Below are 70,998 nucleotides of genomic sequence, written 5' to 3'. Positions count from 1 at the left end.
CTACCTAGTGCTATTGTACATCTGAGGATAAGTAGTTTTGGCCTTTTTATACAGAGGCATAGCTTCACCTGCTCCAGTCAGTTAAGGCATGATGAAAATGGTAAAATTCTTCATTCTTGTCCAGCAAACAGTAAAACATATTTCCTTTTCTAAGGAGAAATGTCACCATGTTTCCATCCATGCGTGAAAACTGACTGTCAAGTTCTCTCCGCCTCGGTGCGCCTAGCCATATTTCCCTCAATGCATGCTCTGGCCAAAATCTGTTTTCCATTTTGTCTTCTACTCCTCATTCACATTATCTTTAGCTGACTCTTCTTTATGAGCTGTCTGAACAGAGCATAGAGCATTGTCCCTGTAAGGTGGTCAAAGAATAAAAAAGTTCATCTATGAAAGAAGTAGAAGTGTGCACACATGTTCCCAACCACTAGGAAGACATTGTTCCTGGTGCATACACCAGGGCAGTGAATGCATGAACAGATAGAAGCCAAATATCAGTTTCTCAGCCACGGAAATGGGATTTTAGAGAAATTGAAGGGTCTGCTACTGTTTGGCTCTTAACTGAATATGTCTATTATCATCTAAGAAGAAAAGGCTGAGGTATTCGTTGCTATATTAGTAAAAAATGATGCCTGTTAAATATGACATCTGTTAACTCCCTGTTAGGTTAACATCTATTAGATTAATATTTATTAATCTAACTAAGTCAGAAACTGCCTGCAATTCTTTTCATTTCATATTGAGCAGTTAGTTTGTTCATTAAGAGATATGCTGAAAATACCATACAGTGCCCGGTCCCTTTCACATTGCCCTTTGGCAGATGAAAACCAGATGGAAACTGGTATTTGTAAGCAGGATACATAAAAGAAGATGGATCAGTGGAATGGCAAAGGCCCAGAGCATGATCAAATTCATGGGTCAGGATTGTGAGTTAGCACTGTTTTTTGGAAAAGGTAACATTTTCCCCAATGACTAACTATCTCAGAAAACCCAGTCCAGTGAGTATTTCCAGAAGCACAGAGGAGAGCGTGGCAACTTGTGCAAGTGGTGATGCTTGTGGTCTTGGGAGCGCTTTCACTGGGGTAAGTGATCTATGACTGCAGCTGAACTTATCTGATAAATGGAAGGACTGGAGAAATAAAGTCAGACTAGGCTTCTAAATGGAGCCTATAGATGGAACAATCTATAGGGATGCTGGAATTACAAAGATTGAGCCCCTGGGCTAGACTGGGGAAAAGGTAGTCCGGGGCTTTGAAGAGCATGAGACTTATCAGACAGGTCTACAGACATAGGCTTGTCATATGTCTTGGACAGCTTTGATATGGGTTGTTGTTTTAACTAAAGTTCAAGAATTAGGAGTGGCACGGTGGTAGAAGACATTAGTCTTAAGTCTACCTTACAGAGAAGGGCTTTACAGAGAGGGGTTGACTAGCAGGCACTGAACAGGGCCTCCCATGGCAATAGATTTCAGTGACACTGTTCAGCTAACCCAGCCAAACAGGACTGGGAGTAATGCACGAGTATGCTTTCAAAAAAGCCAGGTACGAAGCAATGGAATATCAGGAAAAAATGCTTTTGTATTGGGGTCTGTAGGTAGGACGTCTGACTCCTAACTAAGGGTCCCGTTTGTTTTCCCTGCAAGTCCCCAGAAGAAAGGTTACTGAAAACTAGACACGCTGCCAGATGCCACCCTGAAGAGGAAAAGATTGTGTAAGACCTATCAGGTGGGAACGAAGGCTGATGGTATAAACAAGAAAAAAGAGTCAGGCCTGTCACATTTACCCACAGGAGTGTGGCAAGACATCAAAGTGTGAAGAGGAAGTACTGTCTCTGTAGCAGTAAAGTAAATAGCCCTGGAACCATTGTCTGGCACTGAGGTCAATTGGCCTGGGATAGCCAGCGTCCAAGCTCTTACACTGTCTTATCTTTCCAAACAAGGCAGCCACATGCTGACTGCTCCTTGAGAATGGTCCTTGAACTGTGCTGACTCCTGAGTCATATCCAAATGCTAGTTTGTCTGGGACAAAACTGTGCCAGGGACCAAGTTAATAATTTATTGTTAATAATGTAACAGTACAGAGTATTAGTTCTCTGGCACTGCTTAGTTTACTAGTATAGATAAAGAGCCGCAGATATTTCAGGATTTTTCTCCTCCACACTACAAGCTGATAAGCATTCTAGCTGTGATCTAGCAAAGGTCTTCAGCACAGGCTTAGCATGAAACCAGCCATCAATCACATTATCAGCATACAGCCTCATATCACACAACAGAGAAACTGTTATTGTATCCAGTGTCTCCTTAGCAGAGGCATAAATTAAGCAATGCAAAGAGTTTGTACATATGTGATGCTCCTTAGTCGCCAGTACAAAAAAATGTGCTATTTTATTAAATTATTGTCACAGGCAATGATGGACCAAACAATGTACTCCAGCCTGCCACTGTACAAGGATAGGTCAGGAATAACACTTTCAGAAGTTGCTTAGTTAGTCCAGTTTTGAAAGAGTAGAAGTACGTCCTTTGTTTTTCATATTTGTTTCAATGAGTTTGCTAAAGTTTATTGCTTATCAGTCTCTTTATGTAGTATGTACTTTCCAAATTAAAATCAAATATACCCCCTAATGCAGGATTTCACACTTCCATGTTTTAAACAGTTCTGATATCCCTCACTGTTATGCTGTTTCTCCTCATATACCTCAGGAAAAGACCGATTTCTGGATGTTAATTTCAAGGGTTGATTCACCACCTAGATTCACAGGCAGTCCTTGAATCTTCAGAATTTATTAGCTATTTCTATGTACCAGTGTTCCCACGGTCCACTTCTCTGCGTTGTTGAAATGAGCGTCCCCTCATAATCCTTCACCAGGGGCAAAAGCATATGCCACAGTCCCACATGGGCCATGAAAGGGATAAGAGGCACCGCGATCTAGTGAATAAAAGTAGAAGGAAAAAAAAAACTAGGCTTCAGAAACCATGGCCCATACAAGTACTGAGAACATTCCTTCTGGGAAGGAAAGCAGACATAGCATCAGCCCAGGAAGCAGACTGGTGCCAGAAAGTTTCTTTTCAGAGCTGTGACTGTGAACAAGGACTGAAGGACTCCCTGAAAAAGGCACTTTTAGTGCCTTTTAGTTAGGCACTTTCAGAAGGGAACTGAACACCACATTTAGAAAAATAGGTGATATCCCCAGTAGCATAAACACAATGATTCATATTCACTTGCAGCATTCAGCTGAAGGTATAAGGCTATGCAGTGTCATGAAATAATGTTGCAGTCTGGTTCTGATGCAGTTTGAAGCCCCTTTGTCGTTGCAAGTAATTAACTCATGCTTTCAATGTTTTGTGCATTCTGTCCCAGGGCTTTCCTTCTTGAGCTAGGGAGGGAAAAGTCTGATATCACCTGTAGCTTCTTATAATTTGAATAGGTTTTGAGAGATAGGTGGCAATGTCCGGTGTTCACATAAAATCAGCAAAGCCATCATTTATTTAGTTCAACCTCCTGATACAACAGTGAAACTCTTGGGTTTTAAGACTGATTTTAAGACTCTTTCCAAATGTATTAGGCCCCAGGAAGAAAGGATTTTGTGGAGCGTCTTGTCACTGTTAATGAGAAGTGTCTTGGTTTTTTTTTTGTGTATGCCATCTGGCAACTCAAGATGTAGAACAGGAAAAAAGAATATTTTTTTTCCAATTGTTAAAGGAAATAGAGCCTCAATTTTTTGACCACACTGGAACAAAATTGTCTCAGACGTAGTTTGTGCTGAAGTTCAGCGTTTATGCAAGATGCAGGCTGGGACAAGGGTGCAAGTACAGCAAAAGGGAAAAGAAGCCCTTCTGAGCATGCTCATGAGATATCCACTAAGAATTTATCACTGCATAATGAATCCCCTTCAGTTTTGGGTATAACTGCACAGTCTCCTTATCTAGGCTGCCAGTTATGTTGAAATGCTGTTGGGAGAAGTTGCACAGACGTTCACTTTTATGTGCTGCTTGGATCCTTGTAAATTATAAGAGAAAAATCATTGTGAAGGGAAGCAAAAAAGGTGCAAACAAAACATAGCCACGACATGCTACCAGGGAGCAGTGAAAATTGTGAGTATGGGAACAGGAGCTGGTCTTGTATTTCTGTGTTCTTTTGTAAATTTTAATCCATTCACTATGATGTTCTTCATATTAAAAGACTTAACAGTATTTTAGTCTCATTCACCAGTCAAAATTCATTTGCATCATTTCAGTTTACATAAGGTACTAGAGGAGAATGAAGTTCTTTGAAGCACACATTTTTAATTTAAATATTATACTTAAAAATAGATAGAACAACTGGATTTGATTGGATTAATCACAGAATACAGAGCTTACTCTTGTATCCTGATGAAAGTGGGACATTTTTTGTCTTGTGCTTCTGTACTTCTACTCAGAACGTTGTCTTTTCCCCATCTCTCCACTCTCAAGCTCCATCCCCGGAAAGTCATTAACCTCATGACAGAGGAGAAGGATTCAGCATCCAAGGCCTGGTCCTTCTACTGGGTCCCAGGATCCGTCCCATCTTTGCACTAGGCTCCTTAACCTGCTATGTGGAGTATTCACCAACTCCATGACGTGGCATAGAGTGTGTACCAAGTCCTTTATAGTGTTCAGTTTGGCATCTTGCTCGGATGTAAAAGTAACTCCAGGCCCTGTCGTTCCCATAATTTAGTTGCGAGCATGGGGCTGAATGGCAAGGCCGTTGAACCAGCTGAATTGAAAATATTGGTAAGTCTATGATGATCGAAGGAATCAAATTTGATTCTTTATTTTTTTCTGTGGGTAATTTTAATTTCCATTGTGTTAGTTCAGCCTTTCTATTTTCCATCTTTATTTAGTGTTATTATTGTGGTAATGCCTAGGAACTCCCGTAATGAATCATGGTCCATTTTGAAAGATGCTTTAAAAACACTATAAAAAACAAAACGAAAGAAGGTGGCTTCATGAGCTTTCCTGTATTCTTGGGTCACAGCTGTAGATTCTAAATAGAAGACCCATCATTTCAAACGGTCAAGATCTCAGGATCAATCATGTTACCTCGTTTCAGACATTCTCCTTGTAATACCCTGAGCAACGCTTGCCTCTTTCTTCGTTTAACCAGAATCAAGTATCTGTGGGAAATAATGGAGTCTTTTTATAATGTGACATCTAGTGGCAGTACTGTGTAATAGCAACTAGGTGATAAGACCTAAAGTCAGGGATCAGAAATGTCCTATCACAGAAAAATTTTGGCCATTAGCATACGGTAAGATCATTTCATTTTGTAATCCAATATATATATTTTTAAATGTAGTCCTCTTAATGTAATGCAACGTACTTAGCAGTGTAGTAACAGAATGTACTTAATAGCGTAGTAACAAGTCTTTGCTTCTCTCTGAAAACAGATGAAGAATTCTAAATTTAACTTGTGACATGTCCTTTTATAATGCAGACTTCTCTTAATTCCAAGTACTAGTTCCTTTTGGAGAAAGCATAGAGACTCACTATGAAGTCTTTTTGCTGAATTCATAACAGAGATAAGAGATTTGAAATACAAACAGGAGAGAACATTGATAAAAAATTAAAAATGCGAATGGCCTATTTAAATTTCCAAGCAATTGCTACTGACTTCCAAAGCCAGAAAGCCCGGAAGTCATTACTTGTATGTTAATGTATCCTTTTTTAATTTGGACTCTCCTGAAAAGAGGTAGTATTCCACTACTTCAGGAACCCTGCATCATGGTCTCTGAATTACCTTCACCGTGCTGGAGTCTAGACCGAACTGTTATTTGTCGTAGTTATTCAGCAGAGGTGTGATGAGAACGAAAGGTTATTCTGAACATTGACTAAATGTTCAAAAGGAACCTAACTAATAACTAAAACCCCAGAAAGAAATGTCCTACTTGTGTGTATAAATCCAAATCAGTAATTGCACGGCTGTATACAAGCATGATGTGAAATCCAGTGAAATTGTTTGGAGCTTGGTCAGCCATAATATTCACTGGTATAGCAAGTTTTATAGTCAGAAATTAGTTATGCCATAACCTACGCTGTGACTTGAACAGCCCCTTATGCAGCTGTAGCTCAGGAAAGCTACTGCTGCTATTTCTACCACATATTCTGTCAAAAGAGTGAGATAAACTTATTACTATACATGGTAATGAAATAAGGCCTTAGCCTCCTTGAAGGATATCATATCACCCTGTGCAATTCCAGCTGCCAGTCAGGCGGTTGTACTGGTAAATGGTTTGTTGTTACTGCTGGATAATGATGAATGGACCTAGTTTGATGAGAGAAAAATTATGAATTGCTATGTCCTGCACACTGATGGCACGTAGCTGTGTCGTAAATTAACAGTACAGAAAGAAGCAACCCACTATGTACTAAACCCAGAAGATTTCTCATAAAACGTCAGCTCAGCTTTTCAGACTACCAGTAGGTGCAGAGCCAAGGTTTTAGGCTGTCGGTGCCTCCCTGAGCACAGTTCCTGGCTGGCTGTGCTCTCGGAGGGAAAGGCATCCATAAGAGAGCAGTAGATAGCTATGTTCTGCTGCTTTAGGTGGTGCTGCAGAAGCAGATTAAAATGAGCATCATCGCTTTGCCCAGCAAATGATGAGTATATATTTAATTTTGGGAGTCAGATGAATTGTCTTTATTAATAGCCCAGTGACTGTAATGAATAGATACTGTGTTCACACAGCACTAAGTTCTGCGCAAATGCAAACAAGAGAATGACTTGCTTGGGAAAGCTCTTTGTAATATATCATGTGGAGGAAATCAATCCACTTTCACTGTGGAAGAAGAGTGAATAGTCTGAAGAGAAGCTATAGACTTTGCTTTCGTGAACTTTCACTAAAGAACAAAACATTATCTGTTATAGGACCTTGCCGACAGTGGCCTGCATGGAGTGTGTGGTCATAGTTAATACCATTTTTCGTATGTTTTTAAAGAGAATCTTCGGTGACTTCTCTTTTTCTTTTCACTTTAGCCCCTTAACAGTAAGAGTCTCTCACATATGGTGATTCTAAGGAGTGCTATGAAGTTTTGAACAACTGTACATTTTGTGTAGTTTGTATCTCTTTCTCCCAGGAATATTCTGTGTTTCATACCCCATGGTTCGTTTCAGGTAATGAAATTATTTCCTTTATTATAAGAATGTACATAGTTACAATGCTGAGTAAGGAACTGTGATTATGAAAATATTATTGGAATCCAATCAATCTCTATTTCTTTCTTAGCTATCTCCCTTCATTGCCTCATTTTGAGTATATATGCCATCTGAAGGGATTATATTTGCCTTTCAAAAGCTAGTATAGTAAATATCCTATCATCTGAACTGATTAACAGTGTTTACCTGTCTCCCTTGTTCAGATGCATTTAGCTGTAAATATGATACAGCTTTGCTCCACTGCTCACATGGAAGAGAATTCTGTAGTGTAACTGATGAATTACAAGAGCAAACAGTTTTATGGACACTTCTGAAGAATGATGCTATTTTAGGTACATACCTGGTTTGACTGGAACTTTATGGTCCTACTGTGGCCTAAATATTGAATTTAGATGCTTGCACATTGAGTTTCTGGGTAGCTGCCTCTGGAGTACGCTGGAAAACAGCTCAGTCTCACGGGTTGCCTTATTTCTAGAGGCACATGTTAGCAGTTATTATGTGTGGTCAGTATCCGTCTCTAAAGCTGTATGGGAATTTCCCATGAGGACAGTCTTGCATGTTGTATGCATTTATAGCCAGAGGACTAAGCCAATTGGAGTCCACGGAGTAGCAGGCTTAAAGGCAGCCACAGAAAGCAGCTCCATGAATTTAGCAACTTTCTTTCTTACTAGAAATTAGGAGAGATTCAGCCATCAGCTTAATAAATTGGACTGCATTTCCAGTCACTTTTGCTGACGAGATTATGTGGGGTAGAGAAGAGATCTGGCAGTCTACAACTGAGTCTGCCTTTCTGCTCAGTATTGGGAAAAAGCACATGCCGTGAAGCCCTCGCATCAGATCAGAAGGGTCAGTATTTGTATACCAAAATACAAACCAGTGTACTTCTATTAGAAACTAGTATCCAGCTATGAGACCACACAGACAAGGAATTCTATGTAACATCACAAAGAGACAAACAATTTTGCGTAAGAGTTATCTGGACGTCTACAGGAGTTTTGGACTGCGTCTACCCCACAAAGTGTTGCAATTTCTTTCCAGCTTGCAGACTCAAATTCTCAGCAAGGCAGAATGAGATATACTATGGTCCCTCTCCAACCTGCAGTCCATATATTGCCAGGATGCCCTTCCAGACTTGAAAGTGTGGAAATGCTTTTGCACTTCATAGCGGAGACATAGTCTTAGAATTGATAACATGGTAGTTTTCAGCTCCAGAGGCAAACACTTAATGTAGATGTCTATAGGGTAGGTATTTACATCTAAGGTAGGTCTTAGACCTCCTGTTACAGCCAGTGGAGGTCTAGTCAGTGCAGGCAGTAGGGGATGTGATTCAGTTGTCCATATGTAGGCACCTAGCAACACTTGAGATGGCCTAGGACATCCCATCTGGACTCCTCCAGCTGCCAGGCCAGGGGACTACAAATCTCCCATAAGTCCTGTGTCCTTCCTATGTGCCAGCATTTTGCCGAAATTTTGGATGCCTTGATGCACGTCAAATTACCCTGGGGACCTGTGTTTAGGTAGCTGAAGTGAGCCCAGAGTGGAGAGAGTAGATCAGCTGACCAAATATGTTCTGGGGTGAGATGAATCCCTCTCTAGATATCCATTGACTACAATATGACCTTAGGTAGCTAGGGCACATATAGCCGTGTATGTGTAGAAACCTATACTTACACATCCTAAACTGATTCCCATAAATTTTCATAGTGGCTTTTCATAGTATAGTTACTTTTTTCTTCTCAAAAGTCCTGGAAAGGCAGAATTCTGTTTTTATGCAGCAGGAGAGAGGTAAGCTGAGGAGCACAAAAGAGGAATACACAAAAGAGGATGTTACTCCAGCATCGTGTAATAGCTGTGCTGACGTAGTTGTGCCCTAATGTAAATTTCTCAGAACAAAAAGGAAGAGTTTAAATCCTAATCAAGGCCAGGACTATAACTGTTGAAAGAATGGCACAGCAGCATGAGGGCTTGCTGGCATATGTCCCGCTTATCCGACTTCCAGCATACTGAACTATACAACAGTCTTTTGTGTTTCGTGGTGGCAGGGGAAGCTTAGGCAAATCTTCCATCTGTTTATTGTTCTGACATACCTACAGCTCTATTCATTACAGCAACAGTAGGTTCACTGGTTTAAACTTTGACGGGTGTTTGGGAGAGATCTTTCCTGCCAGCGCAAAATATTGGAAAAAAGACCTTTAGAGCACATTTTAGTCAAATAGGGGACTTCCACATTGTTTTAACTTAACAGTTTGGTAAATTAGCTGTTACTTTAAGTAACAATCTCAGCACTTTCTGGGAGTTAAAATGAGACTTTTCTACTCTATCATTAGCCTGCGCTTTTAAAGTAAAATTCGGAAATAAGTGATTTAATTCCCCTACTGAGCACTGAATATAGTACCTACTTCTCAGTATTTGTGGCATGTATGATAGATTCACAGTTATAATAAATTGCAATAAAATATACAATGTTAAAATCTGCTCAGTTCATTAGGAACCTGTTTTCCTCAGGTATTCTCACTTTAAAAATACAGGCTTCTGTCTTGTTTTTCTTGCATGATTCTCGTACGGCTTGAAGTGCATATTCTTCCTGCTGATTTTATGTTAGCTGTCCTATTATGCATTTGTGGGAGAGGTCAGCCCACTTTTTTTACCCTGGAAGTTCTGTTTTGAACGAGTCGGTATTTTAAGCTACCTTTGCAGTAAAAAGGAAAAGTAAAATTTTGGACAAGTGCTAGCCTCTTTGCCATAGATTTAGAGAAAACCTGACATTTTTGCTTGAGTTGAAAATGTCTGTAATAATTTCAGTCTGCAAAGTACGATTCTCAGGGAAAGGTTTCTAAGTGCCATGATAGAACTAGTTCTCATGAGAATAGGAGTTCTACCCTTCCAGGAAAAACCCAACTGCTTACGATATTGCTGTGGGAAGCAGAAGGCATCATTTAGCCTTACTGGAGACATGGATTAATTGTGGGTTTTCTGCAGCCCAGGTCAGGGTTTGAGCAGATAGGTTAAGAGTCTGTACGTATAGGGCCACTTCATCTTGTACGTGTTCAGTGTTCATGAGCCCAGAAAGAGAGACTGTTGTCAGTGAGAGCTGATATCCAGCTCTGTCCGATAATTTCATAACTACAGGTCCTTCTGCAGAGTTTCACAAACCATCTCCAGAATATCTGTGTTAGATGAGTGCAGAAAAACCAAGGAATTTTCACTGATTATCATAAAGTGTAAATGCTATTTCCTGTACAGCTCTAGATCTGCAAGTACGTAATGAGCATTTGAACTTACTTCTGGAATAATGACTCTCTAAGCAGGACTGAAATGGAAGTGATCTAGCTGACAGAATACCGTGTCCTATGTGGTGCATAGTTCATAACTGTTTTATCGGTCCTGTATACACAGTTAATTTTAGCCTTTTCTGCTTTCTTTTGTTAATCAATAAAAAAGACAAAAATAAATGTTGCCATATTTTAGCAGCATTATTGTATACATATACAATACATATTGTATAAGTTTATGCATATGTATATTATTGTATACGTATACAATACATATTGAGTTACTTATACATACATACATACAATACATATTGAGTTATTTCATGCGATAGTTGTGCATGTTTTATTCTCTAAAGTGCATCTTGCACTTCTAATAATAAAACTTTATTACTCTGAAAGTGAGAAGGGAACATATATCTATAAGTGCCTACTTTCAGATGCCCTTGCCCCTTCCCCCTGCTGCTTTCAGATCCTCATCTGCAGTAATCTTCAGTTACTCCTTCCCTAGTTACTGTCCTACTTTCCTAGTAATGTGGGTTGGGTTTGCAGTGGAAAATGATGACTCTAAACCAGTTGGGAAGGGACTGAAAATCTCCATGACACTCAAATCCTGAGAAAGGGAAGAGGCTGGTAATAACTTGGGGCAGATCTGAACTCTGGGAAGTGCTAAGGGACAGGGATATCAACCATCCATTGATTATAACAAACAGTTATGCTTTGTACGACAGCCCAGACGAAAACGCTGAGGTTTAATTTTTCAGCCTTACACACTGATTTTTGGGGAGAGAAGGAGAAGGAGCTTTGATTTGCAGTTTCCAAGTTATGTGGACACCACACACTAGCTGCAGCGTTTGAGGTGTTGTAAGTACACAGCGAAGAATGTTTTTGTTACTTATCTCAAGCCTGGTCATGATCCTGCGACCTCCAGTGTTACTCCAAAACCCGGTGATATATTTTGTTGGCGATGTGCTTTCTCTTATTGTGTTTCTTGTGTTTAAGTGTGGTGAAGGGTGGGCTGCATAGATAATTTGGAAAAGGAACTTCCAGATCAGCACAGTCTTTTGTCAAAATCAGGACAGGACAAATCTGGGGTTCGGACAGTTTTCCCAATGAAGGATGCGAGCTCAGTGGGCAGAGGAAGAGGCACCGCGGGACGTGAGCCTGGAGCATCGTGCGCTCCGGGACGGGCAGCCCTCGCACTGCACAGGCCGGCTCCCTCCTGCCCTGCAAAGACAGAGCTGACGGCCTCGTGCTACAGAATGCACTGCCCTTTTGGCCCTTCACAGGTTGCAGGAGTCTTTGCATTTGCGTTTGAGATTCAAAGGTTTAGCTTTTAAAACAAAGTCTTCCCCTACTCCATAAAAAATCAGGTGTGGAGTAGCGAGGGAAAGCACAGAGGGAGCAGCTGAGGAGAAGGAGGGGGTAACTGGAAGTGGCCCAGGAAAGAAGTAGATCACATCTTTAACCCAACGCAAACTTTCAGAGAGAAGTCGGGTAAGCTGGATCAGGGGAGTGACCACAGGAACGGGGAAGGAACACGGGATTTCCAGGTCCATGTTTCTTACGCAGATTTCAGCGAGCCACTTCACTTTCCTTTAGCTCAGCTTCTGTGTAGAAACGAGTGCAATCCCTTAGTTCTCCAGTAGGGTTATAAAAGCAGATTTAGCTAACCCTTGTACAGCGCTTGAATAATGATGCAGTACTCAGTGTTGTTCCTATGACTTTAATTTTGGACGGGAAATAACGTTTCAAAGCACAGCACGGAAATTAAGCTGTGGGGCTCCAGATAGCCACAGGCAGCCCATGTGAGGTTGCTACACTGCCTGACTGTGCAAGCAGACATCAGTTCTGCGTATTTCTCTTACCACTTTAGCACAGGCTAGGTGCCTGTGCCTTACACTGAATGTTTACTCCTACCAGACACTTCAGAATCATGTGGCTGCAAAGTTGACTTTGATTTTGTAATTTCTAAGCAAATGGAAATGGCACAAGTGAAAGGAGTTTTATACACATGTTACCACTTTAGGTGATTGTGGTTACCATCAGCAAACATAAGCAAAATATTTTGTCAGAAAAGGCTGCCTAGGCCACGCATTCATCCGTTAGCCTTGAATATCCCAAACATATTCCAGTCTGATCCAAGTCATGCACAATTACATTTATATAACCGCTGGTGATAGAAACATTACTAGAGGACCAAATCCATCTTGTTTATGACTCCCTGCTGTTGGCCACACACAGGCAGAGCACTCAATAGGAGATCTGGGACTCACCTCTCGTGCTAAAATATTTTCCTTTGAGTATGTCTATACTAGGAAATAATTCGGTGCAAAAGAAGCAGATCAGTAGATGTAAACAGTAAGTGCTGTGATTCCTGTATTTGCACACTATTCAGTTCGGGATGTGCAGGGGTTGCCTTGAGCTAGACCTAGGATGGCAGCCCAGACAGAATGTCCCCACCACACATATGGTTTGAAGGTGCCTGAAGGACCAATCTTCGGTCTGAACCCTTCTTTCTGCATTAGGTAGGGCTGGGAGCGCACGTGGTACATTTGCATTCCCCCCTCCCCCCACCCCCAGGAATAGTTTTCTCCATAAGGAATCTAATTTTTGTGTCCCCAAATTGCTCTGCAAACTGAAGCAATGCATAAGAAAGTGGGGGCAACCAGAAGGCTGGCTTCAAAACCTCACTACTGCTCTGAACCAAGATGTTAATGTCCATGCAGCCTTTCTAGCGTCCACTTACACAAGCCATCAACACACTCTTGTGGCAAAGGAGGCCAATGGTGTCCCGGGCTACATAAGGAAGAGCATTCCCAGCAGGTTGAGGGAGGTGATGCTCCCCCTCTGCTCAGCCCTGGGGAGGCCACACCTGGAGTGCTCCGTCCATGCTGGGCTCCCCAGTACAAGAGAGACATGGAGCTACTGGAGTGAGACTAGCAGAGGGCTACTAAGATGATGAAGGGACTGGAGCATCTCTCCTATGAGGAGAGGCTGAGAGAGCTGGGCGTGTTCAGCCTGGAGAAGAGAAGGCTCATGGGGGTTCTATACGTGTGTGGATGGGTATAAATATCTGATGGGACAGTGTAAAGAGGATGGGGGCAGACTCTTCTCAGTGTGCCCAGTGACAGGACGAGAGGCAACAGGCACAAACTGAAACATAGGAAGCTCTTTCTGAATGTAAGAAAACACATTTTAAGGGTACTCAAAATTGGAACAAGTTGTCCAGAGATGTTGTGGAGTCTCTGTCCTTGGAGACACTCAAAACGCAACTTGACACGATCCTGGGCAACCGGCTCGAGGTGACCCTGCTTGAGCGGGGGGGTTGGACCAGATGATCTCCAGATGTCCCTTCCAACTCCAGCTATTCTGTGATTGTGTGATTCTGTCTTTGTTTGTTTAAATTTACAGTTTCCTTGTGTCCTGCCCCTATTAAACTTTCTAACAGATGAAAGTCTCTTCCTGTCCATTGTCACTATGTTTCCACTCAAAGTTCAGGATCTTTTTGCCATGAATGTTTTGTTTCAAAGTTGCTTTAAAGTTCTCAGGATGGGGTCATGTTGGTCAAAATCCCCCAAATTACTTAGACCTATATCTTCCTGGTGGTTAAGCATCTTTGAAGGCTCAGATCCAGCCAATTGAAAACGCAGATGCAAGGGTATAGGTAGAATTTAGATAATCAGAATCTGGCCTGCAGAGTCTAAACAAATTCTTAAAGAAATATAGATGTTCAAAAATATCACGCAGCATAATCAAAAAAAAGAGAGTTCTATATTGCACTATATATGATCTGCATTTTATTTAGCCTTCCAACTTTAAATAGCACAGGTTCTCAAAAATATAACCTCAGATAACCCGCAGCTGAGCACTGCCTGTGCAAAATCAGAGGCAGAGGCAGAAGGGTTAGTGAGGTGGGAGTCAAGCAATGGGGATGAGAGTCAAGGGCAGAGATGGGAGGTCCACTTCTTTTCAGGCGCGGCAAAATAGCCCTGTGCTGCTGAGTTCAGTCCCACAAGGCTAGTAAGTAGTTCTCCAGCTGCTACTACCCTCCCAGATTTTCTTGCAGAAATTTAGCACTACGTTTTATCTCCTTTTCTCAGTATGAAATCAAGGGAATATTGAAGGGCATCAGACTTTGGTAACTTTATTCTGAACATACACTGTAACGTATTTTGACATTTGTCTATGTTGATAAAATATCTTCCGAGCAAGTCATTAAAATGACAAAACTCTTCTCACTATTGGTTGATATAAAGATAATTCAGAACATAACTGTTCGTGAACACTGATGGGAGTGTGCATTTGTTCAGCCAAATACTTGGGGAACGGCTGTGCTCTGTACGAGCTTTGTTAGAGCGGGACATTTCTGTGGTAGTAAGGAACACAGATGGCTTCATCAGGACTCTGACTGAGGAAGGGATTTCAAAAGCAGTGTGACTAGCATAAAGGTCTGAATTTGGCATGCAGTTGAAGGCTTTGCTGAATCAGGACCTTATTCTCTAATTAAAACCCTTCCTCTTGCTTATAATGATGTACACAGGCTGCACTGGGATCCTGCAAATGGGGAAAGAGTTTGTCATTCTTGGAAATTAAAAAAGAAATCTTTAATTATAACCATCGTCCCTCCATAGTCTATGCATATTAAAATGCATGTCAGTGATATTTGTGTACATTTCTGTTACTGTTAATTTGCAAAATTTTGCTAGAGAACACATGTGTTTGATTCCCTCCTAAGGCAAGCGGAACCTCTCCTTGCTTCCTTGAAGAATGTTTCTTTTGTTCTAAGAGCATAGTCCTGACGGTAACCCTTGTGGGTTTATTTTCTTTGAAATGACAGGGCTAAATAACCTTAACTAAATAGCCTTAGCCAGTGGGTGGCAGCTGCACGTCTCCTTCCTGGCCATCAATGCTGAGCGTTTAAGGGTCGCTGTGGCCTTTTGCCATGGGATAGGTACGTCAAGTTTGCTATACGATGTCTATAGCTGTATCATATTGCAAGAATCAGTAGTTTTGGAGCTCTGATGGCCGGTATTAATCTTATATATAATCAGTAACTGCTTGGTAGGTAAGAAACACTTTTGTCAGTCCACAGTAAAACAGCAGCCCCATATTCATGGAAAGTATTGAAAATCTGAATTACCCACCTCCTACCTCCTCCTTATGCTTTTGTGTTCATTTTCTGATTATTGTGCCTCTTTAAACCGTTAAAACCTTGTATTATAAGGGAGCTCTATTTCCTTCAGTCCTACAAGCAGCAGTTGTTTGTAAAATACATAACAGCCCTCGCCATAAAGTAGGTGTTCCCCGTAGTCTGGCGGCCCACAGAGCCGCACAGGGGTTGCACAGACCCACACACCTGTGGACGAGGTGCTCTGGTAGGGACACGCACACATGCACACACGTGTGCACACACACACACACACACACACACACACACACACACACACACACACACACATCTATCTACACAGGACTTTTCCTCATATTCTCCAAGAGTAACTTTTGAACATACCGGCCGATTTCAGCCCAGACTAACTGAAGTTTCTCTGAACTTTGTGAAAATGAGCAGCTGTTAAGGGATCCGCTGAAGAGGGAAGGGGAGGAACCCGTCGCTGCCCAGGGGCTGGCCAGCCCGGCAGCCCACAGCAGCCACAGCATTACCCAGCTGGTAATCTAAATGCAGTATGGGTGTGAGGGTACTGTGAGGTACAAGACAACCCATTGTAGCCACATTCTTGGCAAAGAGTTTGGGGAAAGGCAAAACCAACAAACACTCACCACTTATTCTTCTTCTGCTATGACACTCCTATTCCAGTTTCTGTTTCTCTAAAGAAACACTGAACAGGGAGAACAAACTGACCATGCTGATATGCGTATGTAAAGACTAAACCCTTTTGTGTTATAAGTGACTTTTCAGGCCCTCTTTGAAGATAAAAGAAAAATAGTACTCACTGACTTATTTGTCTTTGCAGATGACCTCTTAACATGCACCCTATTAACAATACCAAAGCTACCAGTAGGAAAATGCTGTGAATAGCAATTTACTGTTAATGATTAACTTTTCTGACGACAAGGAATTTATTCAAGTAATGAAACAGTGTTTCACCTGAGAAAAGAAGGGAGTAGAGAATAATTATGATTTTTGTTTATGCATTTGAAGATAGAGAAACTTGCCAATACGCTACGAAGCACTGAACTTCAAACGGCTTTATCATTGTGACGATGTATGAAGCTGCTGGTATCTTGCCAAGAGAGAACATCAGAAAGAGTAAAAAGCGGGTGCCTTTCTATTCTGGATCGCATAAAAACCAACAGGTAGCTAGCAAAGACTAGCTACTAGCTAGACTGTAAATTTCACCAAATTTTGGCTGCGTGAAAGTTAGCTACTCTAGGCTAGCTGTCTAGACTGCCTCTGCAAAGGGATGTTTTCTCCAAGGGGTGGCTCATCCTGAGTAGCCCAGGTGTAGTTTTTGAATGAGCTGAGTAACATTGTGCAAGGACTTCTCCCTTTTCATTTGTCCACTCAGAGCACCTATATAACTGTTAGAGAGATGGCTAAAGTGAGGTCAGATGAAGCTCATCCAAATGTTGATCATTTCACTCCATTTTAAGTTTAAATTTTGTTAGGGATCTGCAGTGTGAAAGTGTTCACCATGACTACTTTTGTAGATCAGTGAAATAAAATACGTGAGCTCCTATTTTGATTTCCTGGTGGGAGGCAGGCCAGTGGGCTGCTCATAGTGATAACAACAACAATATGATACTTTCATTGTTTATATTAAATTAGCCTGGTGAGGTTCAGTTTGGGATCACTGCGCTGCTCTATCTGGTTGTGCAAAAACACATTCCAAAAAGAAATTCAAGCATGCAACAGGTGGATAAAACATCCAGATATATGAGAACTAGGGAGTAGGAGGACAAGCCAACGTTAATAAAAGCATGTTCTCGCATATGTCCAGCTGTGCACACAATATAACTATCCATTTTGCAGTGTATTCTGGGCCTCGTTCCAGAATTAAATTTAAAGGAAATATTTGAGAGGATATGGCTGCGACTTTATAGATTCTTTTTGTTTCTGTGAGGGTTTTGTTCCATGTGCAACGGTAGCATGTAGTAAAACTCAGATATATTTGCACTTGAGGCACATGCTCTTGCTAGCAGAGCAAAGGTTGTGCTCCACGTGACAGATGAATATATTTCTTGAATAGGACGGGGCTGATTTGTGAACGGATGTCATTCATAGATTCACAGTGATTTGTGAATTGATTCAAAATGTCCACTGATGCACTGGAAAGACAAATCAGGATGAGAGGATCTATTGGAACATTAGGGCAGGAGGGTGATTTTGGTGGCAACATACTGACTTGATGTGAAGAGGGCTGTCAAAGATGAACAGGAGAGGATGACAGGAAAGAAGACATAGAAAAATAAATGATTAATGAAAAGAGTGGCTTTTGAAGACACCATGAAAGAAAAGAAGCAGAATATGAGTGTCATATGTTGAAAGGATATTTCAAAACTATAGTCAGCATATTAATGCGAAGTCTTTCACACGTCTTTAGAAATACGAAACATCTTCAATGGATGAAGCAGAGAACAGTTAACAACAAACTTAAAATTGTTTATTGTGAAAATATGTGAAAGCCCAATCAGAGTATAACACAATAAATTATGTTGGACATTTTGCACTTAATCACTTTGTGGATTTGTTCTGGACTCTAGAGGTAAAATAGAGCTGATACGTTGATTTATTAAAATTGTAGACAGACATGAAAACTAATCCTGTTGTCTCTCCCATACAGCAGCACATGTATGAACAACCTTTGAGAAATCTAGAGTGATTTTTATTCTCACTGTTGGAAAGTTTAATGCTACTAACATTTAAACCAACTGTTACTCTTTATCTCACGGATAACTTTTTTAGCAGTAGGGTCAAACTCCTGCTGCTTTGTACCGTGGAAGAAGTAGAAGAATCCTGGAAATAAAAAGAATGAAATGTTATCTTGTGCAAACAAGAAGTAGCTTCATTCTAACAAGCAAAGCTGGGAACATCAGCTTCTATGCGCACAGGAGAGCATCTATTTGGTTTCATTTTTTGCAGAATACAGCAATAGTGGCATTAATAATAACTCTAAAACTTGCTCTGTTTGCAGATAAACTGATTTTTACGTAAAAGTTCATTTAATTTACCTTTATGTTGGAAAACAGCATCAACTTTCTGGCTAATTCCTGGAAAGTCATCTAGTGTCCGTCTAGGATAACCCTTCTCTAAGGATTGGCTGCTTTCATCATACCTAAATCACGCGAAAGGAGACATTTAATTTGATAGAATTTAGACATCAGCTCTACAAAGAATTAAGCATATGCTGAATTGTATCCACCACCGGAAGTTTGACTGACTTCACTGGAACTGCAGTGAGTCACATTAGCTGCACACGTAAATGTGTGCTGGACTCTGGCCTTAGTGATTGCTGTAAGGTTAGTTCTTTGCTGAGAGAGGCTGGTGCAGCTCCAAAGAACTGTCTGAAGTGAGACCAGCTGAAGTTTAAGACACATAGTTTTGATAGCAGGGTTGAGATTTATCTCCCGTAACTTTAGTGCCATGAATGTTAGGTTGCCCATGGAAGCTGGTCAGGTAGATTCCCTCTGTAATGAGTGGATGAATTTACTGCACGAATCTTAAACACCTCTTAGACTCTGATATAGTGTTACACATTGTCACCTCCTGGCTGATAGATTTAGAAAGAAGGAAGGAAACTGACTTATTTCTAGTCAAATCAAATTCCTTATAGAGCCAGGAAATATGTTACAGGATGGGACTGAATTTGTGGGATGAATGGGGGACCTAAAACTTTCTTGAAGACTTGAAGAACCTTCCCATAAAAAAAAAAAAAGGAAACAAGCTAACCTTTGTTTTACTTTTTCTTAGATATAAGAAATACTTTTCACAGGAAGTCAAGATTATGTAGCAACAATAATTTTCTCAAAGAACTGCATGCTACGGTGTTCTTGCATGCCTTTGCCTTGTGATCAAGGCAGTAAAACAGCAGCACAAGATATTGTAAATACTCTTTCCAAAACTACCAAAAACAAAGGACAGGAAATGACATACAGCTGGCAATCCAGCTGACAACGAATGCCTCACTAAGAAAGTCCCCAATTAATCACCATAAAGTATATTTAACCTGCACTGTGCTTCTGGTTGCCCGCAGAAGGTCTTTGCAGTGGTTTTCCTTGCACACAGGAGCAATCTATTAGCCTGCCAAGGCTGACTTTTTTGTTTCTGTTTGCCTGGTATTTGGGTGCCAACAGTCACTCATACCAAAAAGTGAACAGGTTTTGGAAGAAGCGTGGTGCAAATACAATACTAACCAGCCAAAGAAAGGGAAATAAACTCACTTGTACCTTTCTAAGAGAGAGTAAGCAATCTAGGACTTCAGAAAGTTGAGGGAACCTACACAGGCCATCCAAGCCAGCCTCATGCCAAACATTAGCTCTCAATTCCTTGTTTTCTATACATGCTTTTATCTATTTTATTTATAAAAATTGTATATATACTGGAACTTTTTCAGCTTCCAGGTATAATGCATCAAAATGAGTCTGTATTTTGAATGCCTGTTTTAGCACACCATTAAACTCTCAAAAGTCACAGCTATATTCTCCTGCTAGTGCAGAAGTCAGGTAAACAAACACTTTCTTTGAAAACTAGGATTAATATTTTTACCTAGTTATCTATAGTTACCTAAAGTCCTAATTTCTCCTCTATCACGTGGAGAAATTTAATTTCATACAGGCTATACTGGAGTCAACCATAAGAAAGTGCTCTTTGTTTCTTCTTACCTCCAGTACTTGTCACCTACGAAAAAGTCTGTCTTCCCAGTATTTTTATTACAAACAGCTGCATCGATTTTCTTAACACCTTTAGGGAAGCCCAATATGTTGATATTCTTTGGGTAACCAGGCAATATCTGATATCCACTGACAACCCAGAAATTATTGCCTATTCAAAAAAAAAAAAAAAAAAGTTTATGAAGTTTCAGCAGTGATTTTGACCAGCTCAATGAAAAAGATGCACTTCCTCAGTATAGGTTATAGAAACTAGATGAAATGTCCTATAGTTTTGCGTTTTGAAAAGTTAATTTTGTGCACATATAGCTACCTTTCCTCCCTCCCATTTCCCCTCAAATTTAAAGATAAGAAGAGTTTAAAGAAAAGCTCATACATCACCTTTGAAAAATAGTATCTGGTCTTTAATGTTTTCATATGCAGCTTGAATACCAGACGGAAGAGATGGCCAGAAGGTAGAAATTAATTCAAGTTCAACTTCTGAGTTATCAGGATACACACGCCATAAGTGTCTGATTTAAATATGAAACAGTTTTTGTAGTAAATAATAAACCACAGATATTTCTATATATGCAAAGAATGTGAACACTGCTGTGACTTGCAAGTTCTTTCTTGTCAGTGGAACTACCTGGATTAATGCACCAGAAAAGGAAACGTTAGCCTCAGTCGGAACAAAAATAATTTTCTGCCTTATAGTGAGTTATATTGGCTTTTTGCTGGCAACACCCTTTTCATTAGTATTGACTGATTAGTGATATCATCTAGAAGCAGCAGAAAAAATCAGATTGTTCCTTTATCATAGAGTAATATAAGAATAAAAGAGTTACAGGGTCCCAGATGAGCTTGACTGTAAGCTATTCCCTGTGTACCCAGCTGACTTCTGACTTGCATAGGTGACAGGAGGAGAAACTGGTCCAAATGCGTTGTAGTGAATATTAATTTCTTAGAAAACGGTTGCAGTATTTATTCACGTCACTACTCAGTGTGACCACCTATACGTTTGGGAATAAAGCTTTGTTAGGCTTGAGATGTTTTCTGGAAAAAAAAAAGAAGTATATTTTGTATGCTAAAACATTAATAAAATTTCTATTTGCTCACAGTTTTGTTCCCATGGACAGTCCATCTGTCTCACTACAAATCCCATTAATCATGCTAACCACCACAGTGCTCAGTCTTTGTAGAAATCACAAACATATAAACCTCAGAGAGACAAATATAATATCAAGAAGGATTATGTTTACCTGCCTTTCAGAAACATGACTTCTCGTCGGAGTGTGGTTACAGCATCAAAAGACATTTGGGAGCCACAGGTTTTAGGTGATGTCGGGGCACCTGGCTTCCTATCTGGGGCATTTGGTGGAGATCCTGAGGGAGACATTTTAAAAAGACTACACCAAATTTATGGAAACATCATGTTTTTCACTTATACACTTATGATATTATGAGAATATAATGATTTTAATGGTCTAACTTTGTGAAAGAGATTGTTTCTCTCTTGTTCTGTTCTCTTTTTAAGCAATGGATTCTACTCACCGTAAATGGACTGAATGCCACGTATGTCATCTGGAGAGAGGGGAAATTCACTGGGATTGACATAGGCGTAGTTGGGGAACATCAAGGCCCTCTGGTCATTGGAATGGGAGAGACCCAGCGCATGGCCAACCTCATGAGCAGCAACAAGGAACAAGTTGAATCCTTAAAAAAATGTACATAGAGAAAAATCAGTCTAATTGTGGTCTGAAAAATGGCTAATGTACTGTGAACGCACCAGGGCCATTGTTCAAAGGCAGTCTTCATACAATATACTGAAATTCATTTGGGTATGCATATACATATATTTTATATAGGACACCCACAGGAAGGGAGTGTGTCTTCGTTGTCTTTCTTGCCGTTATCTCTGATAGCTACTGAAAGTATGTGTGATGTGAGTAGATGACCGGGGGTGAGCGTGGGTGCAGCACTGAGGAATGTCCTGGCAGGGTTTCTCAGCTGAGCTACAATAGATTGGATGTGAGTCAGAAAGGAATAATAGGAGAAAAGGCTGCACTCCATGTTTGCTTGAGGTACCAAGTTGTCTGTGTGTCATACTCTTTCCTACAAGCCTGAAAAGAAAGATGAGACCACAAACAAGCACAGAAAAAAATAATGTCGGCAGAATGGTTTCCTTTTTTATCAATAGGACTTTTAAACTTAAAGCTTCTTTAAAATCTTGTCAAATAAAGTATCTTTTTAAGTATTGTGCTTGTGCGTGCTTATCTCCAGTGACATATGGCAGCACTGCAAATAGGTAAAAATGGGATTTCCTCCTACGCATATTTAATTACTTGCATCCATCAAGGTAGCACAGCTTCCTGGATTAGGGAAGAAAGATCCTCTGCCCTGCAGAAATAAAGGACCAAGAGCCAGCATTATCAAGAGACTTTGTCAAGATCGCAGGTCTGTTGCACAGCAGAGAACTGGATACTGATTTCTCAAGAAGGGCCGAATGAAGCCAAGAATTCCATTCCTCAAAAACAAAACAAAGCATCAAGTTTTCCACAAGTATTTCCATTCCTTCCCACTCACGAGTCCTCTGAGCTCTCCAAAGAATTCTATAATGCCTCATTGGTGGAGTCACACTGCTGAAGAGCAACACTAAAACTGGGGGTTGACCCATTCAACTCCAGTATGGGGAAAACATCATATTTTATCAGCATGATAAGTTCACCTCTCACCCCTATTTTTTTCTGGCACACTAAACCCACATCTCCCTTCCTCATACAGTACTCTTACTACATCTTCCTTTTTTTTTTAACTCACTGCCTCTCCTGCTGTGTGACCAAGACTCTCCTACTGCAGTTCCTCTCTGCTGTTTTCCATCCCAAAAACTATGTAGTACAACAGGGTAATTTTCCTGTGTACTGACAGATCTTTTGGAGGAGGTATATGCTGTATGGCCTACCTGGGGGCTGAGGAGACTGCACAGACCCCAGTCAGATGGATGAGCACTTGGCATTCGTCTGTCTTCAGGCCCGAAGGCATGCATTTGTAGTGAACTCTCCACGTGACATCTCAGCCCATGGGTGGCCCAAACAGCACGTTCAGACTCCCCGATGCTGGCAGTAAGCTCACATTGCTTGGAGAAGGCTTTCATATACAAGCTCATTCTAGCATGAACGTAGAGTAAAGCTATAGTAACCTATAGCTGGACCTATCTTTACATTGTTAGTGAGGCGACTGTAATCACTAGTAGCTCTAATGTTTTCTATCTGGTGGGGATCTCCACTGAGGGCTACTGCACAGGCACGATATACTTCCTTTACTGTGTGTGATAATGCCAGGCTTGGTGCTAGTACACGCACCAAGCACTCTTAGCAAATGAGGAAAATAAGAGTCAAAAAAATTTTACCAAGGAGAGTCTTGGTCACACAGATGTATTCCTTCATCTAACTAAAATCAGAAATAAATTTATGCATCTGCATAACATTTTAGAAACCTTTTGTTACCTACCAGCTGAGCCTGTTGTCCAGTCTTCATCCTCATCAAAGTGAACATCACCACCAAAACCACTGCCAGGTGGAAAGGCATGAGCAAGCACACCAAGGGGGCCATCAAAATAACGAGGACAATGTCCATGAACTAAACGATACAATGTTGAAATAACACTGAGTTTGTGTCATGATTATTGGAAAATATTTACCATCAGTATGCATTCAATCTGTTACCTTTGGTCCCAAAAGCAATCATTATATCTGCTATCCCATCATGAATACGAGTGAAAGTCAGTGGGGTGACAGTGCTCCATACTTTAAATGCCTTCTGGATTGCTTTATCCACATCTTCTTTTCTCATATCTGGTGTGTGGTTCACGATTCTACAGTTATAAAGGTTCAGGTAATAATAATACTTAGTGTTTGCATAAAGAATTTCTTGCATATTGTTAAGATGATGAACTGAGATATTTAAGACAAAGTTTACCCTGCAGTCCAATAGTTCCCCAAACTCATCTTGGACTGTGTGAGCTTGAGGAATGTGATAACTCTCCAGCAAGCTTTTTTCATAATAATAATTGCAGGCATGTTATCAATTTTTCTCTGAATGGCTCCCAACCAGCAGATACCCTCTCGGGCATGATGAAAATCATCTCTTCAGATTTCCGTGACTATTAATCTGTCAGTCTTGACACATTTTTGACAATAAAAGAGTTCATGCAAGGGGTAGCTGATGTTTCTATTTTGCTCACAGAATATTTTTTAGGAGTGATACATGAGAGACAAAATATCACAATTGACTCAAGACAAGTAAAACACTCAGCTTGACTTTCAGAAATTTCTCTGGGGAATATACATGACTAACAGTAGGGGAGACAAAAATATTTTTGTTATCCCGACTGTAAACAATTGCTAAAGAAGTTATTCAAATACAACGAATGTAGATAACCATGAAATCATAATTTAAACACGGAAAAGTAATTATGGAAATACTACCTGTATGTTAGCTTGTTTTTTTTCCATCCTGGCAAAGTAACACCATAGAGACCTACATCAGGAACTCCACACCTGGGTTTCTTCATCATTTCCAATGTCTCAGTGTCTAGTTTTCCAGTCACTTTCAAACGAAAAAAATCTTGCATTTTCCGGAGTTTTTCAGCAGTGGATTCAGCATTTCTTCTCCATCCAAGTTGATTTGGATCAGGCTCAATTTCATAAAATTTATTTAAATAGTCCTAATGAAAATTTTAAAGACATGCATTTCACATTTTCATCTGTTTCTTACATAAATACCTTAGGACTGATATTGTTCATGTACTGTACTGGCAGAATCATCTGTCTGTGATTACTTGGAGCCAAAACAGATGTTTTCCTGAGGATCTTAGCTAAGCAGAAACAGATAAGTTTGCTCCTGATTCTTATTTACTTGACATTTCCAGTATGTACAGATTTAACCTACTTTAGTGAAGTTTGGGCCTCAGAGTAGTGTTTAACAGCATCATCTCAGAAAGACAGCAAATGGCTACGCAGGTAGAACACGCTCATTATATCTGAAAAGAAAGAGCTTAATAGATCTCAGATACGGACAATATAGTTACCTGTACGAACTTTGCATCTTCTTCTTCATTTTCTTTCTCTGGATGCACAGGAAGAGCAATAGAAACAGCTACATAGATTAAAAGCAAAAGTGAAAGATTCTTCATTCTTACAATCTTTTCTGCCCTAGTGCAAGAACAGTCTTGCTTTCCGCCCCACATGCATAGTCTCATAAATCCCGGTTTGTGTGATTATAGGGTGTTTTGTAAAGTCAGCTGTGGCCTGACTCACAGTTTACCATGCTCCGATTACCTCCAGACATCCTATAATAATATACTGACTCTCAGAAAAAGCCTTAATTAAACCCATCTGATTTCACAAACATCTGAAGACTGTTAGTATTTGAATACTCCTAAGCTGCTTGGCTACCATTTCAAAATTGGCACCCAATTTTAGATACTTTACGCTGAATTTTAGGAACTTGAGCAATTTCACAGCAGAGGAAATGATGGGCAAAGCAGAACCTTTTAGGTTGTCCTAAACCGACTGTGTGAAATTGAGCCTCCAAATGTACAGACTCTTAAAGATGTGGTTGTTAACATTCTCAGTCTGGAAAATGGAGTCATGAACCAGATATGAATCCTATCCAAAAAAATTTAAAATTTTGGGAGAAATTATTGCCATATGCAAACAGAAAGTTTTCTTTTTCAATCAATCCATAAAATCAGAGTGGATGTTTTGAAAAATGGATGAGAAGCCCAAATCATCTTTACCGCTCTGCTGCAACTCTTTGGAAAGACTGTGTTTCTTTACTTAAAATAGTGAAATCCAGGGTCTGTATGAGTGAAAAAGATTTTATCCCCTGCACGTTAAAAGAAGTTTGAAGGTGCTGCCTCTCTGAAGTTTTAGCAAGGTTAAACTTGTGCCCAACCTAAAATATGTGAATAATCTTGTATCTCTCTGTCTATCTTTATTTATTTACCTATCTGATCATCTGTCTGCCTGTTTGTCTGTCTATTTATCTATCTAGCTATCTGTCTATTTAATCTATCTACTATTTCATCGACAAATCTTCTTCAGTTTAACCACATTAGCCACAGGGGATATGATTATTTCCTCTCTTAAGTAATTCAGAAGAGAGGAAGTTTCAAGAGTCACACAAGCTGTGACAGATTATGGGATTTCATCCTGCTGCTGACTGAGCACCTCCCTCCTCCATTGAAACAATGGGAGATGAAAGTGGTCGGCACTTCAAAGGAGCTCTGATGGGGTATGCTCATCATTTAAAAGAACAGTTGCAACAAATATCCTTCTGTCTGACCGTGGCTTTTTCAGGAAATCCTTATTTCCATGTTATTTTTTTTGTTGTCACTAGCAGCCAACTTTTCTCTGGCTGGAAGTATTAATGACGAATTTCATTGCCCAAATTTCGCAACACAGCCTTGTTTTTTAAACTCCATGACATTTATCAGCTAAAATGACAAAAAAACCCTTTCTCATTATTATTGTTGTATTGTGGTAACATGTGAGAGATCCGTGAGACTTTGATCCCATTCAGTTCTGTTATTGATGTACAAACTGTGACAATGATTTCTCTCAAACGGTGAGCATGACTGAATTGATCCTGGAAATGACGCATTTATCCATAAGTAGCGGAAGTCTTTTTTGAGCTCTGCTTTCCATTATTAAGCTGAGGTATTTGTTTGTCTCAGAAGTTTTAAAGCAAGAAGGAATTAGCATGGTGCTATCATCTAACTGTATACGTGACATAGGTCACAAAACACAAACCCCTACTCAGTGTTTTTTATACCAAGCATAATTTCCAAAGGCAACTAGAACAAATTTTTGGAAAATATATTTACATCTAATTTGAGTTTACTTTTGTAAAAATCAAGGCAGCACTATAAGCAGATTTGATATGAACTGGGAGAAGTGGCTATCTTTTTTCCACTGTGGCTGATCATCCATTCCCCACAGCTATCTGCTGGAAGATTATAGCCAATGAGATCAGCTAAGTTAAGATTAGTGGCGCTTAACTTTAAACACTTATTGGTTAAGAATTCTATAGAAAACAGAAATAGATATCTCCAGACAGTGATTCAACCAGCTATCTTAGAAAAGGATGAATTAACCTCTGTAGGTGTCTCCTTCTGTCTTTATTGAATGTAGAGAAGCTTAAACAACCAATTTAGACTAGCTGCTAGTTTCTAGCTCAAGCTGACCTTCATATTTGTTCAGGAAACACTTGGATGCTAAGTGGCAGAGGCTACATCCTTCGAAGCCTGTGCTCTGCAACTCGACTGCCTGCACAACACAGCAGCTGGTTCCAGCTGCTCCTGGGAGAGACATCTCAGTGCACAGTTTCCCACAAAAGATGTTCCACAAATGTGCCTAGAGCAGGACTTGAAGGCTGGGAAAAGAAGAAGTTGTAAAGCAGCCGCTGGTTATGGTTCCCTAATTCTTATCTTTAGCATTGGTGAGAGTTGGTGGATTCTCATCTGCCTCGTGATTTCTTCTTGTGCTCGTAGCACTGGTTTTATCCAGACTGTGGTAATATGACCCATGTCTTAACTTGGAAAGGTCACTGCCTGTCCTCACCACATTGGTAGTATCAAGTTATACTACACAGAGAGGCACAGAAATGAACAACACTGCTGCATCATGGTGATGATATCAGGAGGGATTCAGCGATCCATAGTGTGGGTGTCTACATGTGAGATAACTGCCTAGGCTTACATAATAGCCAACAGAAATCTAGTCAATATGGCCAAATGTCATCAAGAAATTGTTTGTTAATCTGACCACATGTAGGAGTTAAACTTAGGATGAGCTGCATAGCTCTCAGGACTTCAAGAGTCTTGACCAGCTCCACTGACTGTGATGAGCGCCTATGCCTGAGCTCACACGAAAACACGTAGGCTGCAATTTAGCTACCTAAACACTGGTGTGCTGTGCTTTTTGAGACAGCCTAGTGAAGCTGACACGTTGACAGAGAGCTGATGGATGTGATCCAGGACCTAGAGCAGACCTATGCCTCTTAGACCGGCAGTTGGGGGCCAAAGCATCTTAATGGCACTAGATACCTGTTCAGGCAGCTGAACTGAGCAGACCCTTAAAGGTGAATCACATCACAGGTTCAACAAAGCCAAATCATCACTCAACTTGAATGAAAAAACATGGGACAATGGCAAATGGTTCAGCTAGTTTATCTGATTCCTTTCAAACCTTTGGCAAAGACTGCGATCTGTGAAGGCGGGATTCAGTCACCCAAACATAGGTATCTAGAGGGAGACACTGTGGGCTCTGGAGCTCAGGGAAGCGCTGGTCTTCCAGAAGTCCCATTTCATACCTGCATGGGTGTCTTGGATGCCTTAAAGCATCTCAAAAGCACGAGACACACGTATTTAGGCAATCGGATCCCAACCTGGGTAAATTTTTTTCAGTTAACCGCAATGTGGGCTAGGACTACACATTTAAACAGTTACCATGTATCAGGATGTGGTACAGTAACTACAGTACAGTAATTAGGAAATAGGATGGTTAACTTATTAAAAGGGAGTAAGACAACTGCAGGTGATTACATGGACTGAAGCTGGTAGCTGCAATCACATTAAATGACTCTGCAAGATCAACATTCCTGGAACCAGAGCTTGTACTTCCAGAAATGCGATATAGATGGTCAAGGCACCAGACGTGACCTTGTCGTAAATGCGTTTCATATATTCACCTTTATTTTATCATATATTCACCTTTATTTTCAATAATGCAATTTCTTATTTCTGAACTGATCTGTATTTTGACTAATTTTTATTGCTGAAATTAATAAATGTAAGGATTGCCAACTCTGTTCTTTAGCTACATAACATGAAGTTTGATGGTCTTCTAATATAGATGACTGAGTAATGAAAACAATTCAAATGATGTTTCTGTACTGTTATGTGTTCTTTTCTCAAAAACCAATTACTTCTATTAAAGAATTCTGATACCTTTCTCCGAAGTAAGCGGCATGCCAGAGATGATCTTTTTGACAGGATACATTCTGTGATTGTCATATAGCTTCTCATGTTACCAACAGAGCTAAGAAAAAACTAAAGTGAAAGTGGATAACCATTCAAACATCATTTCAATCTACTGGAGAGAGTCCGGTTGAGGGCTACAAGGATGACGAAGGGATTAGAGCATGAAGAAAGGCTGAGAGAACTGGGCCTGTTCAGCCTGGAGAAGAGAAGACTGAGAGGGGATCTCATCAATGTGTACAAGTATTTGAAGAGATGGCGTCAAGAGGCTGAGACCAGACTCTTCTCCGTGGTGCCCAGTGACAGGCCAAGAGGCAACAGGCACAAACTGAAACATAGGAAGTTCCATCTGAACATGAGGAAAACTTTCCTGTGAGGGTGACAGAGCACTGGAACAGTTTACCCATAGAGGTGGTGGAGTCTCCTTCTCTGGAGATATTCCAAACCTGCCTGGACACAATCCTGGGCAAATGTACTCTAGCTGACCCTGGCTGAGCAGGGGGATTGGACTAGATGATGTCCAGAGCTCGCGTCTAACCTTGGCCATTCTGTGATTCTGTGATTAATTGAGGATATATGAAAAAATTTCAGGTAGTCTGGATATAAAAACTTTTTTTGTGAGTTTTTTGAATGGGAAATATTCTCGGGCAAGAATTTTTTAAGCAAACTTCTCCAGCTTTTATCTCCCTGAAATCAGGAGGAACTTAGTAACTAGCAGGGTAATAAGGACCTGAAAGAGCTTTGAGCAGGCAGGTTTATCCACCTATTATATAATGTGGCTACTGCGATAGCAGGGGACTGGTTTCAGTGGTCTCAGACATCCTTTCTAAGCTTCTGTTTTTTTCAATTTTAAACCCGGTTCAAATCCCCAGACAGGAGAAAAGCATCTATATTTGCTATGCTCTATGTCCTGAAGGAAAGGCTAAGACTGTAAGCGGGGGAAAGGAGGGCAGAAAGCAGAAGTGTGATTTGTGGACCAACAGTAATAAGCGCCAATTGTCCTAGTTATATATAGGGTTTTCACCAGGGCTTATGTGGGGTAATGGAGCTCAGCGCCAGCTGGCTAGTCTTCTTGCTGACTTGGGAAAAGGATCTGACATTTCATGCTGGAATACATTTTTTAGTGTTTAGAAGCTAGCCTTGGCTCTTGAGTATTAGTGCAAATCAGAAAGCATATACACGATAATACGACAACTATAATTTATTAGGCGTCTTTAACCTAAGAGGTGAAAATACAATAAATTACATAACTGCATTTATATTAAAAATATGTATTACAAATTATTCAGATCATAATCCCACAAAATCTGGTCATAAAACCACCGTGACCTGATCGTCATGGAATGCTGAAAAATCCATTACATAAGATCGTATAATGTGCATATGAAAAGCTATTCCAATTAGCAATCAAACCAGCTGTTGCTCTTCATTTGCCTGACAATCCTTTTCCCACGAGGATCAAACTGGAACTGAGTTGTTCCGTGGAAGAAGTACACATAGCCTACAAATAAAATTGAATCTAATTATATTTCATAAGTTCTTTTCAGTACTTCGAAAAAAAATCAACATAAACAGTCCAAGCATACTTACTGTTTTTCATTTCCATCTCAATAGATTTACATCAACATTAATACAAGTTTTCTGAAAATAAATTCTTGTCTCTATAAAAGCCCAAATATTCAGTTAAAATCGTGTTAAAGATATGTTTTACTTACCATCTTTCTGGAAAGCAGCATCAACTCTGCCAATTTTTCCAAAGTCTGAGAGTATTTTCCTGGGATAACCATGATCCATAGATCTTTTGTTTTCATCATATCTTAACACAAAGAATATTATTAAAATTTATAGGGAATCAGGTAATATTTTAGAAGTTCAAAGTAAATTCAGGCATGTGCTTACTAAACAGTCTAATAAGGGTAAGCAAAACTAGCTTTTTATGCTTCCTATTATGTATTAAGGTTTGCCTGTTGTGAGTGTCCTGAGATTTGAAAATCTTACCCTCAGTGGAGTTTGTAACAAAGCTCTTAAGGGTTTTGGGAACTTAGACCAGAAATATATTCCTACATTTCTGGCCTGTCTAGAACCTTGACCATCAAATACGTGTAAAATCACTTTCTCTTACTAGCTGGAGAATATTCACTTCCGTATGAAAGCAAAGCACAAAGCATGGAAATAGAAAGATTACAGCACAATCGAAACATAATTGTATTAGTGTCAACTATGTACTTATTAAACAAAACTACTCTCTGAAATTTTTCATGAACTTTTCATAAATTATTAAAACTACCAGTTGTGCAATCAGAGTTTATATATAACTTGACCTTTCATTGGGAAATTCAATTACAACACTTTTTATTAGCACTTCATGTTGTTTGAGATGTGAGTGAAAAGTATACACTATAATAACCTTAAACAGAAAAGCTAAACGGCTGTGGAGAACAAGTGAGTAGTTTAGTAGAAAACAGTTCTTTTCCTAGACAGATGGTTCACCACTAGCAAGTAATTACATTCCCACTACAATAATGTAATGAATGTCAAAAAATCCCATAGAAAAGTTGGCATTTCCTAACAAATACTTCAAATGTTTAAACTTTCACTGAATCCTTTTTAAAGTTCTGGCGTCTACTTAATTTAAACATTACTGCATATTCATTTTGCAGCAATACATCAGTCCTTAGAGAGAAAATACACTGTATGGTAGCTGAACATTAAATCTTACCTCCAGTATCTGTCAGCTACAAAGAAGTATGTTTTTCCTGTGTTTTCATCACTGTAAGCTGCATTAACTCTTTTAACAGTCTTTGGGAATCCCAAACGATAGATTGATTTAGGATAGCCAGGTGCAATGTCATATCCTCTGAGAACCCAATATTTATCCTCTGAAAAATATATTCACATTTCATTTAATTATTTTTACTATTAATAAGCAACATTTAATTGTATTTTAGATGGGTTGCAACCAACATTTTTTAGATTTAAGTATTATTCCTCTCAGTTTACTGTGTTAGACAATGGTTCTACTCCTTAGAAATCAGTGGAAGTGCCCTTTGCTTTTGTGAATAAAACAGTAGAATCATAAGGTGTATGGACAGTAATATCCCCAGATTTTATTCAAAAGAATAAATCGTCTCTGAGTAACAACTTGGTGAGGACTAGTAGTTCAACTGCTAATTGCCTGATGTTTTTAAATGGGATGGGGGAGAGTATTAAAGTCGTGTAATACATTATTCAGTTATAGAACCATGTAATACTTTGAAAGCTAGATAGGTGTGCATGAAATTAAACTATTAAGACTCCTTATGTGTCTATAAGGAGCATATGTCTAACCAAAATGCTTTGGTAATTTTAGATGCATTGACCCTCTCATATACCAGAGACTGTAATACACACGTAGTGAAGCTATTCGGACATTAAAAACATATTTGAGACCTTAAAGCAAAGGATAGATTGGGTTTTCGATATACAAACAATTTTTCTCCCACAGTACATTTTTCAATAAGTACTGTCAGCTTTATGTTCTTTTCTCATTTGTTGTAGAAAATAGTATGCCTCATCTGTAGTCTACTTTTCAAAAAAGTGACAAAATACTACTAATAATGTTAGTTTTCCAAAGATCTCCAATAGTCTGTCTTGGGCTTTTGAAAAGTAATTTCAAAAAATACTTTTTGAAATCTTTTTCCACAAAATGCATTTTGTTTTAGCTAAGTCTATTAATAATTTCTCTCACTCCTTTTTAAACCTAGACTGCATATATTTTTAGTAAAAGTCTTATTGTTCCATGTTGCAATATATATTTAGATGTGCTATCAGTTTTATCAATGTTTTCCGTGCTAATAGTAACAACAGTAGTAGTAGTGTCCAGCCAACTGTATTTGCCAGTTGAATTCAGTGTTGAGACTTAGCAAAAATCCTTCTGCATGCAGTGAAATGCTGTTGTTTAAAAAGAACTAGACCTGAAGACAGGAAGCTATTTTCATGCCTTGTCTTTCAGAACATTAACTAAAACAGAAGAGCCAATTTTCATGTCTATGACCTCTGGAGATCCCTTCCAGCACTATGACTTTGTGATGCTCTGATTTAATTATTTGCATATCTTGGCAAGAGCATAGTGAGACAACTACTCTTTTCCACTGATCATCTCAGAAGAACCACTTTGAATTCTTTAATTGCACAGTTTGCAGGGAGGAATTAGAAAAGAGTAGAGAATTTCATATTCCATTACCTTTAAAAAGTAAAACTTCATCCCTTTCAATGTTTTCATAAGCAGCTTGAATTCCAGATGGCAACTTTGGCCAGAACAGTGAGATAAAATTGAGCTCTGTCTCTATCCTCTGAGGATGTTTGCGCAGGATATATCTGGTTTAAATGAAATGTATATATTGAAATAGTTTCACCACTATCATAAATGTAAAACAATACTTAAAGCTCCTGGAGCACGACAGGACAGAGGTGGGTATCTTTCCATGGCGATTTACTCTATCTAAACTCATGAATACATTCCGGATATGAATATCTCTGCTGAATGTGAAGGAAGTCAAGGGCAATTTAACTTTAGCACCTCAATTAGATGCCAGAAATCAGGCAAGATAAATATGACCCCTTCTATTTCTCTGTAGTGCAGTAAGGCTAAGAGTTGGCTTCAGTTGCTACCTAATAGAAATCTTTCTACATACTGATGTTTTCAGTTCTACCCCTGCTCTTTTATTGGGGTCTAGCAGAAAGATTATGTTATGGGTCACATGAACACATTGTTAAGAAATACATGAATGCTGTTGCTTTGCTCTTAGTAGAGTCTAGTGTGGTGATAACTCTGTTATGGCAATGGCCATAATGGCAGACTAATCTGAAAATATCCTACGATTCCTAATCTCTTTCACCAGTATTGTCAGTTAGGGCTCTTGGGAATAAAAGATTAGAGAAAGCCAAGGAACATTTTATCTAAGAACTATTCCTTATGTAAATACATGACTTTACTTTGTACCACATTCCAAAGGGACACTTTTCCCTCATGGCTTATAGATTTTTTGTAAACCACTGAATGTTTTTAAGAGATAATATCTATCCTTTTCGTTGTTACCTGCCCTTAAAGAACATCATTTCTCCCCGCAGTGTAGTAACAGCATCAAACGTCAAACTAGGGTCACAGGCTTGTGGAGTTGTGGGTCCTGTTGGCTGTACAGGAGCATTGGACTGTCCTATAGGAAGATCAGTGAAGAATACTTTACCTTTTAGTATAGAGAAATGCAAAATAGAGCCAGTGTTCAGGTCTGTGAGAACGCCAGGAACCTTCCTTACAGGGAATTACAGGCAATTTGGTTTTAAAATGAGGGTTTGTCATTCAAAGTCAGGCTTTTAACATTGCTAAAACCAGTCGTGTAAAGCTAATCAGCTCTTCCAGAATGAGATATTCTCAGAACAGGATTTCAGCTGAAGTTAGCCTCATGGACTTTTCCTTCTTTTTCAATTGAACAATGGTTCAACAATATTTGAACTTTTCATTTTGGTGGAATAAGCATGTTTTAAATATACCTTTATTATTGATTACCAGCCCCCCAAATAGAAATATTAAACAAAAATAACGCGATGTTTATTTTTGTTACCATAGATGGCTTGAATGCCATCAATGTCGTCCTGAGGAAGATGGAATTCTTTAGGGTCAGTGTAGGCATAAGTTGGATACATCAGTGCTCCAGGATCAGTGGAATGAGACAGACCCAGTGAATGGCCAAGCTCATGAGCAATAACGATGAACAAGTTGTATCCTGTGGGACAAAAATCATACGAAACAGGTAAAATCAGTTTCATGCTTCAGCACAGTTGACTAAATGGGAAACACTGTTATACATCTTCCTAAAACACTCTACAGGTAGACGAAAGATAGTTAATAATACTCCCAACATTACAACTGAAAAAGATATTATAAGAGAAGAGCTATATGAGTACTCAGGGAATGTCAGGCATTAATTATGGTCTCCTTGCCCTTTGATTAGGGGTCTTTCAATCTGAGAACTTTACAACTAGATCTTCCTGTACCCAAGTTTAGGCTTCCTTTGAAGGAAAAAGTATTTTCAAGCACTGATTTCTTTGCTGTTATAAACCACTGTGATCGACATATCTCTTTTATCAGAACAGATTCCTACAAAGAAATCTCTGGAGAAAAGGGAATAAAATAATTAAAAAGGACAAAATCTACTGCTTTTACCAACCTTTTGCCTGCAATTAGTCTCATGAACCAAATGTTGCATGAGCAAAGATGGTATGAAGTAAAACTATCTAAATAGATACAGTTTACAAAGTCTCTACCTCTTCCATCTTTTGTCCAGTATTCCTCATTATCAAGATGCACATCTCCACCGATAGCTTCACCAGGCTGAAAAGCATGAGCCAGCTGCCCATTGGGGCCGTCAAAAGGAGAGTTATCTTGGTGGTCTAAAATGAAAAGGGAAGTCATGAATTAGGATTCTAAACTATTTTTCTCATTGCAGGTGGCTATTTATTATAGATAAAGATAACGGTGTTACCTCTAACAACGAAAGAGATCATTATATCTGCCATTTTGTCCTCAATCTTTTGGAAGGTGAGTGGTGTCACATTGCTCCAGACACTGAGAGCTTTTTGAATTGCTTCATCTACATCAGCTCGTCTCATAAGTGGGGTATAATTCACAATCCTTCAAAGTAAAACCAATATGTTAGGTACTTTTATACTGCTAAGAATACAGCAATTTAGTTGAAATCTGTGCAAAAGTCAGAAACTTCAAATATATCTTTCACGCATAAAAATCAATGGCCTCATTTTAGGTCCTTCCTTCTGGAGTGTATGCCTCTTTCCAGCAATCAGGTAATCACTCTAGATGTCTAAATATGGCTTAAAGTACCGTAGGTTAGGCTCATAAAATTGGAAAATGAGTTTTATATCTTTTTGCACCAAATTAGGGAATGTTACCTGTATGTGAGGTTATTTCTCTTCCACTTTGGGTTCCCTTCTGTGAATACATATTTCCCTATATCAGGGACACCGCATCTGGGTTTCTTCATCATCTCCAAAGTCTCAAGATCAGGTTTTCCAGTCACTTTTAGTCCAAAAAACTCCTGCATTTCCTTGAGCTTTTCAGGAAGAGGGTTTACACTCTTGAGCCTTACGTGAGGCTGGTCATCTTTTTGAAGATTGTAGAAATTCTGTAGATAAGTCTGAACCAAATTTAAAAAAAAAAAAGAACATCATTGTGGTGCACCAGTATTGTCTTCAGTCACACTTAATTTTTCTAAACAGTCCTGAATTGTTCCTATACTGACATGCCCTGTGTTTGCCAGGAGCTAGAACTGTCTATTTTCTCCAGAAATTTATATGAAGAGTTGGATATGACTTACAGCTTTCATTATACTTATCTAGATTTCTTGTTTTACTGAAGGAGTACATGGAGAAAATGTCCTTAAAATCTAATATTTACTATTAGTAATTAATTCCACATTTATTTTTAGTGCCCTGTTACTTCAGTGGCAAAACTTGCAAACAAAATAGAGACTGACCGTGAGACTCCACAGAGCCAGGACTCCCAGTGAAGCCAGTGGGTGCTATTAGAGAGTCAACACGTTTTAGCAAGTAAATATGATTTTATGGATCCAAAGCTTCATATTAATTTTCAACAATTTTGATGCCAATAGATAAAGTGTTGCACCTATACAAGTGTGGTATTTCTCATAGATTTCCTTTTTATTTCAGTATTCCATGAAAGGTCTGATTCAGCAAAATCCTGAAATGTATGTCTAATTCGATCAAGTGAGTTTCCTCCCTTATGTTACGGAGACCAGTCACGCCACAAGTCTCAAAGCACATTCATAAATGTACATTTGTTGCTGAGTTTGACTATTCCCCCACAGCCGGAGGAGCCTTGTTAACAGAACTCATGCTTCTACGTTATTGTTATTGTTTTATTATATAATGTCTGACAGAAATAATCACAAATCACAATATCTGAAGATAAGTTAGGCAATTTCCAAATGACTTTTGCATGAATAATTGTCACAAAGCCAGATTAACAAGAAAAGCTTTCACTTGAAACCTCTACAAAACAATATATCTTTAATGTCAAGTCATACTCCATAAAAAAAGAGTTGCAATTACAGTTATCTCTTAGACTACCCTCTATTTCGTTTAGAACTTCACTGAAAAATATTTACCTCCACAAGTGCTATGTTTTTCCTTTCCTCTTCTGCTTCTGGAGCCACAGGAAAAGCAGAGGAGACCGACACATGCAGCAGCAGGAGAAGCGAAAGGGACTTCATTCTAATCATAGGTTCTCTGCATCAGATACACTGCTAAATCCTTAGCTGTTGAACATATTTCTCAGCTCTGTTTATATAGGTAATATGCAGTGACAGTCTGACTCATGTTGTATAATATCCTCTGATTAGTAAAAATGATGCATAACAGTTTCATCATGAGGGAGTGACGCAATGTATTTAACTAATGTTAGCGTCCTTATTTTGCCTGAGCCTTCTGTTTGGGACAATTTTGTAATGCGTTTAGTAAACAAGGAAATGCTTTTCAGATAAGAGGTGGTGCTACATTTCATAATTTTTTTGAATTATGAATTAAGAATATTTATGGCACATGGTCTTGAGGAACTGGAGAAAAAAATAGGAAATAACCTATAACTTAGTAAAGACAGTGCAAAGATCTGATCTTAGCTAAGAATAATCAATATCATAACTCCAGAAAAGTGGTCGCCTGTTAATTAGCAGTTCTGTCTAAAATAGTCTTGTGATATTAGTAAAACTGAGAGCTAAAACAATTCAACAATTTTCTACTGTTATGAAAAAAATCAGTTATGAAACTGAGATGCATAAACTAGGTTTCCATATGGAAGACATGTGAAATAATGCTTATACTCTTGTCAGCACTGATAAGGCCTCACCTACAATGCTGTGTTTGGATCCTAGCACAAAGATATGATCAGCTGGAAAGAGTCCATGAAACACAGCAGGAATGATTATAAGTCTAGAAAAGACAAACTGAAAGAATTGTTCTGTGACTCTGTGATGAGCGTCTCATCTATGCGAGACCCAGGGGAGGCATGATAAATGTTGTTAAATGTATGAAAGATGGTTCCTAAGAGGGGAGCAGTAAATCCTCCAAGACTGTCGTATAGTCTTAAACATGGGTGATTAAGTTTAGGCAATAGGTTTGGGCTTCAGCTGCCTGAATATTAGTACTATTTGAGATGCCCTGGGGAATCCCACTTGTCCTCCAGCTACCCTAGAAGGATGTAAGTCTCCATAGGTCCTGTGTCATTGCAGTCAGCCCCATGTGGATGTCTCAGACAGATATGGGCAAGTGAAAAATGCTCTAAGCGATCCACCTTTAAGTATTTGTACATGTAGGAGTCTGCATGTGACTTAGGTGTATAAGCTCACGTTTTGGACGATGAATTCAACTGACATACAGTACGTACTTTAAGATGAGTTGAATCACTCTCTAGGCTCCATTGATCGTATCAAGTAGGTCCATATCGATAATTCAAGAGTTTAAATAACCAGAACACGTACCGGCCACTACAATGTAGACTCCTAAATTCAGGAAAACACTTTTAATCAGAAGGATAGCTAAGCACAAGAGTAGACAGCTTGAGGTCGCTGTATATTTTCTAACCTTGGAAGCTGTAAAGTACAGGCTGGACATCTTTTGGAATGCTTTTGGTATTGCTGTTCTTGCCTTAGGTAACCAGCCTCAATGGAAAACCTTTACAGGTCTCTCCCAGTATAATTTTTTTATAATTTAATGTCTTAAAGGAACATTGTAAATGTTACTGTTAGAAGAAGAAAGGCAAATATGAACCAGTCTCATGAGTCATTGTCCAAGAAATGCTATTATTGGTATTATTGTATACTGGATACATCTGCAGAGTCTTTGCATTACATTTTTTGTTTGATACAGCTCACATGATCCTAGGATTTATGAAATGCTGTTTAACTTCTCTAATTCTGTTTCTAAACTAGCATTTTTCCCAGTAAATATTTCTCCCTCATTTGATTCTATAAGGCACTTTATATAGCTCCTGCTACAACGTCTCCATTTCTGTGTTAGCAGCTCACTCTTCTTTTCTTTTTTTCTTTTATTTTCTGAAGGCATGATAGGCACATGCAGACAAAGAACAGAACCAGATTTATTAGAAATGTCCACTGCCCGGCACAGGAACGTGAACAAATCACGTGTCGCGGATTGCGCAGAAAGATTCTGCTGCTACACAGCTTTGTGTGTAGGGTCTTCTGCCAAATTTTAAATATGACCAGAAGGATATTGAGTAAGGCATTGGGTGGGAAGGGACATCTTGTTATTTGCCGTGTAACTGAGCACAGAGTCTTGGAGTAGAGAGTCATGGGTTCCAGCCCTAGCTGAGGGAGCTGTTTATATATTTGAAAGGTCATTGAATGAAAATCTTAAACAGCATCAGGAAAAGGAAGCAGAACCAATCACTTCCTTCTTTCTTTGAAATTTCCACAGTATTGGGCAACAAAGCCGTGTTCCCTTTTGCTCGCTTCATGGGCTTCCTAATGTGTGTCTTTCTGCATATCTCCCTCAAATGAGGGAAGGGGAGTTCTGCATGGCAGCTGGCACGTTGCCAGTCTGTCCTTTCCAGAGCTTACCTTCAGAAGAAGCCCTACCTTCAGAAGAAGCCTTGGTGTTTAAACCCAATAAAAAGAAATACGAATATGTCAGAATGAAACTGACGCTCTCTGCAATATGTGAGAACTTTTACTGAGTGCCAACTGGTGTCTACACAGTTCCCGACTTCGCCTGTGGGACCACTGGGGTAGGTTATGGAACGAAAAGCTCCTCCCCATGCACATGAAGGGGCACAGGAACGCCAATAACCCTGTCCGAGCCATTAGAGCCCTGAGCTGTTCCCTCCCAGGGCTGTACCGGGGGAGCCACGAGCCCTGGGGCCGAGGCGACACTGGCACCACGAGTCGGCGGAAGAGCCTGCCCCGGCACTGGCCGCCTGCGGGGCACTGCTGAGGGGTGGGACGCACGAGGGGCACCAGGGAAAAGCACTGCGGGGCTGAGTAGGACTGATATTGGAGTGTTTGGCGGAAGGTCCAAAGGTGGCGAATGGGACGGAATCAAGGTGATTTGGGGCTGGTGAAAGGGGCTGGTCCTGTGCAAGCAGGTTGCCGGTCAGTCGGCTCATCTGGCCCTGCCCTGACCTGCTCACTGTAGTCTGTTCTCTCTTCTCACCAGTCTCCATTTCCCACTGCTTTCCTGGGCAAGGGGCACTCTGCTCTGTGGGCACGTGTGTGTGGAGGTGTCTGTGCAGCAGTGAGAGTGAGGCCACAGGTCAGAGGAGCCAAGCGACAGTGGTGGCAGAAACTAGAGGGACTGAAGCACACGCACGTCATTTGGATACCCGTGGCAATGCGGGATCAGGAATATCAAGAGAGATTAACCAGTGACTAGGCTAAATGGGTGAGGATCCAGGTATTAAAGCAGCGAAAAGGCTGAGCTAGATACTGAAGAGGCTAAAGGGCCTGTGAGTTTGCTACCGGAGAGACCAGGGGTTCAAGTCAGCTATTGGGGAGACCATGAGGATCTAGGGGTTAACAGAGAAACCCATCTGCATGTGCGCCTGTGCAGTAGGCAAGAAGATAATGGGGGTCCAGTATTAGCTACTGGGTGGACTGTGAGTCTAAGGCCAGCTGCTGGAGGCATCTGCACTGCACATGTTTCCCACCAATGGACTTTTATCCAGAGCTGCGAGAGGGGGTATAGGATGAGACCATTTGCATCATCTGCATTTGCATGAGTATTTCTATCTGTGTTAATTTGAGAGGTGAGCCCTGCACTTCCCTTCCCAGAATTGCTCTTCAGAGGCAGCTCTCGCCTGGACTCCGTGTGTGGGCACCTTGCTCTGGTTGCTCTGAATCACCCTGCCAGGTCCAGCTGTGAGGTACTGCTAAATTAAGAGCCTAAACAAGGATTTGCTGTTGTTGTTGTTAATAAAGGTCAGAGTTTTCTGGCATTCTTCCATTCTGCCCCCAGAGAGTATTCATGCGTCTCTCTCTCTCTCTCTCTCTGTATTAGCAATAATCCTATTTTATACACAAACTTCTTACTCAACAAAGCTGCATCCACGCTGTTTGTGCTGAGGCAAGAGTCCTGAAATATTCCTTTTCTAGGTACTTTGCTCATCATTCCTCTTTCCTTAAGTTTCCATAGAAACATAAGAACTGCCAAAGGTCCTTCTAGGATATTTCCTGTTTCCAGCATTGACTGAAAACGACATCTAGGCAAAGGTATAAGAGGAGCGAGATAGTAATATTTCCTTAGAATAGTTTCCCAGCCTCCAAGAATTATTTGTGACTTTGATTGACTCTAGGGCTCATTTACCTGGGGTTGTATTTGACTGTTCATGCTCTCTTTCTTTTCCTCCAGTTATATTTAATAATATTTTAAAATGTTCTAATGGCTTTCATCCTTCTCTCCCGAAGGTGAAACCTCCACCTACAGTCCTGACTAAATAATGAAAAAATAAATTCCCAGGGTGAATCATAATGGGATTTCCTCAACAAAGTCTCTCATTACAGAAGTACTGTAGAAAGAAGAACTTGAACTGGTAATTCTGTATTTTTGATGTTACATAAATAAAAATGGTAGTTCATAATTCTAAGAATAGTTTACTAACTGTTTACAATTTGTCACAGTGATGATTGCAGCCGCGCTTTCTCACTATCAGATAGCATGAGAAAGCACAGTCTAACAGGAAGTACTTTTATGCACATTCTGTGCTATTAAGCCTATCTTAACCCTTTCATGTGTTTCCAACATATTTTGAAGCAACAAAATCCAAATCTTTCCACAAAAACAAAACGTTACACCGAGGCAAGCTCTTTTCCTTGGAGGAAGCCAGTTTTTATTGAAACATCAAAGATGTAAATCATGTCATTGTGTAGCAATATTCAACTGGTTGCCAGATATTTTTGGAAAGTTAGAAAACTTATTAGAAGTTTTCTCCTAATGAGCCACGCACATTTTGATGCCCAGATGGAAAAGTTGAAGGTGCCCCCAAATCTGATGTTTCAAAGTACTCACAAGTTCCTGGTGTGCTGATAGCTAATGTTCAATGTTTCCTTTAAAGAAACACTGTTGATTCAGCTCCAAGAGACTGATCAATCTCTCAGTTATGAATTAGGAAGCTGTGCTGGGTCGTGTCAGAAGGCCACTGCGATAGGGCTCGGTATGGCATGTGCTGAATCAGTTGCAATTATTCTATTGTAGAAAAACAATACAACCTGTCTGGTCATAGACTAGGGCAGTTCCTGAGTTACACCTAGTGACTTGCCCTGTCTCAGACATGATATCATCACTGAAATCAGCAGAGCTCTAAGAAGGGAAGGAGTGCCAATCTCCATTCCAAGTACCTTTTTCCCGACAACACAAAACAATCAGATCGGATCTGTTGTCCTTGCAGGAGCTACTGCCAACCCCAGGGAAGTGGCCTGCTGTGCCCAGCTGCGTTTCCCTCTTGGGAGCCGGGCGTGGGGTGGCCTTGCAGAGCTGACTTCCCCACGTTCAAGTTGCTAAACCTGGCAGTTGTCACAGGAGCTGCTGCATAGATGCAAAACTTGCCCTGAAACAACCAGCAAGAAGAGGAGGCCAATGCCTCTTGCAAGAGGTCAGTGCCTCTTGCACTAGTTTGCACAAGGAGTCTGCGTATACAGCAGCTCTGGCCCATTTGAGATGTATTGAAATTGTTATAGGTTCACAGATCTCCAGCTGGACATGTGCACAGGAACTCCAAAACATCCCAGAGAGAACCACTGCTCGTGAAACACAGCTGGCTCCCTGGCTGGCAGTGAACACGAGCAGGGTGGCTGGAGATAAGCCCGGTCGCAATTCAGAGTCCACCAGACAACCATCTAGAAAAAAAAGTGCACTTTGACACCTTTTCAACTATTTTCTCTGGATTGCCAACAGGATCTAAGAGGTCTCTGCCTTCTTGACAGTTCTGGGTGGCTATCAGTGATTGTGAATCCACAAATCCACAGCTGCTGTCATTGAGGGAGGGTTGTTCCTCACTTTCTCAAGCTCATTTTTATTAGGCACCTTCTCCTGCAAATAGCAATTAAATGGCCTCAGTTTAGTTTTGCTCTTTTCTGCCAGCACTTTGTTACTTAGGTGGTAAAGTCTCTGGGATGTTTTTGTTCTAGGAGAACAAATCATCACACAATGGGTTTTCAGTTCACTAGCACAGCTCCTCGGTATTGTGGTAATAATACAAATATAGCTATACCAATAACAGTCATGAAAGAGCTATGACAAACCCGGTTCACTCCCAGAAGAATAACCCCATTTGAAAGAGAATATTTAAAAAAAATTCTGAAGCTCCAGCTGAAGCAAATCAGAAGAGAATGTAACTAAATCTATAACAAATACATAATAAATATGTTTACATATTTAAATATTTAAGAAAAAAGATAATATAAAAAATATATAAATAAAATGATCTAATCCAGTCAACCGCAATAGCAGTGTTATGGAGGGTACAGATGGTGTAGTGATTCAACAGTAGGAGCAACAGAAAGAAAACAAGCAGAACCCCAAAGATACTTAGAAATACCCGTTAAAAAATAAAGACTTACGATAAGCCATCTAGTCATGCATCTTTTAGGCTTTTGCTGTTGCAACTGAGACAGTGGACTGGCTAAAACACTAAAATATCTTGCTGTTATGTGACCACTTACAAAGCTATCACCAGGAATGTGAAGGAAAAACAGAAAACAAGGAAACAAGAATAGCATAAGGTGAACAGCAAGGAATAAAGAAGCACTGAACATTTTCCTACAAAATTCAATAGAAACATTCAAGTTAGGAGACCTGAACCTGCTTCCCTGGCCGTATCAGACACCAATCAGAGCTACTCCGTCCTTTTTTGGAGGTGCTGTAGATCCAAAAGATCCACAAAGCTGGAAGCAGTATTCTGTTTCCAGCTCTGCCTGGTTGGCAAAGCCCCATTTGCACCTTACCTCCATGTCCGGGAAAGGCAGCAGTATCGGCACTGTTCCCTGCAGGAACAAGAAAGTGGTAGTAAATATCTATGTCTTGCAAGACTGAGAGAGCTATAATATGATCTGGAGATCTGGACCAGGATGAATTTCAGATAAACTTTGCCCGTGGTCTAGATATTCACTGGAATCTTCCATCTGAGTAGCCCTGCTACTAGGGGTTTTTAAAGCTAGATCAGAGAAGAAGTTCTATAAAGTGCATAGAAATAACTTGTTGTATTCTTGAACCAGAGAAATCAAAGGGAAACATCATCTTTTCTATGACACAGGTGCTGAGTTTTTTTAGGGAAGCTGTCTAACAAGGGAGACAAGGGGTACTGGGACAGCACCCAGATTTGAGAAGATTTTTCACATTCATAAAAAAACCAAAAAACTTTTAAAAATCTTAGATCCTGCTAGCTGTCCAACTATATACTGAAAAGCCTAAATGTCTTTGTACATCCCACCTGTGGTGTGTTACTAGCGATGCCTGACTGCAGTGGCTGGGGGAACGTTGCTGCTGAACTGGCAGTCTGGTAGATGGGAGGCTGCTGCGTCTCTGCCCTCCAGGTCCAGACGTTGATCAGGCTGGCCACGTACTCCCAGTAAGCACACACAAGTGAACACACACACACACACACACACACACACGTGCACACACACTGTACACACACAACTGTCCACAGAGATCAATGTAAGGAAAGGAAACATGCAGCACTGACACTGATGGGAAAAGCACAGACGGTTCGATCCTGTTCCTCCTCTCATCAGGACTGAAGTCCACTAGTGGCATATACATGTGGAAACGAGCAGAGGATGGCTTGGGACTTCGGTGGGTCAGATGGGGTTACTGGGATCCCCCTCACCTCTGTGCCTCTGCGCCTCTTCGTGTGTGCGGGCAGCAGCCTTTAATCACATAACCTAACATGAATCAATAAATCTCTTGGGGTAGGATACATCACACCTAACTTTAGTAATCTAAAATCGCATACCCAGACTGCTCAAATCTAAATTGCTCAGATAGGCTGCCTCTACAATCAATAATGAGAAAGGAGCACTTCCATACCCACGTGCCCACCTTAGGTTGGGAGAAATCGCTTTCTGGAGTTCCTGTTTTTCTTTCCCTAAGTATGAAAAGAAACTTTATTAGCCTGGTTTCTAAAACTGATTGAAAGCAATCCTAGCCTTAGGAACAGAAATGCTGTTCCTAACCAGCTCGTGGCTGGTAGGGCTTAAGGTAAGTTGGTGTACGGCACAAAGAGTGAAAAGATGACTGTGGAAAAAATGAAACAAGAGGCAATTTTGTATCAAAAGTAAAAACTGTGTTGTTCTTTGCACAGGTTAGCAATTTAACAAGTATGCAGTAATGCTCACGTTACTTATGTACATATATATACAGCCATATGCTAAGTACTGTTCTTTTGTTATTACAGAAATACAGCTGTGCAGGGGCTGAGGTTTGATGACTGAAATCTGAAATATTTAAATGTTCCATATATTTATAAAAGAAAAACCCTCTCTAGTACAATAACACTGCATTCTCTCCTGCACTATCACAGATTTCATTTTCTTAGCAAGGAAACCAGAAGTTCGTCTTTAGGAGGCGTGTAACTCTCTTCTTACCAGGGTCAAACTCAAACTGCTTTCTTCCATGGAAGAAATAGAAGAAGTCTAAGAAAAAAACAGATGAATTATGATATTGCTGATGTAAAGATTAATATACTTTAACCAAAGCTGGAGGGGGTTCAAAAAGACTTTGAACACATTTACACCGCTAACAGCATCTACTCCCAGGTGTGACCTCTGCAACATGGTGCACGTGGCTTGGGGACACGTTGCTCTGGGCTAGTGCTTTCCTTAGTAAACCAGTCGTGTACATGCTGATACACGAATTCTGTGAGGTGACCCTCATGAATCTCATGAGGTTATTTAACCTGTGTTTTGCAGTTTAAATGTTTTCTGTAGTGCAAAGCTGTGTTGAACCCTTCTAGAGGGGACCTTTTCTTGTATGCAGGTGAGGGCACATGTTGCATGCCCCAGAGCGTGGCACAGAGCGCGGCGGGTGGCTGTGGGCATGAGCACTCTGGGATGCTGCGGGACACCATGCAGGGAAGGAGACACCCAGCCTCGGGGCACTCATATCCACCCTGCCCTCTGGGAGTCATGGCTGCAGCTGAGAATCCCCTCACTGACTGTAAGGCTTGTTTTGGAGAAAGCTGATTGATAGATTCCCTGGGAAGCAATTAAAATTTATATTCTTTGATGATCAGGAGAAGAGTGCTCAAGAGTGAACTGGGAAGCTATGTCATTTGACAGTGTGGATGCACCCTAGAATTTCCTTATCTAAATAACATCCTCACTTGCATGGGAAAAACAAGTGCCAGCTGCTATTCTTAAAGTAGTACTGTTTTATATCATAGGGCTAGGCTGTGATAGACTTACTCACAGCAAGTGGACCTTATGTTGTTGAGACCTCACTGTCTTGAGTGGTACTCCTCAGAGTGTGAGATGCAGGTCAACATGAATACAGATATTGCAATCTGTCCTGTAGAACTAGCTTTTCTATCTTTTAATTGATTTGCAGCCCGTCACCAAAAATATTGCTATTTTTCAAAGGGGTAGGGTGAAGCATGGAAGTGTTATGTGACTATTTCAGGGCCTCAGAGGTCACTCTCAGGGCCACGGGTAACATGCAGAAGTGCCTCTTTCTGTCCAAGAACTCTCAGTCCTATGACTCCAAGCATTTAACACACATTTACTTGGGAGCTCTTACTCACTTTTATTTTGAAAAACTGCATCGATCTTCCCATTAATTCCTGGAAATGCATCTCTTATCTTTCTGGGCTTCTTGTCCATGGACTGACTTCTTTTATTATAACTAAGAAAAGTGAGAAACAACCTGACATCAATTGAAAAAGTAAATAAACCATGTTTAAATCAGCCCAGCACATTACCTTGAACCAGCTAACACGGAACTAAGCCCAGTGAAGACTTTCAGTAGCCTTTAGGCAGTCTTTAGACAGTCTTTGAGATGTCAGAAATCATTATTATATTATTACGGGCACTGGAAGAATAGTTTCTGTTTATATAAACTTAGGACATGGTCTAAGAATACCTAATATTTGAACCAGCATTATAAATCTTATCATTATTTTTCTAAGAGACTGTACATGGAGTGATAGATAATCTTACCTCAAACAGAAGCTAGATTTGTAAGCCTGTATAAGACTGCTTTCATGTTCCCTCTTTGTAAGAAATGTTTATCAGGAAAAATCTGAATTTTAATCAAGCTATAAGTTATTTTTAGTTATTTTACTTAAGTTACTTATAGCAGGCTAATGTACAGTACAGCTAATGTATCAGTGCTGGAATAACAAGGTTATAAGCATCTTCATTCTGATACTTGTGCTCAGCAAGAGATTTAATGATTAAATAAATGGCTAGCTGAAGTCCTTTAAACTGCGACAATTTGAACTAAAACGTGGAAATTATTCTTCTGTTTAAAATGTAAATATATGGCTGACTAATTACTTCAGGATAATCACTGTATGTATGATGGATCGCTTTGGAACTCTCATAGTAATAGAAAAGATAAAAGTTGTAGCATTCAGCTCTAAAAGCTGAGTTTAATTACCTCATCTCCTTCAGTTTTTAGAAATAAAAGGCCTAGGAAACAAAACTGAGCAGTAGTGATTGAACTGAAAAGAGAAAATCTTAACCAAGCACACGGGATAGTTCTTTGCAATACATGGCATTTAGTTTCAGTTTATTGGAACTACCTGTTGGTAAGTGGAGATAGAATTTTTACCCCACAGAAATGGTTTTAATAAAAATAAAGAGTCTTTATGGTTCCAGCTGATTTCCTGTAATGTGTGGAGCTGTAAGATGGCTTTCCTTCAAGGCAATCAAATAAAAAAAAAAATTGAAAGGATTGTTAAATTAAAGTAATTAAAAGGAAATCTAAAAGCATTGTTCCAGCTCCCTTTCAAATATTTTTCCATAAACAGTTGTGATGGTGAAAGAGATGACAAAAACTGTGTTACTAATTCATCCTAAACTATGACATGATCACAACATGTGATTATGTTTGTTCCTATTTAAGAAAGTAGCACAGGAAATATTACCTCCAAAACTTGTCTGCTATGAAGTAATATGTTTTCCCCTTATGACCATCATAGAAAGCAGCATCAATTTTGATGATATCCTTTGAAAAGCCCAAGACATAGATTTTTTGAGGGTATCCAGGAAGTATGGTATCTCCTCTCACAACCCAGAATTCATTTCCTATCAAAAAATGTTGATGGAAACATTATCAGAACATTCTGCTGAGAATGATGCAATCCTTTCCATGAAAATTAATATTTTAATTGAAAAATGCAGCTAAGATAATGGTTATTTGAAAATATAGTAATACAAGTTCTCTAGTCCAAAAAGTGCAAGAATGGTACTGCGTACTGCGTTATATAAAAACTGAAACTCCAGTCTTCCCTCCCAGTGCACCTTAGCTTTCCACAAGCTAAGAAGAAGCATGTGTTATTACTTTTAATTTTGATAGATAGCTCTCCAGAAAACAGGAAAATAATGACATTTATTTTGGCAGAGAATTTTTTCCTTATTGACATTAAAAAAGACACATTTTTCTCATCTGGGACAATGTTTTTGCTAATTCTATGCTTGAAAAACACTAATTTGTTGGACTATATTAAAACTTGTGGAATTTCACAGAAAAAGCTTAAGTGGTTTTCAGGCCAGACCCAATCCCTCAAGGCTATATGAAAAGGAAACAGAGGAAAATAAAAAGACAACATTTTACCTTTAAAAAGGACAGTTTCATCTTTTTCAGGAATTTCATATGCAGCATCAACACCAGATGGCAGCCGTGGCCAGAATGAAGTTATTAAGTTAAAGTCAACTGCTCTGATTGAAGGATGCTTGCGCCAAAAATGCCTGATATAAATACAGTACAGGTTTTGTATGAAATCACATGTTCATACACACCAATGCATGAAACCACATCATGGCAGCAGGAGGAGGATTTGTCTGGCTAAATCTAGCCATCTTCCCTGTGCTAGACACTCTAAGCTCCTTGTAATAACACTGGAAAAAATGTCCTTTCCATGATGGGATCCTTCTCATCCTGATGCAGACAACTAAAATAGGTCAGACGAACTGTGCTGTCAAAAAAGCTATCATTTTCCGTTTATGCAAAAAAGGAGCCTAGACAGAACTGGCTCACCTGTAAAGGCTGGTATAGGATGAAATTTTGAGAATGATTCCCTGCCTCCTGGTTGCCAACATCAGTTTGGAGAAAAGCTGGCATGAATAATGACAGCTTCTGTGAAATAACCTCTGGAATCCCTGAGGCTGAAATTCTGCCTTTAATGATGAGTTTGGGAAGGGTCCAGAGCAGGGAAAGTAGAGCCCTACGACACAAAAAGGAGATGAAGTCATCTCTTTTGCATCTTCTCCTCAAGCCCCTGGGCTGCCATGTCCTTGGAGAGGGGCAGTTTATGCCTTGGGCAGCACTGAATCAATCATCCTTTTTTTTTTACTACTATTAAATCGCCACTACAGAGGGTCTTCAAGCGGATATTGTGTCAGGACTGGTAAACCCTCAGCTTTCTCAAGGCAAGGACAGCAACGAAGCTGATGAGTGTCCCCAGGCTGGTGGTGCCTTTTTCAGAAGCGGAATTCTCCCAGGTAATGGGACTTACTTACAGCCTAAAATAAAAAATGCCCATGTTCTCAAAGGAGTTATCTTTTCCCCCTTCTGTTTATAGCATGCCCTGTTTTGAATGTAATCTTCCTTTTTACACTTACCTCTCTTCATTTCTCCATCATCCTCTTCCCTTTGTCTCCCACCCCTTATCCTAATTCTCTGTCCTACCTGCCTCCTTAGAACTGTTAATTTTTGAAGGGGAAAAGGTTTCTAATCCTTAAATATAATTCTTTGGCTAGTTGTTTTAGTCAATGACTGCTAAGGAGACATGGTTGAGCGCAGGTAAGAATAACCAATTTAAGCACTTCAGCATAAATTCCACCATTAGAGATTATCACAGTGAAAGAATCAGACTTTACCAGTAGCTACTAAACTAATCAGGTTAATACAACTTTAATAAGTCAGAATACCGCACTCGCTTCAGCTGTGACAGCTGGGCTGCTGTTATAATGCCATCCACTGTCTGTACTCAGGTAATGTCTGTGGCTTGGTGTGTGGAAATCACCAGGCTAATTTTTCTACAGATAAAAAGTTTCTGTACCAAAGTCTCTGATCCTAAGGCATAAATATCCTAAGAGAATAAGGCACTGTGCTTTCCACTGAGATTAAAGAGAATAACTTACAGGGATTAGCAGAGTGACACCTGGGCCTGGGGAGAGACCCAAGATAGGGATTATCAGGACAATATAGACTTGAGCCTACTGTCAAGTGTGGACTTCACTATTATCCCTGCTGTGTGCATACACATTTGTGCATGTTCAAGTTCAGATTTAACTGCAGTTAACACTAAAGAAAGAGAACCTGAACACCTTACCGTAGCCCAGGACCTCTGTCATGGGCATGGGCATAGGGAGCACTGAGCTTACTGCAGGGGTCCTGAAGGGCCAGTGCTTGAGCTCAGCTCTATCGGTGCTGACTGAGATCCTTCCTGAGGATGCACGGTGCTCGGGTGGCAACACTGGCGTGCACTGTCCAGCCAGCGCCTTGGCACTACACTGTGTTTCAAGGAGAAAAGCTACCCTCACTCAGGGGGCTATTCACAGCACTGAAGCTAGGTCCCTGCTCTGAACTGCCATCTGGAGAAATATCTCTCCCCATCAGCATGGGGGTGCTAGCGAATACGCCCTAATTTAAGACTAAAGTTGAATAGTATCATCCAAACTGCTAATGGCCTAACAATAAAAGTGGATAGAAACATGATAATAATGAAGCTTGGAGTTCATAAACCACTTCTCAAATCTGCTCTTTACCTCAAAGTGTAGCTATACCTCTCATCCGAACCTCTTTTTGACCACTAAGAAATCTCAGCTTGACAATATTCTGGGCAACGTTATTTTTCCATATTTTTCGATATAACTTGAAAATGCACCTCTGTTATTTTACTTTCAGAGAGCTGACTTACTTGTCTTTAAAGAACATTATTTCTCCACGGAAAGTGGTGACAGCATCAAAAGTTAAATCGGGGCTGCAGGTGTTTGGCAGTGCAGGTTCTTTGGGCTCAGATGGTTCTTCTCTCCCGGAAGATTCTCTCTGGTCATTGTAGGTGTTAGAAGAATGTCCTAAAGCAGTTAACAGAAGAAATTAAAATGCTATCCCATTCAGAAATAGCTATTACACAAAAACGCCACTGAAATGTATTCCAAAGTGTTTGAATTTATAAGTGCTAATTGAGTAATAACTATGAATTACCGTAGAGGTGCTGAATGCCATTAATATCGTCCTGATGCAGTGGGAACACTGAAGGATCAAATTTCCTATATATTGGATACATCAGAGCTTCAGGGTCTTTGGAATGGAAAAGTCCCAGTGAATGGCCAAACTCATGGAGAGCAACATAGAACAAATTGGTGCCTGAAAACAGCAAAAAAAAAAAATGCATAAAACAAAAGCTGTGTCTTTTCATTTCTCCGGAAAACATGAAGGCCATAAAGCAGATCAGAGGCTTTTAGAACCACTTCGCTAAGCAAGTGAAGCTGCTTATGGTTAATTCAGTTGGAGACGAAATTCTAGCCACGAAGAAATATAATGAAAACATTGAAATCCATGACAGGTTTCAAAAATATAATTTTGTTAGTGACTGAGGAAATAACCTGCTGATCCTGCAGGAGTCAGTGTGGGAGAAGGATCCCAAACAAGTGCAGGTGATGTAACTGTGAGGGGAGAGACAATTAGAAGGAAGAAGGAAGAAGAGAAGAAGAGGACTACCAGTTTCCTTACCTTCCTCCCAAGTAAATCTCCACTCAGTCCATGACAGCTGAGTTCTCAACTTTCTAAAGCAGAGGGCTCAGAGGCTTTTTGTAATTAGAAAAGTCAGTTGCCCAATGTTCCTTCAAATCACTCCCACCTGTCAGTACTTCATAAAGGAGATAGGAGATAAACTTTGAGTCCTTGATTTCATGTATGTCCTGCTTCAGGCAGGTTTTGGAGAATTCAATTTCTTACCCTCTGTGCTTTTGGTCCAGGTTTCATCCTCATCAAAGTGAGCATCTCCACCAAAGTCCTTGCCAGGTGCGTAGGCATGAGCAACGGACCCTCCTGGGCCGTCAAAGGGGATGAAATCATTGTGACCTGAGGAGCGAGTACCACACTCAGCTGACTGGTGGCTACTGGGGGTAGCAGACCTCTCCCATGCACAGAACTTTCTATTCTGCTGATTTTGTAAACTTTCAAGTTTCTCCTCCAAGTGAATTTGCCAAAAGGCCTATTTTTCATTTGGAAAACGTAGGAAAATTTGGAATGATGAAATCTTGGTTTCCCCAAGAAATAGGTGGACGTTTGCCTACAGCTGCCATGAGGAAGGGAGGAGGAGATGTAGTTTTGCTTGAAATGTATTCCCTTTTTGCTCATAAAGTCAAATTTTCCAAAGCTCTGTGTCAACAGTCCTCAGGTAGTTACCTGAGCCTGACCGATAACTAAAAGGCTGATGGCAGAAGCAAGACCCTGGTAAGACTGTAATCTCTTCACCGGAAAGCCCTTAGATGTAGTCTCTGAAAAGGATGCAAGAACACAGCAGTTGCACACTGCACCTGCACAGGCTGCACAGCCTGGATGAGTGAAGATATTCATCTGAGGTGGGAGCAGAGACGACTAGGAGCATGCAAGCCGGCGGGATACTATTAATGAAAGAGGGGAAGCTGCTGGTAAATCCACTCTGCGGGCTATGCTAAAAATATCAGCCTTGAGTCTGCCTAGAGCTTATTTAGCTCACATAAAGCATATGACTAATCCCAGGGGTGTAATTAGAGCTATCTGCTCCGTAATGCTCTAAGCACGAGCATATTGCACAAGCCCTCAGTCTATTGTGTTTCATGCATATGTTGGACATTATAGACTAGGTATAGTTCCAGTGAACTGCAGGCAGCGCATTACATCATTTTCTCTTTCCTTCTCTCCATCTCCCTCTATGTCCTCCCACAAAGATCTTCCAGCCCACAACCATATTATTTTAAGCAGGAACTGTGATTTCCTGTGTGACTATTCAATCTGATACTGAAATTTAAACATGCTATAGGGAAGAATAAAACATTACTTTTTCAGGTTGACTGCTTTGTGGAGTTTTTACCTCTGGCTGCAAAGGAGATCATTATGTCTGCACGATCTCTGTCTTCCTTGATGAACTTCAATGGAGTCACACTGCTCCAAATGTTAAATGCTTTCTCAATTGCTGCATCCACATCTGCTGGGTGTAGGTCTGGTGTATAATTTAATATCCTATAAAATAAAAGATAGAGAAAATGTTGTGTTCTTGCCGCTTACGCTGTGCAAAGCACTGTCTTTATTTTAAGAATTCCACTATAATTACCTGTATGTCAGAACTTGTTTTGCCCATTTTGGCTCTCCTGCAAAGGTGGAGAATGCAGCTATGTCAGGGAAGCCACAGCGCGGTTTCTGTACCAGGTCCAAAGTTTTGGAATCCAATCTTCCAGTCACCTCCAGCCCCAAATATTCCTGCATTTCTTTTATTTTTTTGGTTATTGGACTGTCAGTTTTCCAAATGAAAGAAGATTCACTATCTTTCTTAGAGATGTAATAATTTTCCAGGTACTTCTAACAAAAAGAAAAAAGTCATTTTAGGATTGTTAAATGCATTTACTTTTGAAGCTCTTAAAAACTATACTAATGCCACTTCAAACCTGTACCTTTGCTACCTGTTCTTTCTGTCCCTTGGGAATGTATGCAGTAGCGCTCTGTTAAAGCCATGGATTAATATTTTTCTCTTAATGATGATGTTTTTATATTATGTTATCAGTTCAAAACTTTTGAAGTTTACACAGAATACATTCAGCATTAGCATTTGTTCAATAAATTGCTTATTTTCTGTAATGTATCCTCCACTTGCCATGTGCTCCCAGGTTACACGTAGTCCTTTAGAGCAGGCAGTGCATAAGGTCTTTGAAATATGTGAATGAATAGAAAATTTCAGCAGTGGTATTTTCCATTTTACCACACTTCTGGGAGTAAAGATGCAGACAGAACAAAACCTTAATCTTACGGAGAGCTATGTCTGATAATATTATAAGTCACAAAAATAACTACATTTTCATCCAAAATTAATCAGGTGTAGACTGATTCAGGTGTTTTGCTATGTGTAGGCTCAAATCCTAAATGGATCGATTTTAATTGTTCTCTACAAAAAAATTAGAGGTAAAATGAGAATTAAAGAAGCCTTTGCTGTTACAGTTCAGAATGGAGCCCTTTTGCTTGAGAAACACTGGATCACAGTATTCGTTCTATTGTAATTTGCAGAACTAGCTTCTCAGCTACTCTGCTCTAGCATTATTCCAGGAACTGCAATGGGTCCTCAATAGTCGCTAATGACCTCATCCTTATGCAGGTACCTTCCTCACCTGGATAAGCTGCATATCATCTTCTTTCATCTGTCTTGTATCTGCAGGAAAAGCACAAGAAAGTGCTGTGCACAGTAACAGCAGAAATGGGAGGCTCTCCATTTTCATCTTCATTTTCCCTTGCCTTTAGAAACGTCTTTTTCATGGTCTGCCACACACCTGCTTCACCTTTATATAGTACTTGTTTGCTTTATAATACTTTCCAATCCCTGACTCACTGATTCTCATAACCTCCGGTTAGCAATAGAATATATGCAAAGCAATCATTTTACCACAAAAAGATTAATGTTGTCTTTCATCCTGTTCCACCCTTGTGCAGGTTTTGCAACATAGTAATATGATTAATGCGAAGAAAATAAGTCTGTAGTTTTTTTTAATAAGCTCATTAACCTTTTAGTTATTAAAACATGGCCTTATTTTCCAAAAACCTAATGTATGTCTCTTAATATTTTGCATCCAAAGCTCCTGAAGCACCTAAAAGAAACAAAAAAGAATGCTCAGAAGGTTATAGAATTGCAGACTGTTTTATAATTTTTTTCTTTTTTCTCTAATTTTTTTATAGTTGTCTGTACAATAGCAGACATTTTCAAAAATTATTATAGTACCATCACCTCTCCCTTTGACAGAGTCCTTAAAAAATAAGAGGTCAATGCTGCAACTCCCTGTTTGCTGAAGTAGTGCTTTATTTATGTAGTTTATCTTTGATACAGGTTTCACCTGGATGAAACTAACTTTTGTCTGCAGGAAAATGTGGAAGTCCCACAAGGAAATGAAAATACTTTTCTCAGTGTAGTCAGACTAAACTCAGTGAAAAAATGTGGCTAAGGTATGCCACTTTTATTCAGCAGTTCCCACCATTCTCAGAAGATTGATTACTTTGTGTATCAGTCACCTTCCTGCATATTGACTATAAGATTTTAGGAAGCACTGAGGTATGCTGGCTCGTCCTTTGATGGTTTTCCCCTCTGTTCTCTGTGCCTGCTGTTGGCAGTAAGAACTGCTGAGACTTAATATCAGGTCTGTCCTGGCACTGAGCCCACTTTTGCACCGTGCCTCATCGCACCCTCCACACATGCTCCACAAATGCAGACAAAGCAGAGATGACTCCTGTCAGAGGTCCTGGGAGTCCTGAATAGAGATGCCTGCTGCCGTTGGAGACGCTCTACTGTGCGTGAGACTTCTGCGTGGGGCTGCCCAACATGATACAGGATTTAGGGGACACCCGCAGCGGGTGGGATGTTGCAAGTGCAGGGGAAACAAAAGCCCTTCCCACAGAGCTGGAAGCAGAACAGAGTAATGAAATGAGAGGCTAGAAATATATTATATGCTTGAAATATTTACTGAATTTTTTCCTACTTAAGAGCATTTTCTTGGTGCCAAAAGGATTTGGAGAGCACAGGACGCCTTTTGGCCATCAGCAATGAGAAATGGGGGAGTCCTGAGATCTGAGCAGCTGAAGTGTGGTCAGAGCCACGCAAGTGGAAGTGAGAAGGTGTCTGGTGGGGCTCAGAGAAGGAGAGCCTGGGCTGAATTCTTCTTCTGAAGGTAGCTCCCTGATTGAGACATTTAGTTAGGGACAGAGGCTCCCTCTCCGGTTGTAGAAGGATGTGGGTTTCTGCAGAAAATGACTCAGATCTAGGGTGGCTGAGATACTGTTGAGAAGTGCTCTTCTGTTATGGAGCTCATACAGGGAACTTTCGGTAACCACTCTCCTCACTCTGGACAGTTCTGTTAGGAGCCGCAGACAAGGTGAGATGAATCTAAAAATTGTGTGCAACATTCTGCTTTGCAGCTTACACACCCTTTTGCTTCCTTCCAGCAATACTGCTCTGTAGAAATAGCTTCTTGTATTTGATGCCCCACTATAGCTTTCCAGAACTTTATTCTCTTCCCAGATGAAAGCCAATTTCTCACCAAGTGTACAATATCTCCATGTGCACAATGTCTCTACGGTTCTAGAGGAAAGAAGTAATTTTCTAACCTGCAGGACTTGGTAAATTTTCCTCGCTCATCGTTATCTGTAATGGAGTGGCCTTTAGAGGCCATTAAAACCACCCAGGAGGGTATTTACGAAACTCTTGCAGTTCTTTGACTAGCAGCTTTCTCAAAAAAATTCTTATGCTATTTTGTCATCCTTTTTCTCAATATTCTTGATGCTCTTCACCATTGCTCCCAAGCATCTATCAATAACCTAGAAAATTCCCTAGCCTGAGAGACCTCCTTTGACATTGTCCTTTGAGGAGACTTTATCCTAAGTAGTACAACACATAATGGCAATCTCTTATTTTGGCTTAGAGAAGTGAGTGTGAAAATTGTTATGCTCTCCTTCTCCTAAACTTCAAGAGCGCCTGGATAATCTCTTAATGTTGCCTCTCCCTTTGCCTTTTCCAGATGCAGTCTGGGAAGCAGAAGCCTTGGATCCACTCCTGTAGCCCCAGCGCCCACTAGCCGTACTAGAGAAAGATGCCATGCTACATGGGCATAACACTGAAGAGAAGTCTTAAAACATGCTCCTTTTTGGCAAAGTCTGTTGTCAAGGGACAATTTTCTACACTTAAAAACTAATGCAAACCTCTTTTAAAAACACTTAAAAAAAAAAAAGTAAAGAAAAAAGGAAGGTGAAAGAACTTCTCATATGGCCTGGACAGGATGTAATTAAGCTGCTTTATTCTGAGAAGGCAAAGAGCTTAGTTATATGGAGCTGGAAATTGCCCTGCTGCACTGCTGTGGCCCCACTGCGTCCTGGCCTAGGCAAAGCCCACCCACGGGGACCTCTGCACCACAACACTGCAGCCTCAGTCGCTGCTGCTGATGAGCAGTGTGTAACTCAGAGCTTTTGGCACCTCCTGCCTGGCTCTGCTGCAAACCCAGAGGCCAGGCTGTATAAGCCTAGCCTCGTATGTGTCATATTGCTGATGATGAGGCATATGTGACCTACTTCTGGCTTTTATATAACAGTCGTCCTTGTCCAACACGGTAATGCTGGTTCACTGACAGGGCCCCACCTTGTCCTGGGCATATTCCATACTGGTCACCATTTCTCTCCAGTGCTGAGTGTTCAAGGCCTCCTGGCAGCTTAATTTCTCTTCATTTTCTCTGTGATGTTCCCTACAGTGCTGTGTCCCTGCAAGTAGAAACTTGCTGTATATATAAAAACTGCCCAGGAAGACCTTAAATCCCAGGCGAAGAGGACGTGTATTAGACATGTATTACCAAATCTCTTTGGCTACGCCAGCAACCCTCTGAAAATCAGACAAGGAAGAGGAAATACACTTCAGTGGGAAGATCTTTGTCACAATATCTCCAAAGACTTCCCTATAACACTGTTTCTCCTTCCCAAAAAGCAGTATATAAGAGCCATTGCTAGCTGTTGGACTAAACCAGTCTTGCAGTGTAGAATGAATAATTGCGGTTGAACTAAATGACGTCCTGGTCTGGAGCCCATGGCTGTGTTACAGCATTCAAAAGCGTCTGGTACACGCGACTGAAGTGACAGGACAGCAGATTCTGCTCAGATGCTTTTATCGTGTGACATTGTTGTATTAGCTTGTACTGCTACAAGGTCTCACAGCGCTCACTCTGGGTAGTACACTGTCATTAAGCTGTCAGTGAAGTCATTAAGAAGTTTGCGTGTGAATTTCAATATGCAGGAGAATTGGGTCTGGGAGAACAGTTTTGCAGTCAAGAATTTCAAATGTAACTGGTGATTTTGCATGTGTCTATTTTTGCCTGCCCAGTCTCATACTGCTTGGAAAGTCCATATTTTTAGAGGATGAGTGCTTGAATTATATCCACGGGCAAATTTTCCCTGCTGGTATCCAAGATACCTTTAGTTCCAGCAATCATTGATGAGTTATAACAAAATCATAGTGACAAAAAAACTTTTCTTGCCCACTAAGTGCAGGGAGGCAGCTCCAGCACTCCTATTTCCAAGGCAATCTGAATTACGCATTATTATGCCATTTGCTAGGAATTTCCTTGCTTTTCTCAAACCAAAAAAGGTACTCTTTAGTTGCCAAAATTTAAGACATTAATAAAGCAGAAATCCAGATAGAAAATCTATAGTAAACACATCTCATCAATCCCTCTGTCCAGGTAAAATCCATATTGTCCTCCATTTAAGATTCAGCTTAGACTCAAACAACAGGAAACTTTTTGGATGTTCCTCCACAGCCTAATAAATATCATTCATTTTTCAGCTGCTAGCGCTTTAAGCTAACTTACAGCTGACTATACAGGGGGAGGGGGAATTGTAATTCCATTTAGCTGTTTCCTTGAGGTAGTAATTAAAAGCCACTGTCAGCCTTATGGTAAGAGAAATAAGTTGATAGACTGTAAATGGTGAGTCATTGTAAACATCGTCAATCCATTGACAAAATGTTCTTTTTGGCAGCTCTTTCACCGCTTTCAAACTTCAGTCAACTACTTAGGGCCTAAAGGCCTGATTTCTGAAGGTAGAAGGTAGCCTTGAGATACAGGTAGGTATCTAATCAAGATCTCAAAGGTGTGTAGACGCTTCTGAAATCAAAAGGAATTTACCATGTTATTTAGGTACAAGTAGCATTCACAAATCCCCTGCCTAGCCCTGCAGGCATCTAAAGTCCTTGGACTGAAGTTTCTTCTGTATAGGCTGTCCATGTAGCACAAGCCATTGTGAAAGGTACTGGCAGATGTTGAGCCAACACGATTTGTAGCATGTCTCTTTGCCCTGCCTGAACTCCAGCCAGGTGAGCTGACCCACTTTTCAGTTCATTACTTCAGCATGGTGCTCAGCCACCACTGTGGGGATGCTGAGCTGTTCAGGGCCTCCCTGGTATTTAAGCTCTGCTGAGATTCACAGCATAATTTCTCACTAAGGTTAGTTTCAGGCATCATCGTAGCAGTGCTCAGAGTGTATCTCACATCACACAAAGCATGCACAAGGGTTAATTTTTCACTGGAGCAGAATGTGACAGAGAAAGGAGTGTCAGAAAATAGGTATGGAGGCACCTCGGCTGCCTGTGTACAGTCTTATCTCTTACTACAGTGGGACTAGAAGGTGCAGGTACTCTGGAAGACAGATGCCTTCTTCTGGCTCTGATGCACAGTGGAAGAGAAGTCAGTAAGTAGGTGTTTCAGCTAGACGTCTGAGAGATTAGCTTGCTTACGTACCGTGCAGAAGACCAGGAGCAAACCTCAGCTCTGCCTAACGGGGTCTGAACTGTGGTAACTGAAAGACTGTCCTCATCAGCCGTTCTCATCCGCTCTCGCTGTCTTTGACAGTTCTGCTAGAAAAGAGGAATAATGAAGAGGAGTAGAGTTCCTCTTACAGTGAGCTCATCAGGGCATTTTTCTAGCAGATGAGATGAAATCCCTTCAAGGAGAGGAAGGACTTCAGCCAAGCTTTACCACAGACCAAGCGGTGCTTTAATCACTGAGATGTCGTCCTGTGAGGATCTACAACATTTTGCATGTTCTGAGAAAATATAGCTCAAAGCTCCTAAGATCCTAGCAGGACTGTTCCCCGGGTATCATGCTGATATCCCTTGTCCTTAGATAACTAGATCTTCTCACTGCCCTATAAACAGCTGGTGCCTAAGCTAGAGTATAACTGCACAAACAAGCACAGGCAGGTTGTATTTCCTCCGCCCATGCTCCTGGCTGACTCACGGTGCAGCACCTCCAGCCCAGAAGCATGCAGCTGGGTTAATGAATCCTTTTCCTTGATGGGAGGGTTGCTTGAGGGGCAGAGCACACATGAGCCCAGGTGCACGGCCTCCCAGCATGCAGTGCCTCACGTCCAGCCAGTTGCTGTGCGGGCAACAGGAGCAAGCAAGCTTGCACACTTGTTGGCGTAAACGCAGCCTCAGGTACTGAGCATGAACCTTAGATGGGGAGAACTCAGAAGCAGGGAAATCCTTCATAGGAATGCCGCTCTGAGCATCTAGCTGCAATTTAGGATATCTTCAGAAACCTAGCACTGACTCTCAGATGATTTTGGGCTGCCCTAAACTTTTCAGCTCCTCCAAGAAGGTGAATTGAGAGACCTCAGCGCCTCACGAGGCTGGTCTCTGGAATGCATCTATTCCACTACAGGGTATCTCTAATTGGTGCCTTTTCTTAGAGAGCTGCATTTGCACAGTCCTGACCTAAGGATGCACAGGAATAAGGCCTTCCCTCTCCCCACTTTCACTGCATTTCAAGGCAGTCAGGAAAGAGGATCGGACCACTCTTCACCCCAGGCTCCTTCCAGCAGCCAAGGAGGCAGGAGGAGCCTGGAAAAGGGAAGACCACACAGCTCCATGCTGTGTCTTGGTTTCATTAGCTGACTGATTTAAAAGTCCAGCAACTCACTAGTTTAGACTAGTGAAGGATTATGACTCTCCCTGCTGACTCTGAGGGAAAGTGAGTAAAGCTGAAGTCTGGCTTTTTATTGTCTTGAATATATACATACTGTGAAGGGAATACAGTATGTGTTTATGAACATTAGTTGCGTAGCATTTGTGAAAAGTATCCACAAGCTCAGACACGCTAAATGGCCACAGAGACTCTGAGAATGGTTCCCATTGCAACATAAACGAGGATGGTGGAAGAGCAAGTATTTGTCTTACCACTGCAACCCACTCTTTCTCTGGAAGAGTCATCTCGAGCAGTTACACGAAAAGCCCTTTTTATTCTTTGGTCTTTGGTTTGCTTACTATTGGAAGTGGTTCTTGTGAGAGCAATAACTGCGTTACACACTGGACTATCAGCTCTGACTTCATTCCCACAGTCCACCAAAGTGCACCACGCGGTAACAGCTCAGCCAGGGTAATCACTTGACTGCTGGGACTCTGCGCCAACACATCCTCTGCTTCCCACCCTCCCTCAACACTGTCCCTTCCCAGTCGGGGCACCAACCACTCCCCTTTGGTTGCTCCTTCTCCTGCCAGAACCCACGTGGGACATCCCAGCCCCTGACTCTGCCTGATGCTTCTGCACACCAAACCTGCCCCCGCAGCCCCTCGCTATACTGCCCTTGCACATGCAGGGTGCACCTCAGGGCAGCCCGCACTTACCCCGTACCTGTCCCATGGGAACCATTGCAGGATGTGAGGACTTCACATGCCATCACCTGGGAATGTCCTCTCCAAGCCCTATGTCTACCTTCCTCCTTCTCCCTGCCCTGCTCAAGGGGGCTTCTGACCCTTCCTGACCCCCAGATCATTTCTTCTGGCCTCTTGAAACTGCCCAGATGCTTCTGCTTATTTTTAACTCCCCTCTTACAGACACTGAGCCCTGTGAAAACCTGAGGTGGAGTCCTAACACCGCTTAGACTTGAGTTCCTTGTCCACAGTGGACTGACCCAGAAGACATAAACACTGTTATATTCAAGCAAAATACTTTTATTATTCAAACACAATTTGACTAATAAATAGTGGAAAATAAATTAAAACTGTACACTGTTTTACTTGTTTATGATTTTAAATTAGATTTATCAAAGACCACAACTCGTTTCAGATTGAGACACACAGTAAAAGATGAATGGTATTGTTTATAACCAAAGAACATGAAAAAACATTCAGCCCTACACTGTCACTTAAGATTTCTAGCAGTCAAACCAGCTGTTGCTCTTCATTGTACGAATAAGCTTCTTGGTCTTCACATCAACCTCATACTGCTTTGATCCGTGGAAGAAATAGAAGTGTCCTAGAAATGGGAAATACAAAAATAATATTGAATGAATTTTTTTTTTTTGCATAAATGTTGATATACACTTGCTATTTTCTTTGGTAATTAAAAAAATCAGAATAAACATTTTCTACACATATATGTATTATATATATACTTTTTGAAATGTATGCTTTTTGTTATGCTTTTATTGATGGCCCTTTGTTTTATTCATAACTACATTTTAATTTATTTACCATTTTTGTGAAGGGCAGCATCAACTGTCTGGTCAATTCCATGGAAGTCAGCTGCTATTTTTCTTGGATATCCTCCTTCCATTGATTGGGTGTTTTCGTTGAAACTAAATGAAGAAATTGAATGAAAACGTGAAACAAATATTTGATGTTCAGTATAGAGACCAGGTGGATTTTCTACTGAATAAGCCTACTCTCAGCTGAAAATCCACTAACTATAAGCATCTGTGAACCCACTGAAACATATAAATCCTGACTGTGTGTATACTCACATCTTTACTTGGCTACACTAGCCTGTTTTCAGAATATCTGACTAAATATTTCCCTTCTGTTCCCCAGCACTCATAATAAGAATAGGTATTGCTCATAGTGCATAATAAAGTCAAATAATTATTCATACTGATTATTTTAATTATCCAATCTATTTTAAGTATCCAACCTATGAAGTGATCCCATAAGCAGAATGTAAACTTCTGGTGCAATAATACTGTTACAAAATAATTATTGCTGGCTAATTATTAGGGTTAATATTACTGCCTGGTGGAACTGTTTCTTAAAAAATAAATATTCCAATTTCCTTTGATAGTTTTCTTGATAGATTTGTCATGTATATATTTCAAAGAGCACTTCTGGCCTGTTAGTAGCCACTGAATGAACATGTAACAAGAAAAAAAGGCTACTCATACTACGTCATTTTACTGTAGCAATTTTACGTGATACTGCTTTATGTGGAAAAATAAGGCTGATTTGCTTGTACCTGTTAGTCGCAGGTTGCTAATAGTAAATGCACGTTGTCTTTATCTCAGCTGTTATAAATTTTGTTCTATGAGAAAACATGAATAACTGTCTTCAAGTTTCAGCCTTATATTGGCTGAAGAAGGCTGTTATAGGAGACCACAAACTTATTGTATAAATTCTAGCATTAGTCAGCTTTTAAAAAGCTATCTTGTTTATCTGTTCTACAAAAGAGGAATTAGTCTTACCTCCAGTACTTGTGGCCTACAAAGAAGTAAGTTTTCTTGGTATTTTGATCATGAACAGCTGCATCAATTTTTCTGACGCTTCTGGGGAAGCCCAGGTTCTGGATAGGCTTGGGGAAACCTGGCTGTATATTGTAACCATTGACAGCCCAGTACTGGTCACCTGTCAGGAAAAACAGAAAATCTTGGGATTTCTAAAGAGGCTGAGCTCCTCTCAAATAAAGCCTCAGAACTTTCTATGTAGAAAACGTCACCAAATTGCACAGATTTCCAGCTGAAAACTTTTTCCTCTAGGACACATACAATTTTGAATATTTCAGAGCTGTTGGATTTTCCAGTTTATGACTATTTTCTAGATGAGTTGTTTGACACCTTTAAGAACACTGAAATTACTTAATGTAGGCAATCAGTTTTGTCTCAGCTATGGTCTTCCCTCTCACTGACAAATTTTGAAACAATTTAGTTAAAGACATTAAAGCAGCATTTTGAAAATGAAAATGGATTTATATATTAAGAATTCCTTTTATTATTATCATTTTTATTATATTACATCTAATTTCATTGCATAACATACACAACTGTATGTAAGTTATCAGTACTACTGTAAGCTTATCCATGCATAAAAAGGACGGATGGAAATGTAAGAGAAATACCTTTAAAAAAAATTACTTGATCCTTCTTATCAATCTCATAAGTGGCATCAAAGCCAGCCGCCAGTGATGGCCAGAACGAGGAGATGGTGTCATGCTCGATGTCTGCGAAATAAGGACTTTTGCGCCAGACATAGCTAATCAAAATAAAAATGGCAGTGTTTCTTGTTAATATTTCACTAGATCAGTGACACAGAAATATACTTTAACTCCTGCTGCCTGGGTGCTGGAGCTAGGCACCCCCATGAGGCAGATCCGTAACCCCTTTTGGGATGCAGTGCACCATTTTGTCCTCCTCTCTCTTTGACGTTTGCCCTTTAGCGCTGGTTGAGCAGGGGTCCGTCAGGCCTCTCCACCAGCACAGTTCTGCACAGGAGGCAGCACGAGCCCCAGTGGCTTGCCAAGGCGACACCTGATGCCTGCAGTGATGCCGACAATTGAAGCTAGGTCCTCACGGCATCCCATGCAGGTAGGCATAGTTTTGCTCTCAGTTGCGGTTTGGTCACAAAAGTACACAAAACGCTATTGAGAAACATTTTAAAATCCAATATAAGGAAGAACTGCTGTCTCCTCCCCTTTCCTGAAGATACAGTGAACAGCAATAGTTTTCAAACAATTTTACATCACATGTTGTAGAAGGGGGATTAGAACCACTTCTTCATCAAAGGAAGTTTCTTCAATTAGAACACAATTACCAAACCACAAAGTAAGCCAAATCCTGGGCCTGACACCCTAATCCACCTCTTCAGGGTGGAAATGCATAGCTAACAACCTGTTAGAGAGCTCAGTATCAGAAACCCCTAATAGCAGAGGTTCTCCACAGACAGTGCTGGGCCGTAGGTCTTGAACTGACTCCTGGGTAGGGATGCTGCTGCCACCAGTGACACTTTCTGCAGCCTCTTGACCCTCATGCAGACCTAGTCTGATCAGGATAGTGCTTCATGTAAAGCAGGCTGAAGAATGACTCTGTGATTATTCAGCCTTGCACAGTTCTGACAGACCAGGGTGTTGATGGATGATGGCTTAAACATTTCACTCACCCGTCAGTAAACCGCATTACTCACTCAGCCCCGATGGTCTAGTAAAATTTTGCAAAGTTGCCTTAGCACTTCCAGAAAAAAAATCTTTGTTTATATCCAAGGGAAAATAAACTTCTTGAGCTGAACTTTATGCTTTGCCATTTTGAGTCTTACAAAGAGGTATTGCAAGAAATGAAATCACCTACCTGTCTTTAAAGAACAGTATTTCCCCACGGAGAGTGGTGATAGCATCAAAAGCCAAATGAGGGTCACAGTCTTCTGCTCTTGTGGGGGGTATGGAGGGTGGCACTTCTGTTGGTGCTTCTGTAGGGGGCACTTCAGTCGGTTCTTGTGGGGGAAGTGCTTTCGTTGGAAGTGCAGGAGATTCCCTGGGGGGTCCTTTGGGAAACAGATAAATGTGGAATTGGAAGGTGATTAGAATTTCATTTTTTCATGTTGCAGAGCTTGGAGATATACCATCCCAAGCCAAGAGCACAGGTTCTTCAAGGTTCCAACTCAACCAGTAAATTAAAAAATGCCAGGGAAATTCCTGGGCAATTTAACTTGATTATCTGTGTCAATAACTGTTAAAATAGTCTCTGGTGTGGTTTCGCCGTGATAACCTATTGCTCTCTCAGTTTGTATATGCTCAGGAGACCAAGCACGATTTCCAAAAGGCAGTTTTGTGTGGGATCACCCTTTTTTGGAAGGTAAGAGGGGTTAATACTACGGACATGGGCTGTTCCTCTGGTACTACTAGACAGTAGTCCTTGCACCTTCTGATTTACTGGCGTAGACACAGTCCCCAGATTCCACTTTGCAGGTGTAGACTCTAAACCACAAAGAAAATGAACTTTGCCCAAAACAACATCAGGAAATTAAAATAGATATCCTTCCTACAATAGAAAGATTATCACTTTCTAGCTGTTGAGTCAAACTGGTTACAAAATGCTTATCCATTCCCCTAAAATGATGCTTCTTGCTTACCATAGAGGGACTGAATGCCATCAATATCATCCTGAGGAAGTCTGTAGTCTCTTGTATCCCTGGCCATATATATAGGATACATCAAGGCACCAAAAACATTAGAATGACCAAGACCCAATGAGTGGCCTAACTCATGAGCAGCAACAAGAAACAAGTTGTATCCTAAAAAAGAAAAAAAAAAACAGCAAAGAGAAGAAATAGTAAATAACAATAGGATACACATGCGATCCTCTTGTGCATGATATATTCAGGGTGTTAATAAAGCAGCAGAATTTGACTATGTCCAAGGTAAGAGGCTGTCTGCTTGTGTCCTGGAAAAGAAGTGAGTTTCTGATTATAAGTGTTTTTCTCACAGGGAGACCAATTTGAAAACAATCCTTTTTCATGCTCCAGAAGTTTTTCTGCCCATAAACAATCAAAGTTTCCTTAATGTTCATGAAGATGGAAGGTTAGATGGAAACATTTTAATCATCTGATCAGATTTTGGTGAAACATAAATTATATGGATTTCACCTGTTAATTACATCACAGAGCCCAGTAACATGTGGGCTCTGATATCACCCCTTGACATAGCCGGACAGCAGAAAGCCTCACTTTTATTACTTGCCAACAAATTCAAGACTGTTTCCCTGGCAGAAATTAAAGATTTTCATCACTGTAAGTCATTTTATCTAAAAAAGTGAGCTCAATAATACAACTTTTAAGGATATTACCTGATGGCTAAAATTCCTGCCTTAAAGGGTGCTGCTCACCCTGTTTCGAGCTAATCTCATTTACTTCCTTGGAGCTGCAGTTTCAGTCTATGCATTAACTTCAGGGAACTATCATGATTGCGGCCCAGGTCAGAACAGGTAGAATCATTTTGCTAAATTGCGCTGATATTTTGCATCTCGATAAATCCTGGAATTACTGCCAGAGCATCTGTGGCTTTACAGTGTAATTAAAGGACTTCAAGATAAATGCTGTTTTACAAATGACATGCAATGCAATGCTTAAGGCTACCTACCATTAGCGGTAGTAAATTTGGTCCAGTTTTCATCTTCGTCAAAGTGGGCATCTCCTCCTATTCCATTGCCAGGGGGATAGGCATGAGCCAGAGTTCCTCCCGGACCATCAAAGGAATAGAAATCACCGTGAACTAAGAAAAGAAAAGAAAAGTGGTGTTTTTAATCATTTCTGTAAAAGTGACAAATACTTATCAATCTTAAGCAAGGGGGGCCCCTTACACTGAGATGCAAAGGAGATCATTATATCTGCTTCGCCACTGTGGAGCCTAGTGAATCTCAAAGGGGTCACACTGCTCCAGAGTTGGAAGGCTTTTGCAATTGCTTCCTCTACATCAGCTTGCAGCATGTCTGGAGTGTAGTTCAAAATCCTGTGGAATAAGGAGAAAGGAATTGAAAGCAACCAGATCACATGTGACTAAAGTACACAGTATCGAGGTAAAATATTTTCCTTACTGGTTATGATTGTTTGTATGTCTTGGGTTATTTATTTTCTAATTATCTGCTTACTGGGATATAACACAGGAAGGTTTCACAGTTTTCTTTCAAGCATCCTAACTTAGATAACCTCAGTTGCATCCCTTCTCTACTGAATATGTAACTGAATAGGCTCTTAACTAAGCAATGCAGACTCTTATTTTTGTCCCTTTTGCGACTTTTTGGAAGCCTAAAACAAAGGATGTGAATATTCCCCATCTTTATGGTCCTGTGACCCTGAATATGACTCTTACAAGGATAATTATAAGAATAAATAATAAAGAACCTATTGGCCTTGCTTTTGCCTGGCAATCACAAAGCTTCCCAATGATGTACTGTGAAGCATATTTTAGAATATATTACCGATATGTCACATCTTCTCTCCTCCACTTAGGGCTCCGAGGGAAGGTGCTGTATGAACGGACGTCTGGTATTCCACATCTGGGCTGCTTCATCACGTCCAATGTCTGGGAATTCAGTTCTCCAGTCACCTCCAGTCCAAAGAATGACTGCATTTCTCGGATTTTTTCAGCCATGAGATTAAAGTTCTTTGACTTAAAGAGAGAGCTTTTCTCCTCCTTAAAATCATAGAAGTTTTCCAGGTATTTCTGATGGGGGAGAAAGATAAATAGTTTAGTATTCAAATGTAAACTTTATGTTTACATTCATGTTCATTTTCAAATGTAAACTTGTTAATAACATATTCTACAGTTATTCCCAGTACATGACTATATTCATTTTTTCAGTAAATTAATCCCTAAGCTCTGCTTACAGTCCTTACCTGAGCAAATTGTATATCTTCTGTTTCCTTCTCTGGAACCACTGGTAAGGCACAAGAATATGCAACATACAGTAACCCAAGGAAAAGAAGGGTCTTGATTTTCATCTTTGCCTCTCTGTCCTACCAGTCCTCACTAGAAGATCTCTCAATCTTTTCTCCCTCTCTCCAGGGCTCACCAATGTTTCTCTATTTATATCAGTCGTGTGCCTGGTAAAGTCAACAGTTGCATGACTCAGCTTATAACATCCTCTGATTTCCCACAGAAGCATCGAAAACACATTTTGTTTTAGAAGTAGCGTAACATGACAGTTTACCTTCCCTGAAAACCCCCTGATTTTGCAATCATATTACTGGACAGTGTACCTTTTTTTTCTTCATTCCTAGACTGGACCAGTACTTTAAATTTAAAAGTACTCAAACCTGTAGGTCACCTAGATAAAAATCATCTTGTTTTTGAGAGGTGCTAAGGGGATCAGGTTCCCTGTGAGGTACATCAATCTATTCTTTGTACCACATGAGAAGATACCTCAGGAAGCCTTCCCTCACCTTTGAGGCACTTACACAGTGCCTTAGTACGGCAGGAATGAAACCCTTCCTTTAGCCCATCTTCTCCCTGTTAATTTTAGTGATATAGCTGGTTATACAAATGGCCCATTTGCTTCTCACCTTGAACAGCCTTAATATCCTAATACAATTCAATGGAAATGTGCAAAGACCTTGAGGGAGAGAAATCTTCTTCCGGCACCATAAAAGGAACATCTACTGTGCCTTGTGCACATGGCCCCCCACCTGCACTGTAGACTGAACTTGGAGACTATGCCCCTTCAGGATGCAGGTCTACGATACAGCATGGAGGGGCCTCTGTGGCACAGAGGGATGGGGCCGTTGAGGCTATTATACATTAACACAGGACCAGGTACCAAGGACTGGATGGGGCAAGTCTGATGTGCTGTAATACTCATAACGCCTCGCGGTGGCAACGCGAGGCCAAAGAGGGAAGGCAGATCGGCCATTGGTCCTTCCTCGAAGTACCTAGTCTTATGTTCAGGGACGGTCCATCAGGCCGGGGGAAGTCTGGGTTCAGGCCGTCCTGAAAACATGCAGTGCGTGGTGTATGTGAGTGCTGGTTTGCCGTATGACTAGAGAGACTGCTGTGTAGACAGACATGGATTGCTCTCCAGTTACCATGTTAGGCCCGTGCCCACACAGCCATCATCTGTGCTGCTGGGTGGCCCAAGTAATCACGGATTTATGGCTGCATCCCGTTGTTCTCCCATACTCACCCTAGGCAACCCACACACCAGAAGTAAAGGTCTCAGTAGAGTACCCTGGATCATATATCTTAGTCAACCTAGCCTGTCAGCCAAGAATATTTCTTCAACTAAAGAAGAAAGGGTAGAAATTGTGTTAGAATACAACAGGCACCTTGAAGTGGGGATGTTTCAGAAGTTTTTATTCCCCTTGGCTAAAAATACATGTCTCCAAAGTTAGACAGAAGATGACAGGGGCTTTAGGTTTTAGATTCCAAGTTCCCAAATTTGCCACAAGTCCTACTTTCAGTTCCTAAGCCCTTTTCTGAACTTAGTGTACTGCACTGAACACAGAGGTTCCAGAACCACTGTCATTCAGTTCCCTCTTTCTTGTCCATAATTCCTGACAGAATTTGAAGCAGAATCCTTTTGAAGCAGAATCATCCTGTGTTGACTTAGTGCCCAGATGCAAATTTGAAAGAAGAAATATGAGCTAAAAATAATTCACTTGCTTTTGAACATGAGAAAAAAAGAAGAAAAAGAAACCACTTCTTCAATGAGAGCAAATTTATTAGAGACTTTGAAAAACAATCTTAGCACCACAGCAGCTGAGCTCTGCAGTCTGAGAGGTGGCCTGGGGAAAAGGGTATGGCCGCCTTCCAGCGGAAACAGGAGCTGAGCTGCCAGACTGGAATAGGGTCACATTGCATGCATGACCCAGGTCAAAACCCAGGGCCCTGAACTGTGGCAGTATGTGGTACAGAAGTTTTATGTCTAAGGTTGCAGTGGGATGAGTGGCTTTGCCAACAGTTCAGTGCTGTAAGGAGGTGCTCCTGCTCCTCCCGGTCCCTCTCTCTCATCCTGGGCAGCACTCACACACGCTGCTGTTTCCCTGTGCTGTTCCAGTATCAAGTGCCTCCTCCGGCAACTTATTCAGATAGCTGAAGCTACAGGAAACTAGTACAGAAAAATAATCAATATCTCCCCCACCCCCAAATAGTTTTTTGCAAGGTTAGCAAGCTGCTCTGGCTACCCAAGGGTCAGAGGAGCACTG

The 70,998-nt window shown here is 40.6% G+C and overlaps 4 protein-coding genes across 4 annotated transcripts; all 4 read right to left on the bottom strand.

The window, feature by feature from the left end:
* Positions 1-18,122: 18,122 nt before the first annotated feature.
* Positions 18,123-25,484, bottom strand: LOC104151762 (matrix metalloproteinase-27). The gene is made up of 10 exons (XM_009686765.2): positions 25,353-25,484; positions 24,751-24,989; positions 23,989-24,137; positions 23,774-23,902; positions 21,818-21,979; positions 21,526-21,649; positions 20,666-20,796; positions 20,279-20,438; positions 18,629-18,732; positions 18,123-18,413 (listed from the first exon to the last, which is right to left on the bottom strand). Exons 1-10 carry the CDS (start codon positions 25,455-25,457, stop codon positions 18,313-18,315), a joined length of 1,404 nt encoding a protein of 467 aa, XP_009685060.1. The 5' UTR covers positions 25,458-25,484; the 3' UTR covers positions 18,123-18,312.
* A 5,008-nt stretch (positions 25,485-30,492) lies between these two features.
* LOC104151761 (interstitial collagenase) lies at positions 30,493-37,656 on the bottom strand. The gene is made up of 10 exons (XM_009686764.2): positions 37,487-37,656; positions 36,252-36,496; positions 35,828-35,976; positions 35,610-35,735; positions 34,907-35,068; positions 34,384-34,501; positions 33,529-33,662; positions 32,026-32,185; positions 31,022-31,122; positions 30,493-30,807 (listed from the first exon to the last, which is right to left on the bottom strand). Exons 1-10 carry the CDS (start codon positions 37,598-37,600, stop codon positions 30,707-30,709), a joined length of 1,410 nt encoding a protein of 469 aa, XP_009685059.2. The 5' UTR covers positions 37,601-37,656; the 3' UTR covers positions 30,493-30,706.
* Positions 37,657-45,917: 8,261 nt separating this feature from the next.
* Positions 45,918-55,021, bottom strand: LOC104151760 (stromelysin-1-like). Its single transcript, XM_009686763.1, has 10 exons — positions 54,914-55,021; positions 53,869-54,113; positions 53,629-53,777; positions 52,509-52,634; positions 51,756-51,917; positions 51,469-51,625; positions 49,161-49,294; positions 48,472-48,631; positions 47,125-47,225; positions 45,918-46,018 (listed from the first exon to the last, which is right to left on the bottom strand). The coding sequence occupies exons 1-10, from the start codon at positions 55,019-55,021 to the stop codon at positions 45,918-45,920; spliced, it is 1,443 nt and encodes a 480-aa protein (XP_009685058.1).
* Positions 55,022-62,299: 7,278 nt separating this feature from the next.
* On the bottom strand, positions 62,300-68,843 carry LOC104151759 (stromelysin-1). Its single transcript, XM_009686762.2, has 10 exons — positions 68,695-68,843; positions 68,277-68,521; positions 67,659-67,807; positions 67,439-67,570; positions 66,433-66,594; positions 65,652-65,844; positions 64,430-64,563; positions 63,780-63,939; positions 62,800-62,903; positions 62,300-62,581 (listed from the first exon to the last, which is right to left on the bottom strand). Exons 1-10 carry the CDS (start codon positions 68,797-68,799, stop codon positions 62,481-62,483), a joined length of 1,485 nt encoding a protein of 494 aa, XP_009685057.1. The 5' UTR covers positions 68,800-68,843; the 3' UTR covers positions 62,300-62,480.
* Positions 68,844-70,998: the final 2,155 nt, after the last annotated feature.

Source organism: Struthio camelus, chromosome 1, assembly GCF_040807025.1.
Source record: "Struthio camelus isolate bStrCam1 chromosome 1, bStrCam1.hap1, whole genome shotgun sequence".
In the NCBI taxonomy this organism is placed as follows: Eukaryota; Metazoa; Chordata; class Aves; order Struthioniformes; family Struthionidae; genus Struthio; species Struthio camelus.
This window is presented reverse-complemented; position numbering and strand designations above follow the sequence as displayed.

Bases quoted from the DNA above. Each gene is read 5' to 3' on its own strand.
- LOC104151762 (XM_009686765.2), bottom strand. From the start codon at position 25,457: ATGAAGAATCTTTCACTTTTGCTTTTAATCTATGTAGCTGTTTCTATT. The intron at 24,990-25,352 runs GTAACTATATTG...AATTTTCATTAG, and splicing joins AAGATGCAAAGTTCGTACAG to GACTATTTAAATAAATTTTA. The intron at 21,650-21,817 runs GTGAGTAGAATC...TGTCTCCCTCAG, and splicing joins TGGCATTCAGTCCATTTACG to GATCTCCACCAAATGCCCCA.
- LOC104151761 (XM_009686764.2), bottom strand. From the start codon at position 37,600: ATGATTAGAATGAAGTCCCTTTCGCTTCTCCTGCTGCTGCATGTGTCG. The intron at 35,736-35,827 runs GTAACACCGTTA...TTTTCATTTTAG, and splicing joins GATCTCTTTCGTTGTTAGAG to ACCACCAAGATAACTCTCCT. The intron at 33,663-34,383 runs GTAACAACGAAA...CATTTAAACCAG, and splicing joins ATGATGTTCTTTAAGGGCAG to ATATATCCTGCGCAAACATC.
- LOC104151760 (XM_009686763.1), bottom strand. From the start codon at position 55,021: ATGAAAATGGAGAGCCTCCCATTTCTGCTGTTACTGTGCACAGCACTT. The intron at 52,635-53,628 runs GTAAAAACTCCA...CTCGCTCCTCAG, and splicing joins GATCTCCTTTGCAGCCAGAG to GTCACAATGATTTCATCCCC. The intron at 46,019-47,124 runs GTGAGTAAGAGC...TTTTTTTCTTAG, and splicing joins TGCAGTTTTTCAAAATAAAA to ACTTCTTCTATTTCTTCCAT.
- LOC104151759 (XM_009686762.2), bottom strand. From the start codon at position 68,799: ATGAAAATCAAGACCCTTCTTTTCCTTGGGTTACTGTATGTTGCATAT. The intron at 64,564-65,651 runs GTAGGTGATTTC...TATTTTGATTAG, and splicing joins ATACTGTTCTTTAAAGACAG to CTATGTCTGGCGCAAAAGTC. The intron at 62,904-63,779 runs GTAAGACTAATT...TTCTTCATTTAG, and splicing joins GTAGGCCACAAGTACTGGAG to TTTCAACGAAAACACCCAAT.